The sequence below is a fragment of the Gopherus flavomarginatus genome, chromosome 3 (genome assembly GCF_025201925.1).
Source record: "Gopherus flavomarginatus isolate rGopFla2 chromosome 3, rGopFla2.mat.asm, whole genome shotgun sequence".
NCBI classification, from domain to species: Eukaryota; Metazoa; Chordata; order Testudines; family Testudinidae; genus Gopherus; species Gopherus flavomarginatus.
This window is the reverse complement of record NC_066619.1, coordinates 216,131,855-216,203,943: the sequence shown is the minus strand read 5'-3', so window position 1 is coordinate 216,203,943 and position 72,089 is coordinate 216,131,855. Positions and strand designations below refer to the sequence as shown.

The 72,089-nt window shown below is 39.9% G+C and overlaps 1 protein-coding gene across 1 annotated transcript; it reads left to right on the top strand.

The window, feature by feature from the left end:
* Positions 1-31,356: 31,356 nt before the first annotated feature.
* On the top strand, positions 31,357-66,423 carry HPGD (15-hydroxyprostaglandin dehydrogenase). The gene is made up of 7 exons (XM_050945406.1): positions 31,357-31,844; positions 32,180-32,303; positions 36,498-36,604; positions 53,027-53,114; positions 60,664-60,740; positions 62,782-62,945; positions 64,274-66,423. The coding sequence occupies exons 1-7, from the start codon at positions 31,752-31,754 to the stop codon at positions 64,410-64,412; spliced, it is 792 nt and encodes a 263-aa protein (XP_050801363.1). The 5' UTR covers positions 31,357-31,751; the 3' UTR covers positions 64,413-66,423.
* The last annotated feature ends 5,666 nt before the right edge of the window (positions 66,424-72,089 follow it).

Genomic DNA, 72,089 nt, shown 5'->3' with positions numbered 1-72,089 from the left:
TTTTTTGGATTGGCTCCCAGCAAGCAGGGGTAAGTGGGGGAGAGAGTCAAGGATGCACAGCAGGCCCACCACAGTCCCAGACTGCATGCCGGGGGGATCCAGTCACATAGAGTGTTGGGGGTCTTAGGGATTGACTTGTTTTGAAATGAGATTAGCTTGATTTTGGCTTATTGTGAAAGTTTATTTACTGTTGAAAGTTGGCAACTGTGATATAAATAGTGGTGTAGATGGCGAGACACTGCTTAGGCAAGTAGAGTAGAGCTAGAGTACCCTACATAGCTGAACCCTAGGGTATGCACGCTGTAGGGGCTCCCTACACACCCAAGCAGTGCATCCCACACCTACACTGTTATTTTTAACCGCAAAGTGTCCCAATGCCATTCCACTGCTGGAGCCTTTCCCCACTGCATCCCTCCTGCCAGAACCTTTCACTGTCTCAGGTAGCTACCCACTCTCAGCTGATTGTGGATGCAGTCTGACTTTCACTGTAGCGTGTAGCTACATGTTCCCTGTGCACCACCACAAATGTAGACCATTCTTAACCTCTCCCAGTTGGTCTGCATGAAATTCCCAAACAAGTGTAATTACAAATAATAGACTAGCTTCTCTGTTGCTTTATGTCATTTACACCAGTGCAAAGTGAATACAATGTGGGTATAAAATTTAACTAATCAGAATGACAACATTCAACAGTTTAAACCAGCTGACGATCTGCCTCATGGTTTGCCTAACAGCTCTAATCTTCTGCTCAGCAAAAGCTATACTAGATAGGCACAACTCATGTCATTACACTTTCAAAACGAAATGTTCTGACTTTCCATTTTGAAACTATATTTTGTTTTGAAATTTATTAACCAAAAATAAAATAAAGGATAAAAAAAAATTTCTTTTATTTTGGGTTGAATGAAACATTTTGTTTTCAGCCAAACACAACATTTCATTCAACCCAAAACATTTTTTTTTTTTGGTTCAGCCACCAAATCGAAAAAACAGTTATTCACCCAGCTCCAATTTATATGTATAAAGAACGCATCCTCTGTGCTGCACGTGTCTCTTTCTCCCTGACTTTTTTGGCAAGCAGCTTGTCAGTCACTGTCTTTGCTTTATTGGGTAGATAGTGTAGCCCCCTTTTTCCCATATCCACCAGTTATAATCTGTGCTTCGTTTGGTTTTAAAAGTGTGACCCTGGATATTCTAACATTAGGCATCCTACAGATAACTCCCTCAGAGCTGACATGGCCATCTTATGAGGTGTCCCTTGCGTGAGTCTTCAACCAATTCAGAACTATGTTCCTCATTTTCGATGGCTTTGTTCCTGTTTTTTCTCAACAGCTTTACAAATTCAAAAGGTCATCTGCTCTTTGTGCTATCTTAATGAATGTGCTTTTGCAAGCTCATGGTCTTGACTGGAGCTGTCAGCCTGAAGTCAGTTCCATATGTTTTTTAAGGATACAGAGTGTATATAATTTTTTTTCATTCTCAGCATTAAATCTACTCTATATGAAGCATGAATTCTGGACAGATTAATGCTGACCAGTAACAGTCTTGATTGACTGTGCTTTACAGGCAAGTTTGAATAATCAAATCTAATTTGTTCCACATGATTGACCTTTTCCAACCGCAATCCTTTTTGTATCTGTTTTGTGTGATGGGTTAGTGCAGAGCTATTTTAATCATAGCTGTCATTTTTAGTTGTTTTTGAAGGACATTTTGGTTTACTGGGATTTTTTTCTTTTAAAATAGATTTTTTTTAACCGTTTCTTCTTCTTCTTGCTCTCCCAAGTTGAGGTGGTGTGAGGATGTGAGTTCTGACTTGGCAGGACGGAATTTTATGTGATGCCAAGGAGCTAATACAAATATGTCAGTACTAAAATAAGAAGCACATGATATATATAAACCAAGAGGTCTTTGCTAATTATTCTCCCAATTCCTACCCTCATTAGTCTAGAAAAAGAACAGATTTATTATAGTATTGTTTTCCTTACATCCAACATCTATCCTTTTGCAGCCTGGGGCCACTAGCAGAAATAACGACTAGTTCTGAGAATAACTGACCATTTCTTTCAAGGTGCTGAATGTATTTAATGTACATGGAAACTCAACAACTTGCTGGACCTTTAGAATATTCTATGCAGAACTGTTTAGTTACTGAGAACACATTGATAAAAGCTGGATGTAGACTGAAAAAGTAGCTTTCTATTTGGGAATGATGCACTTCTCTCACAGGAATATAAAATTTAGGTGTCGTATTTGATAAACAAAACTGAGTGAGTAATCAGGTGATTTTAAATGTAGTGCAATAAAAGGATCTGTATAGCAACTGTTGGTATACAGAGTGAGCACAGCTAAGCAAGCTGCTAGTAATGAACCAATTCAATAAACTGAGATGAATGATAAACTAAAATATGCCAGATGCAACAAAGACATTTTTTTGGTAAACCTTCCATCTTCCAATTCCAAATGAAATATCTTGTTGTATTCATCCTGAGCTAATCATTTATCTCGGACTGTGTAGCTGTAAACAACCTGGTGTATTAGGCACATATTTAAATTATATTATTCTAGAGTAATCACCTTTGTATTACGTCAAGATGACTATTAGGTTTAATTGCAAAATATTTTGCAACAGATTCACCATGACTAACATGATTTCATGCATTTTATATCATCATGCCCTAAATGATTCCCAACTATCAACCTATGTTAGGTAGAATTTATGTATGTATGTTATTTATATATATAAAGTTGGTTTGCTCAGTTGTCCTAATCCAAATGATGTGCCTGATTATCAAGGGTGCCTGAAGGAGGGGAGAATAAGTGGTTTTCCTCCCACCCTTGGTGTTAGAGAGCAAATTAGAATAGCCTCAAGGCTGCTACAACTTGCATCAGCTGAACCATCACCTTAGGCATGTTCAATTAATCCCGAATAGCCACAGTATTATACAATCTGATCCATGCCCCACTCAACATGGCATGCTCATAATGCCCAGAAACCAGACACAGATGGAGTAGATACAACCATCTGTCACAGGGTGGCTGGGCCCTGTAAATCAAGTAGATCCAATGCCCCTGTGCCAGGACAGGTGGGCTCATTTGGCAAATTAAGAGAGCAGAGCAGCTGCTGGGGGCTATAAAAGGTTGGAGAGTGAGCTAATTGAATGATGGTGAATCAGTCAGAAAGAGCTGTCTGAGGAAAGCTGTGGAAAGTAGAAAGCTCTCTACGGGCCTTGGCTGGGAAGGGGAAGTAATGGGTTAAGAGAATGCATGTTTGGGAAGGCAGGAGATCAGCAAGAGGGGTTTGCTGGCTAGCATCCCTGTGCCCAAGAGTTAGGTCTTGAGAGGACTGAAGGGCCAGGGCAGCAACAGAGTGAGGTATCTGGTGGCTACAAGCAAAGAGTTGGAACCAAGGACCGGAGAGGGCTGAAGACAAGGGAGCAGTAAAGGAGCTTTGCCACTGACATCTCAGGGGAAAACCAGGGAAACTGTGAGAGGGCCAAAGGGAGCGAGAGATTTTCCCCTTGTGAGTTTAGTCTCTAGCAGAGGCTGTGGAAGGTCCCTCAAGGAAGAGGTGGGGTTATACGTAGATGAAAGGGCTGGAGTGACTGTCCTGGCAGAGGGACAAAGGAGGACTGACAGAGTGTCTGGGACTCTGGAATGCAGTAGGCGTTGCATAGGATAACCAGATCGCAAGAGTGAAATATCAGGACACATTGGGTGAGCGGAAGAGACAGACACAGGTGCACAGCCCTGATCGGAGCCAAAGGTACACTGGTCTGCCTGGCCCTGTGCTACCAGTGCACCCCTTCCTGTTGGGGGTGGGTCCATCCTGCACCACACAGCTCCCCTGCCCAGCGCCCCCTGGATCCACTATGCTCAGAGCCCCCCTACAACCTTTCCACCACAAATGCACAGTGCTGTGCACACACACACCACCCAGCACCCCGCTCCCCACAGCTCCACCACAGCTGCCCAGCATCCACACAGAACCCCTCACTTGCTAGTTTCCCAGTACACACAGATTTCCCCTCCCTCCCTTCCTTCCCCCCAGTGCCCTCCCCCACAGCCCCACCATCACAACTACACAATGCCCCACACAGACCCACACTGCCCATTGCCCTGAAACACACAGATCTCCCCCCACTGCCCAGCACCCACCAACAGGCCCCCAATGTCTAGCACCCTGAAACACACAAACCTCTCCCACTGCCCAGCGCCCTCCACACCCTCACAGCCCAGCACCCCACACATACCTCACAGACACTCACTCCATCACACCCGGCCCTCTTCCCTGGCCATATTCACTTGCTGGGATGTCTCTGGCTCCTAAGATGAGAGTGGTGAGGGGAGTCTCCAGACTCTCCATGTGCTGCTCCTTCCAGAAGCGCGAGATCAGTGGCTCCCATTGGCCGGGAAAAGCGCCAATGGGACCTGCCAGAGCCATGAAGTGGGGCTTGCAGGCGCTGGCAGCATGCAGAGCTCCCCCCACCCACCCTAAGAGCCAGAGAGACCTGCCAGGGGGTGAGGTGGAGAGTCCCAGAGGTGCTTACCTGGGGCGACTCCCATCCCAGGAAGCATCTGGGCTGACCAGATAGCAAGTGTCAAAAATCGGGGTAGGAGGTGGGGTACAATAGGTGTCTATGTGAGAAAACGACCCCAAAATTGTGCTGTCCCTATAAAATCAGGACATCTGGTCACCCTAGAAGTATCTGGCAGGCTGGTCCCTCTGGCTCCTAGGGTGGTGGGTTGGGTTGGGTTGGATCGGGTCGGGGAGTGCCTGCTCCTGGCGCCTACAAGCCCCGCCACTGAAGGACGAGGCCCTCCTGCTAGCGGGCGGGTGCAGGGAGCAGCCCCAGGAAGCAGTGAGCAGTGGCGCTGTGGTGCTGCGGCTGCAGTCTGGACGGTCCCCGACATTGGGACAAAGGGCATCCCGACCGATGTAAGGTCGGGACATGGGACAAGTCCCCTAAAATCAGAACTGTCCCGATAATATCAGGATGTCTGGTCACTCTAGTGTTGCATCAATGGCTGAGAGAATATGTAACATTTTTAAGGATATTTGCAGCAATGTAATAAATGGACTGTTTTGAGATTGTTTGAGGGGACTATCTATGCTATGGTTTTGATAATAAACTGGCCCAAGGAAGGGTATTATTTCATCAAGAGAACCTGAAGTGGAATCCTTGTGTTACCTGAGAGGGGAAACTGAGGCACAATGCCTGTCATGTTGCATCTTGCTGCAAGAGAGCCAGTCAAGATGGCTTTATGGACACCATCTTTATGGCATGCAGGTATTCACTTGCTCATGGGGAATTCCCAGTTGCTCCACTAGAGCACCTGTCTGTCCCATTTTCTCATTGGACTGGAATGCAAAGGGGATGGAGTGAGGGCTAACGATTGATCCAGTAGCTTGTACTCTGAACAGTGATTGTTTTAGAGAGGAATTTTCAAGGCATACAGCTTCCCTAGAAACTTTTCCCCATTTTAAAACAAAATCAGTGTTCAGAATTCAAAGTATTCAGCCATTCTAGTGGATCAGTAGACACAGGTGACATTAACAAAATGACAGTGTCATATTTTCTATTGTCTGAAAACTAAAGAAAAAACAAAACAGAACTTGGAGTGAATGCTTTTATTGACTAGTGCTCATTGGCTGGTGATGACATACAGGATGCTACATGAATAAAGACAAATTAACTCATCCTGTGAGGTTGTTTCCTTTTCTGAGTTAACTTGGATAGCCCCGTTTTCAGCTATATTGTTTCCCAAACACCTGGGAATGGGATGCCAGATGTTCTATTTTCCTTTGGAAATGTGGGGAAAAAAACAATGAGCCAGCTGTACCTTTCTGATCATAAAGTGGTCCTTCTGGATTTTGCCTTTATAACTTTCTAGACTATAGTTATCACATACTATGTGTTTCCTCTGCCCATTTTGACCTTTACTGAATGGGGGAGACAATATAGTGACAGATGATGTGGAAAAAGCTGAAGTACTCAAAATTTTTTTTGCCTCGGACGTCACAGACAAGGTGAGCTCCCAAACTGTTGCACTGGGCAACACAGTATTTGGTGGAGGTGAGCAGCCCTCAGTGGTAAAAGAACAGGTTAAGAACTATTTAGAAAATCTGGACATGCAGAAGTCCATGGATCCAGATCTAACGCATCCAAGGGTGCTGAGGAAGTTGGCTGATGCGATTGCAGAGCCATTGGTCATTATCTTTGAAAATTTGTGGCGATCGGGGGAGGTCCAGAACGATTTGAAAAAGGCAAATATAGGGCCCATATTTTTAAAAGGGAAGAAAGAGAACCCAGGGAACTATAGACCAGTCAGCTTCACTTCAGTCTCCAGCATAATCATGGAGCAGGTCCTCAAGGAATCCAGTTGGAAGCACCTGGAAGAGAGGAAGGTGATCAGGCACAGTCAATATGGATTCACCAAGGGCAAGTCATGCCTGACCAACCTGATTGCCTTCTATGATGAGATAACTGGCTCTGTGGATTTGAGGAAAGTGGTGGACATGATATATCTTGACTTTAGCAAAGCTTTTGATACGGTCTCCCACAGTATTCCTGCCAGAAAGTTAAAAAATTATGGATTGGATGAATGGACTATAAAGTGGATAGAAAGCTGGCTAGCTTGTCGGGCTCAATGGGTAGTGATCAATGGCTTGATGTCTAGTTAGCAGCCAGTATCAAGCAGAGTGCCCCAGGGGTTGGTAATCGGACCAGTTCTGTTCAACGTCTGGACGATGGGATTAATTGCACCCTTAGCAAGTTCGCGGATGACACTAAGCTGGCGGGGAGAGGTAGATATGCTGGAGGGTAAGGTTAGGTTCCAGAGTGACCTAGACAAATTTGAGGATTGGGCCAAAAGAAATCTGATGAGGTTCAGCAAGGACAAGGGCAGACCCCTGCACTTAGGAAGAAAGAATCCCATGCACTGCTTCAGGCTGGGAACCAATTGTCTAAGCAGCAGTTCTGCAGAAAAGAACCTGGGGATCACAGTGGACAAGAAAATGGATATGAGTCAGCAGTGTGCTCTCATTGCCAAGGCCAATGGCATATTTGGGCTGCATTAGTAGTAGTATTGCCAGCAGATTGAGGGAAGTGATTATTCCCCTCTATTTGGCGCTGGTGAGGCCACACCTGGAGCATTGCATCCAGTTTTGGTCCCCCCACTTCAGAAGGGATATGGAAAAATTGGAGAGAGTCCAGCGAATGGCAACGAAAATGATTAGGAGGCTGGGGCACATTAATTACAAAGAGAGGCTGAGAGAACTGAGGTTATTTAGTCTAGAGAAGAGAAGAGTGAGGGGGGGATTTGATAGCAGCCTTCAACTACCTGAAGGGTGCTTCCAAAGAGGATGGAGCTAGGCTGTTCTCAGTGATGGCAGATGACAGAACAAGGAGCAATGGTCTCAAGTTGCAGTGGGGAAGGTCTAGGTTGCATATTAGGAAACCCTATTTCACTAGGAGGATGGTGAAGCACTGGAATGGGTTACCTAGGGAGGCAGTGGAATCTCCATCCTTAGAGGTTTTTAAGGTCCGGCTTGACAAAGCCTTGGCTGGGATGATTTAGTTGGTGTTGGTCCTGCTTTGAGCAGGGGATTGGACTAGATGACCACCTGAGTCTCTTCCAACCCTAATAGTCTATGATTTTATGATTTTTAATGCCTATCTCTTTGTAACTCTAGAACATGCATTGGCTCTTTTATTCTATGTTGTTCCTGGCTGTCCATTTTTTGTAATTATAGAATTGAAAGTTAGCCCATGCTAGATAAATGGAATACAGACAGAAGTTGTCTCAAAGTAGGCTGCTGGTAAGCTTGATTTATTTAATTCAAGATTTTTAAAGGAGGGTTCATAAACAAGTCATGACCATATAGTACCTTCCCTGTCTTGTTGTCGAAATTCCTAGGTGAAGTGAACAACAAGCCAAAACAGTTTTCTGCTATTTTCACAGTCACAGAGCTTTTTTGTCTACCCACTATCTACTTCAAAAGACAACTTCTGCACTTTTTCCCATTACTTCTTTTTATGTGGTTTAGAATGTATGATTACTATCCTCTTCCTGAAAATACTTAACCCTCAGTTATCACTAATTGTGTTTCCTAGCTAGTCCCATTTGAAAATTCCAGGAATTTCTATGCTGATCACTTAATGTGCCATACAGTGGGGAAGCAACACCTAAACTAGGATTTAAAGGTGTATTGTTAGCCTGTTAGCTAACGTGCTACCTGGCATGTTTGAAAAAAGTAGTGTAGACTTGAAATCAGTGGACTTTGCATCAATCCTCTAATCCTGTTTCCACTGAAGTCAATGGTGAAAGAGAAGAAAGATGGCTGCTGATGCTTACTCCACCAAATTGCTTAGATCTGCTCTGAGACACAGTGGTTAAAATGCCAGCTGTTGATCTACATGAATGCTCTTCTTGTGTGTACTACTAGGCAAAATATAGGCAGAAAAGGCTAGATAGAGATCTGATTATCAGGTTTGTTACATAACTGTAAATAAGAACAATGTAACAAAAACATATATATTAAGAGATTAAATTACTAATTATTTCCCAGTCATTACTTTCCTCCCATTTTGCTGATTTGTTCACCTAACTGCTTCTCTATAATTTGTTAAAGCTTTAGTTTTGCTTCATTAGACATATGCTCAACTAACTGAATCAGCATAAATTAATTCATATCCACCTGAATTTCATGTAACTATGTTTCACCATGAAATAAATAGTTGACTTGTCTTAATTCCTAGGATATTATTTTGAATTTGTACATTGTGTGTTTTTCTCTCTGAAGTTTTGGAAATCTTAGTTGGCTGTTGAGAGATTCTTCCTTGAACTTTCTGTTCTCCAGATATTCTTAGTATTACTGAGTCAGACCCCAAGAGACGTAAGACAGCCAGAAGAGATGTAGAAAAAGAACTCTCAGTGTTTTAGAATGGGGACAGAACTCAAAATGTATAATGGGGATCCTGAAAATAACAAGCACTTTATCTGTGGGACAAAAGCTCCAAAGAAAACGACCCTAGAATAACTGTCAAAAAGGAAACTGGAAGCTCCATCTTAGCTGCACCTTTTATACTCTTTAGCTGTCTTTGCTAAAGGCTGTGATTCAACTGAAATGAATTTGGTCCCAATCATTAGCCCTTGGAAAACCCCACAATTTGCTTAATGAGAATGGACTTCTGCTATGTAGAAACTGGATTTAAATTTCATTTAATCTGAAACACAGAGAAGTAACTGATGTCCACATGGCTAGACCAGAACTCCAGTACAGTATGGAATGAATAAACGTGATCAGGACTGGATTATTCCATTTGAACAAGCAGAATAATGCAGTGTTCTTCTCCCTATTTTCAAATAATTCACTTGAGGTGGGGTGTTTGTTTTTGTTTTTGGGTTTTTGGACTGATGCAACTAGACCAGGCAAGAATATTGAGCAGTCTAATATATATTGATTATTATTATATTTTAAATGACTTATAACCAGTTAATTGTATATGTAGTTAGTGTATAAAACCATGTGTTCGTGTCACCGATACAATTGGAAGTGAAGATAAAAGTATATTGCATCATTACTTAAACTAGACTGTAACCTAGACCCCTTCAGGTCAGGGACTGTCTCTTTCTGTGTGGTTGTACTGTCACCTAATCCTTATTGAAGTTTCTGGGTTCTACTGTAATACAAATGATGATAATAATCATTAGCTGCATTGAGTACCTGCAGCTGCTATTAAAATAATTGAAATTTGCAGTTATTCAGCCCTAATTGACCTGATCCTGCCCTCACTGATTTAAATAAGTGTGGGACTGGGTTCTTTGTCAGCAAACACTCACTGCCTGTTGACAGTCACAGAGATGAATGTTGTCCTTGTTTAAATGGATCTGAGTGATTTTTCAGTTATATAATCAGATCAAATAACTAAAAACACAAGTGAGATATGCATATTGTTCTCTGGCACTAAACTGTGTCCACTCCACCCACAAAAAGAACAGGATTACTTGTGGCACCTTAGAGACTAACAAATTTATTTGAGCATAAGCTTCCGTGGGCTACAGCCCAATTCATCAGATGCATGCAGTGGAAAGCACAGTAGGAAGATAGATAGATATATACACAGAGAACATGAAACAATGTGTGTTACCATACACACTATAAGGAGAGTGATCAGTTAAGGTGAGTTATTACCAGCAGGAGAGAAAAAGAACTGTTTATAGTGGTAATGAAAATGGCCCATTTCCAGCAATTGACAAGGAGATGTGAGGAACTGTGTGTGCAGGGAGGAAATAAGCCAGGGGAAATGGTTTTACTTTGTGTAATGGCCCATCCATTCCCAGTCTTTATTCAAGCCTAATTTGATGGTGTCCAATATGCAAATTAATTCCAATTCAGCAGCCTTTCCTTGGAGTCTGTTTTTGAAGTTTTTTTTGTTGTAATATTGCGACTTGTAGGTCTGTAACCGAGTGGCCAGGGAGATTGAAGTGTTCTCCAACTCTTTTTTGAATGTCATAATTCTTGACATCTGATTTGTGTCCATTTATTCTTTTACGTAGAGACTGTTCGGTTTAGCCAATGTACATGGTAGAGGGGCATCGCTGGCACTGATGGCATATATCACATTGGTATATCACCCCACCCACAGTTACTTAAGTTAAAAAAATACATAATCTCATTCATCCGTAGGTATAAATTTTTATCCACACATGGCTCTACTATTCATTCTTGAAAATGTGTCTTTCTGTTACGGCATACTGGCAAAAAATGTCTTAATGGTATGGCGTACCTGACCCTACCAGCTCATTTGCACCACTGCATCTAGTCAAGCCCAGGCCCCAGGCAGGATTCACAAACTACATATACTCCCACCTATCTCCCCAATGGGACTCAGTCCTGTAGGCATATTTACAACATGCCTAGCCCACACAAAAGACAGCAAATTAGTGATGGTTCATGGCTCTGAATTCTGACTGGAAGAAGATCCATCTCTCCAAACTAGAATTAGGCACAAACTCCCTAAGAGACATCGCAGAGACTCAGGATATTTCCTCATTTTATTTGTTTTCCTTTCTATACACACATACTAAAAGGGGAAAAAATATGAACTAATAATTTAGTTGCTGAAAAATGCACTTTTGGTTGATCGAAATTGATTTATAAATTTGTGTCAAGTTCAGAGAGTAGTTTTTATTTAACTGAAAAATCAAAATGTTTCAGTAATGTCATACCAATTTACAGTCATTCACATGGATGAGGAATGCCAAGGTGCTGATGTGCAATCCACCGTTAGCATATACACGCTGCTACCCAGGGCTTGTAATAACTTTTGCATTGGTTCGTAAAACTGAAATCCCTCCATAGCTATATTAATAAACATAAAAATGGGTCTGGAAATTTACCCAACTCCAAGGTGACTTCTGCTTCTTCAGTTTCTGCTGCTGATTCTGCAGAAGGCCACTCTTCCATGGGTTGGAGAGGGCAACCATAAAACTCCTCTAAGTATGACCCCAGGATGTGCTACAACTGCTTCTGAAGCAAAACCTTCTCGGGGACTGGTTTCATCACCAGAATCACTGGTTCCCATCTATTTCCAGGATAGATTCTGGGGTCACCATCCTTGCTGACCAGATCATTATGCACAACTGTTGGCTCCATGCTCGTTGCAGTACCCAGCACCAGTCAAACTCCTCATAAAATAGGCGTGTTGATGGCAATTTCCCAGAGATGAAGTTCTAGTTCCTGTCTTTGCCACTTAATCCACTCACTGCACTGGTAACCAGCCCAATACATTTCCAGTGCTACCAGCTTCTTTGCTATTTGCTGTCAGGTGTAGTCATTCCCAGTACTCTTACTAAAATCCAATGTTTTATTTGCCTCTCACCAAAGAGTCACCAAAAATTGGCTGTGTTCCTGCAACCAGAAAGCAGCGCACTTAGGAAAGGACTTCTTCAGGTGAGTGGCCATTGCAAACAAGTATCTGGGCTGAGTCCAGCATGACTGCGTCCACACTGCAAAATGCTAGGGCTTGAACACTGGGTCCCAGCTAGACTTAGACCCTCAATCTCCAAGGGGTCTTAGGACACTGAGTCTGAGTTTGAGAAATAAGTGTACAGACAGAAGAAGGGAAGTTAGGATTTGAACCTGAGGCCGGGCTTATACTGCAGTGTAGAGAAACTCAGAGATCAAGTGATTTGCCTAAGGTCACACAGGAAGTCTGTGGTTGAGCTAGGAATAGCATAGAGAATAAGGAATAGATGATTTTTAAAAATCCATAGAATAAGTTTATAATAAAAGTAATAATTTTAAAAATTACCTTTATCTAGAGAAATACTTGAAAAACCTAAAACATCAAAGAAATTGTCTTAATTTACCAGAGCTGGCTCCCAGAACAAGGATAACTTTAACACACATAACTGTGCATAGCAATGTGTGTGCCTGTTTGAGTGTGTTTATCTTCCTCTGTGCAACCACTGCCTCAGTCAGGATGTTGACTGATTCCTTACTCCAACTCACCAGTGAGCCAGATGCTGCTGAGCCGTACATTGAGTCTCACTATCTTAAACGGTACTTCTACAATTCTTTCCACCTCACTGAGTTTATGAAAACCTAGTTTCCTCATCTCCCTGTCTATGAGTTAATCTTTGGTATTTATATATTTTCTTGACCAATATATACAAGCTACATCCGTATTTTTCTAAATGTAATTGCTCAACACACTAATTTGATGTAATGAAACACAAAACATCACTTTTTAAATTCTGCTTACATCACATCATTTTGTTCCAAAAGCAGTGTTTGCTGATGGAGGTGGTATTTTTAAATGAGAAAGCCAGTTTGCAAAATGCAAGTTGAAATTATGAATTTAGCAATGTTGGTGAAATAAAATGGAAACATTCGTACAGGTTCTTATTGGTCCTGGGAACTGAATCCAGATTTCAGAGTTCTGATTAAAGTAGAATCGGTTATAACCTATTCGGATTTCTCCATGTTATAATGAAATAAAAATAAAAATAAAAAGTAAAAAATAAAAATGGAAAGACAATATACAATACCCCACACTAGAGAATAAAATGCTTTTATGATAAGACTAAATAGAAATTGCAAACTTTTAGGATTAACTGTCATGAAGAGTACCATGGTATTATAAAAAAATAGTCTGAGGCATTATAAAATGTTGCCTTAGGGCTCTTTTTGCATCTTACTTGGGTAAGCAGAATTGTAAGCGAAGCTTTTGAGACAGGCAGCTATTTCAAGGCCCTCCCTCCCAGAATATTATTTATCTATTGGCTTTTATCCTATTATATACACAAACCTAAATTAAAATAATGTTAAGTTTGCAAAGTAAGCCCATGCAATTTTAATTTAGTCCTCTTGTGCATATGATGATAGTCTTTAATTATGTGGTCACATGCTACTTTTTCCAACAAACCCTGCAGTGACTATAGAATGTATTATATTTTCTTGATGGATAGTGTATGGCATTCATTACTGCAGCAGTTGAATGCTTCAAAAACATGATCAATATAACTTCGCAACACCCTGTGAGGTAAAGTGGTATTACTAGCCTCATTTTACACATGGGAAATGGAAACCAGTTCTTCGGGTTGGCACTGAACTGCAATAACCAAAATGCCTCTGTTTCCCTAATCTCATTCCTTGTCCTCGTTAAACCATTACCTGCAACTTTAAAAATACAATTCAGCCTCACACTCACCCATTGTGGAAAACTATACCCCAAAGGGATAAAGCTTGTTAAAGTTATAAGAAATTGAAAACAGGGTAACTTATAATGGGAAGTGTCAAGCAACCTTAATCCTAGGCATCACTACCAGCTCCACATAAACACTTCTAAACATACATGCTTTGTGTCTGCTTTAATAAGCATTTATACTTGTAATACAAAAACCATTCTAAACATAAAGAAAACAGTTTGTATACATGAAATTCAAGCTATTCAAGCCAATCCATTCATTGGTATTACTTCCTAGCAGTGGTTTTCTACAACCTTAACCTACTTCTACCTCCTTTTTCTCTGTATGTACATTACACTCTCTATGTAAGATTTAACACTTTGACTGCATCAGCTGCTCCTTGACTTGCCTCAGAATGGACTCATACAATAATAAACCTGTGTTCATAATTTTTTCTTTGAATTCAAAACAATGCTATTGATGAGAAAATGTATAAATATTTAAAAAATTATAGGTTAGGTTCTTAGGGTACAAATTGGCAAAGCTCCGTTGACTTCCATGGAGTTATACTGACAAACAAATGAATATCTGATCTAATATCTTTATAGTGAGACAAGGCAACATTTTAATGGTTACATGGAAAACTCATATAATCCAGCACACCTTGCTGGTTTTCTTACTAATACATTTTTTTCCAATAGAAGTTTTATTACATTTCTAGTTTTTATATAGGTTGCCTCTCTGGACATTTTATAACTCTGAATTGCCCGGATACAAAATTCCAAATTTTCATTGCTAACCTGTACTTACATCGATAAAAATAATTTCTCAAAAGAACTGGAAAACTGCTCTGCCTTTTTTGTTTGTTTCCGCAATGTGGTCTAAGGATGCCCTGCAAAGATAAGTAACATTATAACATGATATCTCAGTCAATCAGTTTTCTCTAGATGGAAGTTATTCCTTTCATGTATGAACATATTCATTACTTCGGCTTCTGTTCCTTATAGAAGCATTTGCAGCCAAAGCCCGTATTTAACTGTAAACTAACAATGAAAAGTTAAAATATCACTATAGCAAAAGCCATTGATATAAAATTTACCTGTAAGCCATTTATGAATAAAACACCACTCGGTCCAATCAGCCTACAAAACAGAGTAGTAATCACTACATCTTTTAAATCAATTTTTATATCTGTTGCATAACTACAATAACAGTGCCTCAACCACCTCCCCTGGTAATTAATTACAAAATGCTGCAGAGGGAATGAACAGAATAGGCAGGGCAATCTATCAAGTGATCCATGCTGTTCCCCAGGCCAAATTTCTGGCAGTCAGAGGTTTAGGGACATCCAAAGCGTGGGTAATACCCATCAATAGATCTATCCTCCATTATCTTATCTAATTTTTTTTAGCCCAGTTATACTTTTAACAGTCACAACATCTTCTGGCAACAAGTTCCACAAGTTGACAGTGCATTGTATGAAGTACTTCCTTTTGTTTGTTTTAAACCTGCTGCATATTAATTTCATCCTCTACTTCTCTGTTGTTCTGGGCTTTAAACTCAAATTATGCAGATCTATGGCTTCTAGCTCTAGTATTTCTCTTGGCTAGAGGAGCCTCTCGTAGACTTTGTGGGTCATTTTCTTACTAATTTTACAGAGTTTATTGTGGCCCTAGATCCACATTTTTTTGTGGGGTGGGGAGTTCCGAAGGACCTTGGGAAGCTAGTTTTAATGGAATTGTATAGACGTTTTTTGTACTGCATTACAAAGTCACTATGCCAACATAGCTATGTCAGTGAGATTTTAATTTTTATAATTTAGGGATCAAAGACATCACTTCTCCACCAGAGAAAGACCCTTTCAGAAGTCTTTAATTCTATGAAGAAGTGACACCACTTGGTATGTTTTAGAATAATAGAAGTTTGGGTTGGAAAAGATCTATTAAGTCATAGTCTGTTGTCCAGAGAAGAATGTTGCTAGTCTTATAATTCATTGGTATCTTATAGTTCAGTTCAGTACAACTAATTAAATCAGCTAGAAATCTCACTCCATTCCTAATGTTCACATCATAAATGTCTCCACTGCCACATCTGGCAATTAATTATTACCTTTTTCATAGTCACAAGAGCTTACCATTTGTAAGTAAGGCCTGATCTGTACAGATTTTTGTTCCATTGTAATTATTTGAATTAGGAATATAATTGTATTGAAATAGTTGTACCAGTACAATCCATAATGTGGATACAGTTATACCATTATAAAGGTATTTATACCTGTATAATCTATTCCTCTTCCCATAAGAGAGTTACCTTAATTAAACTGTACAACTTGTGCACGTAAATAAGGTCTATAGAGTGAAACCTGAAGTATTTCTTCATGGAGCTTAAAGTCTGGGACAACCAGTGAGTAGAGGATGGAAGTTTATATTGTGTTTTAACAAAAAAAAAAAAGTTGATTTGAGAACTTATACTAGAAGTTCGTAATTCAGTAATAATGATTTGCTATTAGTCATTCTTTATTCTCTAGTTTTAAAAGATCCAATCAACCAATCAGAGACCAGAAACAATACCACAAGTGACCCAGTACAAATTGTTAATTGTTGATGTAACGAATTCACAAGCAATTTTTCTAAAAATTGTTTATAAATATTTGGCAATCAATTATTTTTGGCTTCTGAATTCACAGCATTCTATAATAATCCTTTTTGTAACAACTTTTCTCTTGAATCTCAGATATTTTTGGCTACATTTTATTGGGGCATTTCTAACAGAGATGCCAGAGAGTCTTCATTTTATCCTTTGGTAATACAAGGAGTTATACTTCTTTAAGGTATGTAGAACTTAATTGATTTACACTGTTACATAAATCTGTGTTTACTTACTTACTAAAATGTACCTATTTCATAATTCCATACAAATAACTAAGGAATTAACTGATTAAAAAATAGAACTTGAATCAGAAAGGTGCAGCCTATGAGTTGTTATGATGACACTTCAGGTTTCCAAGTTATTTATCAATTTCCTCTTAATCTTTAGAGTCTGCATTGATAGCAATACATTAAGTAAAATTCACTTTAGGTCTTTAATCTTTAAACTGGTATTAGATATCTTTTGTTTTTAGCTTATTTATGTAGACACTAATTTTTTGGAAGTTTTCTGCATAATGAACACCTAGTGAACATTCTAGTTCCCAGTACCATTCTATGTTTTCTTTACCAAGCTTATATATTATAATTATACAACTAACCTATATTAAAGTACATAAATAACTGTAGGAAAGAAATTTCTGGCCAGCCACAAACTTTTTGGTTTGACCAGGCTTACAGTCAATATGTTAATGTAATTTGCTTCATCCCCCATGTTTCTAAACATCCCTTGGAAGAGGTATACAGAATAAAATAAAGATATAGCCATATACATAAATTCCATTCTAGCCAAATTATCTCAAAGATTGGATAGCCACATTTAGCCAAATCCCTCCTGGTTATTACAGGAGTCATATATAGTCACCATTTCATATACATAGAACTTATAAAGTTCAACAGCAGGTCCACAGCCAACTACACAAAGGGAACATCTCTGCATGCATGTGCTCCATACAGTTTACTTCCTTGCCCTTGTATTGTATCCAGACACCAGGTGGCAGGACCTGCTGCCTCCATCTGAGGGTAAAGATCCTGATGGGAAAGCCTGGATTCAGCCTCCATTCTATGGCCTTCCAGGATACCGTTAGTAGCTACTCAGTGGAGCCATAATCATGGGCACATTGTTGTTATGTCTCACAACTTTCTCTAACACTTGCCCTCCATGTGATGAAAGGAAGACTCTGGCCTGGTCTACACTATGCATTTAAACAGAATTTAGCAGCGTTAAACCGATTTAACCCTGCACCTGTCCACACAACAAGGCCCTTTATATCGATATAAAGGGCTCTTTAAACCGATTTCTGTACTCCTCCCTGACGAGAGGAGTAGTGCTGAAATGGTATTGCCATGTTGGATTAGGGTTAGTGTGGCCACAAATCGACGGTATTGGCTTCCGGGCAGTATCCCACAGTGCACCATTGTGACCGCTCTGGAAAGCAATCTGAACTCAGATGCACTGGCCTGGTAGACAGGAAAAGCCCCACGAACTTTTGAATTTCATTTCCTGTTTGCCCAGCGTGGAGCACTGATCAGCACGGGTGGCCATGCAGTCCCAAATCCAAAAAGAGCTCCAGCATGGACTATATGGGAGATGTTGGATCTGATCACTGTGTAGGGAGACAAATCTGTTCTATCAGAGCTCCGTTACAGAAGATGAAATGACAAAGTATTTGAAAAAATCTCCAGGCTATGATAGACGGAGGCCACAGCACAGTGCTTTGTGACAAGCGTAACGGAAAGCCAAAGAATCAAATGGACACTCATGGAGGGAGGGAGGGTGTACTGAGGACTCCAGCTATCCCACAGTCCCCGCAGTCTCCGAAAAGTATTTGCATTCTTGGCTGAGCTCCCAATGCCTAAATGCCCAAAAACATTTTCCCGGATGATCCAGGGTATATGTCGTCAATTTACACCCTTCCGCCCCCCCGAAAGAAAAGGGAAAAAAAAGTTTCTTGCCTTTTTTCAATGTCACCCTATGTCTACTGCATGCTGCTGGTAGATGGGGTGCTGCAGCGCTGAACACCAGCATCCCCTTCCCAGTGGATAGCAGTCATATTTTACCTTCTGCCATCGTCATCATCAGCCATGAGTGCTCCTAGCTGGCCTCAGTGTGGTCGGCTGGGGGCGCCTGGGTAAAAATGGGAATGACTCCCTGTCATTCCCGGCAGATGGTACAGAACGGCTGGTGACTGTCCTCACCATAGCAACTGGAGGCTGAGCTCTATCAGCCCCCCACATTTTTCATGTCTAAAGAAAAGATTCTCTACTGCCTGGACTATCATAGCAGCTGGACGCTGCCTTCCCCCTCATTTTTTCTCACTAAACAGTCAGTGTTTCTTATTCCTGCATTCTTTATTACTTTATCACACAAATTGGGGGACACTGCCACGGTAGCCCAGAAGGGTTAAGGGAGGAGGGAAACAACGGGTGGGGTTGTTGCAGAGGTACCCCCTAGAATGGCATGCAACTCATCATTTCTTTGGGATCTCTGGGGCTCTGACATGGAGCAGCTGTGCTCACTGGTTCTCTAGTACACTTGCCCCATATTCTACGCAGGACTGACTCTATTTTTGACAAAACATAAAGAAGGGAATGACCCGGAGAGTCATTCCCATTTTTGTCCATGCGCCCGGCCGACCTCAGCGAGGCCAGCCAGGAGCACCCATGACAGCAGCAGATGGTGCAGAATGACTGATAACCATCATCTCATCGCCAATTTACAATGGCATGGCAGACAGTGCAATAGGGATGGTAACCGTCTCTGCTACCTTGCAAAGGCAAATGAATGCTGCTGTGTAGCACTGCAGTACCGCGTCTGTCAGCAGCATCCAGTACACATACGGTGACAGTGATAAAAGGCAAAATGGGCTCCACGGTTGCCATGCTATGGCGTCTGCTAGGGCAATCCAGGGAAAAAGGGCGCAAAATGATTGTCTGCCGTTGTTTTCACGGAGAAAAGATTGAGTGATGACATTTACCCAGAATCACCCACAACACTGTTTTTGTATTGGGATCTCAACCCAGAATTCCAATGGGCGGGGGAGACTGCGGGAACTATGGGATAGCTAAGGGATAGTTACCCACAGTACAACGCTCCGGAAATTGACTCTAGCCTCGATACATGGACGCACACTGCCGAATTAATGTGCTTAGTGTGGTCGTGTGCACTCAACTTTATACAATTTGTTTTACAAAACTGGTTTATGTAAAATTGGAATAATCCCATAGTGTAGACATACCCTCTGATACATACCTACCTCCAGTGTACCAATCTGCAGCCCCTTTTCTGCATCTTCCAGAACCTGCTCCTCTATTTTGGATTCATTTTTCCCTTCATCTTTTTCTTTTTGGACATGGCTCCACTAAGTCATCTCTAAGTCTAGGAAGCGGAAGCCTGACTATTGATGGGCTCTCTCTGACTTTGGGGTCACTTTCCTCAGAATCAAATTTGCTCACATTTTGTGTGGAGAGCCATTGTATGGCATCCACTGACTCTCTTGATATCTTCTCAGAGCAGAGAGCACTGTCCAGAGTTCTCTACTTGCTGGCCCCATTTGAACCCTTTTGCCGCCCCTTTGACTCCCTTCCCATTCCTGCACTTCTTGAATTGTTCCAAGTTATTAGTTAACTCCCATTCTTCTGAATGGCAAAACAGGAATTGTAAGAGTCATTAGCATGCAAATAGCCTTTGGCATTTCGAGTTGTGTATAGGCCAGGATTTTTAAGCACGAGAAGTGTCAGTTCTCTGTTTTACCCAAGACATATTTATAATGATAATATTATAAAAGACATGTTTACATCTCATAGACACTATGCCACAAAGATTAGGTTGACAACCACAACTAAATTAATTTTTCAATTTCAATGGAAAAAACAGGATAGATACAGATTCTTAGACATAAATTTGTAAGTTAAAATCATGGTCTATAGCGAAATCCTAACATTACCGTGAACAATGGAATGCATATATATTTCAGAATATTTTTGTTTGGCATGGATGCTGTTTAATTTGTAAATTTGTTAAATCAGTAAAACATGCAACTACGATGAAAACTATCTGATCTTGGAAATCATATTTCTATCATTTGTAATATTTAATTATTCTGAGTGAATGTTCTGAATCATGAATAACCATGTAACATTCTTCTGCACCTTTAGCTCATAAATATTGTAATTATCAAACATTGTAAAACTCTGCTTATGTTGGGGCTTTTAATTATATGCCCATAGAGGATTACTTTCTTTCATGACTTAATCCTTCCTCTGCTGCATATGTAAGGAACCTCAATTCTGATCTTCCAGCTCCCATACAGCTATCTACTATTTTGTAAGACCTCTATTAACTAGTTATTCTGAGCGCCCAAACTGAGAGAGATACCTGCCTTTTGGGCATCAATGATGGGGTCAAAAAAAATCTCTACCAGACATAAAGGCAGAAGTGGAGTCTTCCCTATTTACAAGAAAGCAGCTTGATCATAACCCCACACAGCTGCCAGAACTGCCAGTCCTGGAGGTAGGCACCCACTGCTACAACCAACAGAGGAAACAAGACCTGCTAGAAAGAGGAGAGCACAGAGAAGGAAAGGGAGGCAAAAAGGCCTGAGATAGCAAAGGGGTGACAGCTCTGCATCAGGCTCCTTCCAAGAAAATAACCAAGAGACTGCAAGGCTTAAAACTGCAGTGCAGATAGACTTAATTGGAGGCGAGAGTCCAGAAACTGACCTTCTCAAACAAGGAGGGCTAGTCAGGAGAAGCTGAAATTCCTAGAAAGGCTGCACCAAGAGGAGGTGACAGCATCTTTCTAGTGTTATATACCATCTTTTCTTACAGCCCACATTGTGGTGGCTGTTGACATGCACCATATACTGCAGTGATTTAAGTGCCATGCAACCCTGCTGATTTTACTAAGGTTGCTTATGGTGAAAAAGAGTTTGGAATTTGGCCTAGTCTCCATTGCCAAGCACATGCTGCAGCAACTGTGTTGCAGCCTTTCCTTAGACATTTCTGGACCATCAATCCACTTATATGTTGATTAAACAGACGTGTCATATTCTGAAGAGGTGACAGCAGAAAGGTGACTTGGGCTGTTTTATTGAGAATGCACTCACCACAACCTGAATGCAGGGTGGAGGGCTTTGTCTGGAAGAAAAGAGATTTTGGCGCTTTTGAGATTCCTCACTGCTTTTGGATTATGAGGAGTGGGGAAAGGGGGTATTTACCTAAGCCAAGGGTAGACTGGAAGAGGCTGGTTCAGGTGAGAGAGTGACCCACCACACTCAGAGGAAGGGAAGTTATTTATACCTTGTTCCCTAAGACAGAATCCTCTTTCATCACAGACCAACAGCAGGCACTCATTCCAGGGTGGGTCCAGGTCCCTGATAAACTGTAGTTAGAAGTGAATTTAGGGGAAAGCATCCTGAAAGGAAGCTAGGGAAAGAGGACTGAGGTTCCTAAAGTCTGGTACAGAGGGGAATTAACCCCCCTTTTCCTACTCTCCTTAGCCCTCATACAAGGAGAGAGCAGTGGGGTGCTAGCAATGGGCAGGGATCAGGCTGAGAAGTGGGAGGGCTGATAGCAGCCATCCCAAATACACGGGAATGACTAAGGAAAGGATGGTGATCTGTATGACTTATTGCTGGGTATTTCCCAGGTGAGTTAATAAAGTCACAGCTTGATTATAGCACTTCCCTTGTATCTTGTCTTTCTTTTTGCATGTTCAGGACAATGTACCATTGAGTGGGGAGAGACGAATATTTCAGAGAGTGATTATAAAATAAACTTTCTCCTCTTTCTCACGCCACTTCTCTCCACACTTTGGACAAGAATTAAAATGTGACAATCTGATGTCTGTTTCCTTGCATCCTACTAAAGCTGCAGTGTGGAATTCAAAGCCACAGGAAAATGAAGAGGGGAAAAGATTGGAAGGAGTGGAAAAGGAGGTATTGGGGCGAAGAAAAGCAGGAAGGAAAGGAGATGTATAGTGATAATGAAAATTTACAATGGGGATCGTGTGAAGGCAATAAAGAAAAATTATGTTCCTCATTGTGGATGGTTTCTATGTCCTGCTTTACAGAAGGAGGCTAAAAGGCTTAATCTGATAACAAGAATATCTAAAAACATTCTTTGAGTATTGCTAATTATAAATATGTTTGAATGAAAGGTGTAGATTTTCTATAAAGAAGTACATGCCTCTCAAAACATCCTGTCAAAATGTTTAATTATCAAAACAGTATAGGAATATCTTAATATCTTCCCATACTTGTGATTTTTGATAATAGTTCTTTGTGGTAGTTGCATGTTTAACTGACACATAATATGTCATGAATTTGCAAATGATGGTGTACATTTCAACAGAGATGAAGGTATGTGTGTGTGTCTGTATACATGCTTTGTTCATGCCAATGTTACCATTAAACTATGGAATGTGACTAACTTACACTAACTCATTCCTTTTTGAAAATTAAATGTTTGAGCTCCTTTCTCACAACAAATAAATAAAAATAGGAATATAAACCCTCATGCTTTAGGGCATAACTGGTGGGGTTTAGGAAAAAATATCCCCAATGGAGTTTTTTCCACCTTTACGGTCTATTGTCAGAATACAGATGGACCACTACCTGATTAGATATGATAACTCCTATTATTAAAACTGAATGCTAAATTCATAAACGTTGCCATTAAGAGTCCTGGGGGAAAAGGAAGTTTTGTGTTTATCTGCTAGAGCTCCAGTAAAAACATTAATTGCTGCAAAAAACCAAGCAGCTGTTAGCCTGAGTAACCTTTAATGATAAATTGTTTATAAATAGTGTTTCCAAAGTAAAATGCAACTTTAGGGCAATATTTTGTCTTTTGTACCGCTGGTCATATTGTGGTGAAGGAAGACCAAACTGTAACAAGGGCCCCAGGAATAATTCTAGCTAGCGAGTGCTGCAGCAGCAATTCCATCATCTTTTGCATGAGTGCAGCAAGTACATTTCTTGGTACTCAGTCAGCTCTGCCAGCCTTGCAGTGAGTCACAATTTTACCACTACATGCACCTTTTGGAGTCTAACACCTCCTGTTGTTCTCACCAGAAACAGTCTCTCCAGATTCAAATGTATTGTGCCCATACCCTGTGCAAGAGTGTGGAGGGGGGTGGGGGGGAACTTCCTTACCTCATCTCTTCCCTCCCTACGCACCCACACAGTTGGGAAAGTATAGCTCACTGGACTCAGCATCATCATCCATACCCCAGTTTAGCATCTTTGGTTTAGTTTACTAAATTACTTTTCAACAACCTCCAAGCACCATGTCCACAGCCTTGTGCAGTCAGATGATTCTTTGGGACACTGTTATGTAAGAAGTGTGGAATCTTAAACCACTTCAACTGTCCCAGAAATGGTGGGACTTCAGCCAGAGTGCTTACAGAACCCAAAGGCCAGCTTTGGCTGGTTTCATGGGGTACTGTGAATCATGACCTTTGGAAAAATTAATGAAAATACTTTCCAACCTAAAAGTTTAATTATTACTGTTCAAATTTTCAAGAACAAGGATTACAATAACATGACCATTTGGCTATTGAAGCGATGTAGCTGCCTGGATTTTCTTTCAGGGTTTTTTGTGGGGGGTTTTCTATGGTAATCAAAAACTTTTTTTTCCCTCAGGTAACATGAAAGAATTAGGTTTAAAGAGGGCACTACATGCACAGCAGAAGGGACATAGCTGTGAAGACAAGGAGGAAACCGAGAAGGCATGGAGGCTGGTGTCACTGGAGCAGTAGAGGACCAAAGAAAAACATGACAAGAGTTGTTAGAGATGGAAACTGGGCTACTGCCTTGAAAGCAAGAGCAAAAAGTTTAAACTTAATACACAGGGCAATAGGGAGCCCAAGGAGGGATTCAAAAAGGGGGAGATGGTGGTTATGGCCCCAGATGACTGACAAGGAAGATTATTTTAGTAACAGCATATTGGACTGGGTTTGACACACGCCTCTTATGTCCTGCTTCAGAGTGGTGGACCACCTGGTTCTCGATGTGATATTGGATTGTAGTAAGTGTGTAATGACCAGCACAAATTAATTCTTTTTGGTCACAGAGACTGATTTTATTTACATTATGGAGATCCAGAACATATTTGTTGTTCTATCAGGTGTATGCAGTGGCATGCAACAGCAATGTTGAAGTGTTCCTTTGTTCAATTCTGTGTGCACTTTTCTTTGTTTTATCTTTGTTATTGAGCTTGCATGTTACCGGAAAACTCCAAAATCAAGTAAAAGAAAACAGAATGTGTACCTCTAGGCAGCAAAGTCCAAAGTTCAAGCAGTATGTTTCAGATCATGTGCCAGTTATAGTATTACTGTACCTTCTTTAACAGGGGTGTTTATTGATTTAAAAATGCAATAAAGAATGGGCTGAGTCTTGATATTCCAAAGTTCAGTGATAATATGGACTCTGAATGGTATCTCTATTACACAGTGACTTAGAAAGTCAACAATTATCACACCACAGTATTTAAATATTTCAGCTCAGTTTTATTTCAGATATTATAATTAACTGATGTTTGCAACCTGAGCAATAATCTCAGAAAGAATCTTATTTGTTGTGGGGCTGTCAGAGAAGTCAGAACCACTAAAGACTAATTCATTAGACCAGCAACTGAAATTAAAGTCAGGACAGGGATCTGCCAAAAGGCATGTTACCACATACCCATTGCCTCAGCCATGAGAATCAGAGGTAAACAAGTATCAGAGGGTAGCCGTGTTAGTCTGGATCTGTAAAAGCAGCAAAGAATCCTGTGGCACCTTATAGACTAACAGACGTTTTGGAGCATGAGCTTTCGTGGGTGAATACCCACTTGCATGCATCTGAGGAAGTGGGTATTCACCCACGAAAGCTCATGCTCCAAAACGTCTGTTAGTCTATAAGGTGCCACAGGATTCTTTGCTGCTTTTAGAGGTAAACAATTCTACCGTGATTTGAACAATGTCACTGGGAACAGAGAACTGAGAACTCAAGGGGATGCCAGGAATATTAGAGTCATTTAGTTATGACTAGCAGTGTGGCCACATGGTCTAACGTGCTAGACTCAGTTTAAAGAGGCGAGATGGTCCAGTGCTTACAGCCTTAGTCTAGACTTTGGACAGACCTGAGTTCTATTCCTTGCTCTGCCAGACTTCCTGTGTGATGTTGGTCAAGTCACTTAGTCTCTGTGCCTCAGTTCCCTAGCAATAAAATTGAAATAATTGTACTTTCCTACCACACAGGGTTGTTGAGGAGATAAATACATTAAAATTGTAAGGAACTTAGATATTACAGTGATGGGGGTCATTTAAGTACAGTACCTAAAATAGATACAAATCCAAATTCTTATTAAGAAACCATCAGACTATCTTGGTATTTGTGGTACTGCACAGAAGCTGCATTTGCTTCCTTCAGGCATATAATTTTAGAATCAGAGGGTAGCCGTGTTAGTCTGGATCTGTAAAAGCAGCAAAGAATCCTGTGGCACCTCTCCAATACCAAATTCTACAGGCCACTTCCCTCAGATCCCACTGAGGAATACACTAAGAAACTACAGCATCTACTCAGGACACTCCCTACACTAACACCAGAAGAAATCAACATACCCCTAGAGCCCCGACTAGGGTTATTCTATCTACTACCCAAGATCCACAAACCCGGAAATCCTGGACGCCCCATCATCTCGGGCATTGGCACTCTCACTGAAGGACTGTCTGGATATATGGACTCTCTACTCAGACCCTATGCCACCAGCACTCCCAGCTATCTCCGCGACACCACTGATTTCCTGAGGAAACTACAATGCATTGGTGACCTCCCAGAAAACACCATCCTAGCCACCATGGATGTAGAGGCTCTCTACACAAACATCCCACACACAGATGGAATACAAGCTGTCAGGAACACTATCCCTGATGATGCCACAGCACAACTGGCTGCTGAGCTCTGTGCCTTTATACTTACACACAACTATTTCAAATTTGATGACAATATATATCTCCAGATCAGTGGCACTGCTATGGGCACCCGCATGGCCCCACAATATGCCAATATCTTCATGGCCGACCTGGAACAACGCTTCCTCAGCTCTCGTCCACTCACACCCCGTCTCTATCTACGCTACATTGATGACATCTTCATCATCTGGACCCATGGGAAGGAGACTCTGGAAAAATTCCACCATGATTTCAACAGCTTCCACCCCACCATCAACCTCAGCCTGGACCAATCTACACGGGAGGTCCACTTTCTTGACACCACGGTGCAAATAAGTGATGGTCACATTAACACCACCCTATATCGAAAACCTACCGACCACTATGCCTACCTTCATGCCTCCAGCTTTCATCCCGGGCACATCACACGATCCATTGTCTACAGCCAAGCACTGAGGTACAACCGCATCTGCTCTAACCCCTCAGACAGAGACCAACACCTACAAAATCTCCACCAAGCATTCTCAAAACTACAATACCCGCACGAGGAAATAAGGAAACAGATCAACAGAGCCAGACGTGTACCCAGAAGCCTCCTACTGCAAAACAAACCCAAGAGAGAAACCAACAGGACTCCACTGGCCATCACATACAGCCCCCAGCTAAAACCCCTCCAACGCATCATCAAGGATCTACAACCCATCCTGGACAATGATCCCACACTTTCACAGGCCTTGGGTGGCAGGCCAATCCTTGCCCACAGACAACCTGCCAACCTGAAACATATTCTCACCAGTAACTGCACACCACACCATAATAACTCTAGCTCAGGAACCAATCCATGCAACAAACCTCGATGCCAACTCTGCCCACATATCTACACCAGCGACACCATCACAGGACCTAACCAGATCAGCCACACCATCACTGGTTCATTCACCTGCACATCCACCAATGTAATATACGCCATCATATGCCAGCAATGCCCCTCTGCTATGTACATCGGCCAAACTGGACAGTCTCTACGGAAAAGGATAAATGGACACAAATCAGACATTAGGAATGGCAATATACAAAAACCTGTAGGAGAGCACTTCAACCTCCCTGGCCACACTATAGCAGACCTTAAGGTGGCCATCCTGCAGCAAAAAAACTTCAGGACCAGACTTCAAAGAGAAACTGCTGAGCTTCAGTTCATCTGCAAATTTGACACCATCAGCTCAGGATTGAACAAAGACTGTGAATGGCTTGCCAATTACAGAACCAGTTTCTCCTCTCTTGGATTTCACACCTCAACTGCTAGAACAGGGCCTCATCCTCCCTGATTGAACTGACCTCGTTATCTCTAGCTTGCTTGCTAGCACACATATATATACCTGCCCCTGGATATTTCCATTACATGCATCTGAGGAAGTGGGTATTCACCCACGAAAGCTCATGCTCCAAAACGTCTGTTAGTCTATAAGGTGCCACAGGATTCTTTGATAATTTTAGAAGTACCTCTCCAAACTGCTCCTTAGTAAGTAAACATTTGACTATGTGTGACTGTGTGTAATATGGTCCATTCTTCAGAGTTTCCAATCTAAGTATAAAATGAGAGACAAGAAGTGGTTACAACACTGAGACAGGGGAGCACAAGGTAACAATGTAAAAGTTCTGAATGATTAGAAATCATCACAGCACATCAGATTCCTTTTGTTGTCAAGATTTTTGTAGGCATCATGGCAGGGGGGAGTTTAAGGAGAGATATGAAGGAACATAGACTCATACTCATAGACTTTAAGGTCAGAAGGGACCATTATGATCATCTAGTCTGACCTCCTGCACAACGCAGGCCACAGAATCTCACTTACCCACTCCTGTAACATAATGAAGTGGTGCTGAGGCTGTTTACAATAAGCTCCTTCCATGCATAACAGGCAGCATGGAAGAACGTGCACAGGCTCTTGAAAAATTTGATAAATGAGCAATCAAAATTATTGGCAGAGCAGAGATGGAAATCAACATGTTGATAGTGTATAACAGATGAAAGGCTGAGGATAAACAATGCCTTAAAATAAAGAGTCATTTCTGTTCTACATGATGGAAAAAGCAGAGCCAGTGGAAGGATGCAAAGAGAGAGATGACATGGTCAGAATGATGAGCCAGGAAAATGATCTTTTCAGCCGCGTTCTGAATGCAAAGTGGGACAATATGGCATTTGTCAAGGTCAGAGAGGAGGAACAGCAGGAACTGAGACATAAGATGAAGATCTGGATAAGTTTTAGCTATGTTTTTGAAGAAGAAAGGCTGGTTCTTGAAGCACAGCAAGAAATGACAAGCTATAACCTGGAACTGTTGGGATAAAGAGAGATGCCTACATTATATGCCTGAGGCAAGGGGAAGATAGTGGTAATGTCCACCATAACTGAGAAAGGAGGTCTTGGAAGCAGGAAGGGAAATTAGGGGGAAGTTAAGAACTCTGTTTTGGCATGTCGAGGTTAAGCTGACAGCTCGACATCTACAAGTCACAAAGAAAGGCAAAGATTTTAGCTTGACAGGAGAGACATATAGTAGAGAGTTAGATCTGTGAGCAGTCATCTTAAAGAAGATATTTCAACTCATGTTTGTGAATAAGGTCAACTATAAAGACAGAGCATAGAGGGAGAAGAGGAGGGGGCCAAGTATGTAGCCTTGTAACCTTCTTGATCATTATTTTTGAAAGTTCCTCCTCTTCAGAGCCAAACAATAAATGAAACATCATTTAAAACACAGAAATTGCCCCAACCTTCCCTTTCAATGGATCACAGGACTTTAATAAGAGGCTTCTGAGAGCCCCCTCTATCATACCAGTGGTATGTAACAAATACAGATAACCCAGATCTGGCATTCATATAAATACCAAAAAGTGTGGGCCTGAACTATTTGTGAGTTTCCCTTTAATGAGACTGACAGAATATTATGAGTTACAATTACACTAAAATCCTTATAACCCTAGCAGAAATTAATTATTCTGGTAGGCTGATCTCCTAATTTTAATCAAACATCCTAGCTTGTTAAATAGCTTTCTCCCAGTCCTGATATACTCTGTGCGTTAGAACACAACATACATACATTAAAAACACAGTCTAAATTCATTGCTGTAGAATCTGATAGTCAAGTCAATAGAACAGAGAGCTCCTTATAGTGTGTGTTGCCAAAATTGGAAGAGGTGAGGCATGGGAGGGGTTCACATATTTTTGTTTTGCTTTTATTCCCAGCTGCCATACTACTGTACTGTTTAAAGATTGTGCCAACTATTGGGGGTTTAAAGGTTCTCCTGTAATTACATCAGGCAAAGAGAGGGCAGGGATGATTCAACACCAATACTCAACTGTTATCCAAAATCTTTCTTTACTCATTCAGGGCCTGACCCCAAGATTGAGGGCATTCAGCACCTTGCGAGATTAGCCCTTGTCAGAACCAATGTGCAGTAGTGCTCACATACAATAATTTTTTTTAAATATGCAATGCAGTTTTTAAATATACTGTTGGTTATACGACATAGAACCGAAATAGTGACTTTAAACAATTAATTTAGGTAAAGACACCCATCACTCTCATTTACAGTACTAGTACTAAGATAATTTAATAGTTTGGCTTTAAAAAAAATTACAATTATAATTTAATAGAATATAACTCCTCAAATATTTGGCCAACCAAAAGGAGGCCCTACCTTCAACTCAACGGCATTTCCCCATCTGTAGTGCTATAACTTTTGTTTATCACCAAAATCACCACTTGGTCACTCTGGATATGTTGGTGAGACAGAGACCTCAGAGTTGGGTTTAGTGTCAGGCTTATACTAGAGGGTAAGGCACCAGAGATCTTCCTCTGCCTGCGGCACCAAATGGGCACTCTGTGGGCTAGATTTTAATGGAAATCTGCTACTCATCTGGGCCCTCCCTTTACCACTCTAACTACTACCATGCAGACCCCTCACTCCCACACTAACAGCATGCTCCCCCATCTGGGTCCCTTGTCCCCAATCCAGCTGACCCCCTAACTAGAATCCTTATTCCACCCCACATCCAGATTGATGTTGGTGAAAATAGGAAAACTGGAGCCTGCTTTTTTGACTTTCACAAAAATCATAGAGTTCTGGCCATGGGCAGGAGTTGGGGATGGGGCCAAGGGGCTCAGCTAGGTGTACAGCTCAGCCTATATAAACGAAGTACTAGACCCTCTATATACATAAGAAATGTATGTGCCATCTACAAAATTACTCTGATTTTGTATCCATCTATCCATATATTAGAAAAGCATAAAATATATTGGATTTAATCCTTAATGCCTGTACACCCAAACCTCCCATTGGAGTCAATGGGACTACAGGAATGCAAGAAATTCACTCCTGGTGTAAATACTTTGATTTACATGGAGTTACACCAAGCATGGATTTGCCTCAATGTTTCCCTCTTCTTACTGAAACTACTTTGGTTGGCTTTGTAGCACTTTATTTATTTAGAATATGTTATTTCAGGTTTGCTTGTTATTAATTTTACATTTTTAACTCTTCAGACTGTGTTTTCTGTGGAGAAGCAGAAAGTACTTTATAAATAAAGTCCCTTTAATAAAACCTGGCTTATATTTTGTGATGAATCGATTATGGCAGATTTAATTACACGTTTAAAAAGTATCTTATTTACCTTAGTAACCTGATAGTTCGAACATTTCTAGAAAGCAGTGGCGGAGACATGATAACCAGGGGGGAGGTATGAACACACAGGAGATTCCCCCAGCTGTTGGGGTGGGGGGGAAAGAGACTGTGGCATGGGACCCAGCAATGCACTTTGGAGTCTGAGGAGAGACTCCACGCTTGTTATTGTTTCGGGATCTGAAACTTGTTCCAATTCTTTAGCCTGCTGCTGATACGAAATGGGCCAAGCAAAACGCATAAAACCTGAGCAGTTGCCAAGAGACCTTATCAAAAGTCCCCTAACTTGTTCTCACGCCATTTGTCCAGACGCAAAGGGGAAGAAAAGAGGCAGGACCTGTCCCCAGAGTCTGCAGCTCGCGCTTTGTTTGTTTAGGAAAAACACAGCGAGAGGGGGAAGCTGAGCGTGCAAAGCGCCCCTGCTGGCCCCTGTCAACCTGGGGTTCATGAAGACGCTCTTCCCAGGAGTGACCTGCGCCACCCCACAGACGCGTCCTGGGCGGGTGTCAGCGCTGTCCCAGGACAAGGGAAAGGGGAGAAGGAACCGCAGCAGCGGCGGCAGGAGGAGGAAGAGGGGGAGGGAGGAAGTGAACTACAGGGCAGGTGACACCGAGTTAGGTTCCCCATCCCCACTGTGCTTGGCAGCTTCCTTCTCGCCTGCTGCCCACGGAGGCACTGAAGATAAAGGAGACAGGGGCTCTATAAATACCCAGCACGAGAGCGCGCGCCCCAGAGCCCTGCGAGCCCCGGCCAGGGACTGACAGACACTGGCGCAGCGCTCAGCCTTTAGCAAGCAGCGACCATGCACGTGAATGGCAAGGTGGCTCTGGTGACTGGCGCGGCGCAGGGCATAGGCAGAGCCTTTGTCCAGGCGCTGCTGGAGGAGGGCGCGAAGGTGAGCGCGTGTGTCCCGGGGGCTGCATGCGGGGTGCCAGGGGACACCCTCTATCCCTGAGCCACTCTCACCTTCTTAGGGGGTCGCTTCCACAGAGGCTGCTGCTGCTGCCTTCTAGGAAGCCAAGAGCCCCTCCCTCAGTTTCCTTGCACGCTGTAGTTACCTGCTGCTTTCAGGCAAATTTTCCTTCCCGCGGAGCGTGCAGCTGGGGGGTGCGGGTTGGAGCAAGAGGGGCCTTAGACACGTCCTCTCCCTGCTGTGTAGTATGTCCCGCTGAATTTTCCTTGCCTTACAAATGCGGTGTTCATTCCTCTCACGTGCATCACCTGGCACAGGTGGCTCTCGTGGATCGGAACCTCGAAGCCGGTGAGGAGAGCAAAGCTGCCCTGGATGAGCAGTTTGAAGCTCAGAGGACTCTGTTCATTCAGTGCGATGTTACAGATCAGGAGCAACTGCAAGGTAAGGAGGGGAATCTGTCAGCATTCTGCACTATCATAACATGCAGCAACCTGAACAAATCTGGGCTACTGAACCTATAACTGTGCAATTAAGGTTTTTGGAGGGCAGCCTATTTCTGATCCCTTACTAGCGTGACTCAAGTAGGATCTGTTTCTCACTCTGCAAATGTGAAATACTACTACCAGTGTGTGCCTTTGGCTTTAGGACTTGGCACATAGTAAAAACAGGATAAAGAAGTCACTGTTTTTGTGATACTTTTGTATGAAACCCTCTGCATAAGATATGGGTTATTTAATGAGTAATGTATTAAACTTTAAAGTACAGTGTTTAATAAAGTAGAGTATTTACTTAGTAAAATATTTAAAGTGTTTAATAAAGCTTCATGGTAGACTCAAAAATGCATCTTTCTTCTCAACATGAAGGTGATAAGTTTCTGCTCTGAGTGATCTGCAATGGATACTTTGAAGTACAATGGAACTAGTCTGAATTTAGGTTGCCATTGTTCAGATCAGAATCTAGCCTTAAATGCTGAGGATGAAATGTTGCTCTTTAAGATAAGAAATAACTTATAATATAGCTTTTTAAATTTTAACTTAAACCATTATAGATAAAAAGGCATCAGCTCCTGTGATTTGTGAATTTGTGCATGTCCGTATTCAAGAATAAACCTCTCTGCTGAGCTCTGGATAATATTTACTTTTTATGCAGCATTTCACAACAGACATCTCACAAACGTTTTATAACAACATCCCATGACTGTTTGCACAGATTCATTCAGAGGTAGAGAGGTTTAAAAAAAAAAAACTTGGGTCACTTATGTGAATGTTCTTTCCATGGAAAAAGATGTCAGACAATGTAAACACATAGTTTCTGTCTTTTGCCTCATAAATTCTACTGACTGCACCTTTATCACATGATAGTCTTCACAGAAGCAATGTGTGATTATTTTACTTCTTTCTTCATAAAACTTCAGCCATTTGCAGCTTGTCCGGAATGCAGCAATGTGATTGTTCACTTGTGTAAGTGAGCATAACTACACTGTGCCTATCCCCAACTTTTTAATACGGGTTGTCTATAAAGTAGATCAATTAATTTAAATTGACTCTATTAGTTTTAAATTCCTTAGTGACTACCTACTCTGTAAGCTTTTTTACTGACAGTGGTCCTCATACTACAATTTGTTCAATGTGGGCAAATCCCTATGTCGCTTCACTGGAGAGCTGTATGGACATGCGACCTGAAATAGGTTGCAGGATGAGGAACACAGTCTGCAGCCACATTGTGCACACTGTTCAGGGTCCCGCTATCACATCTGCAGTCACGTCATGGGCCATGCACAGCAAAAAGCATGACCAACAGTGTGGAGCACTCTCTGCAGAGAGATCTGTTTTATTTTGTCTCAACCTACTTCTGAAAGAAAAAATCACCTTAAAACCGTTTTTCTCCACAAAGCAGTTTTGGAAAGATCAGCCTTGATCCATATCTATACCCACCTTCCACACCTTTTCATATCCCCTTTTTTAAGTTGGATCTTCTCATTTATTTTAATGTGCTTATGTTTTCCGAGGGTGGTATTTTATATTCAGTACAGTGCCAAGAACACAGGCCAGATGGATGTATATGCAAAATAAATACAATAATTAAATTACTAATTATCATAATGCTAACAAAATTCTTTTGTTTCATATGGTCATGTAACAAGGCAGGCCTTCTCCCCATCTCTCAAAGACATAGTCTCTCTTCTGCAGTTTTATTGTCCAAAGAAACAAAAACAGTTCTTCAGCTCACCCAGGCTTTTAGTCACAGGATACTTTTCCTCTTTACCTCTCAGGCTCTCACTGCCTCCTCTCCTAGGTGTGTCTGTCAGTTTTGCTGTTCCTGCTCATGTGTCCTATTCCCTGAGCACAGCCACCCAGGGCTTTTCTCCCTGGAGGCCTTTTTTCTAAACAGTTCCTTTCAGGTTCTCCCTGGCTCCTGTTAGAGGACTCTACCAGCCCTAATTCACCAGGTCTCTTCCTTTCCCAAGTGCAGGTACAGTCTTTTAAAGCCTAATCTGGATCATCTGACCAGGCACAAGGTGCACTGACCCTGCTCCTTCTTAAAGGGCTAGTGTAACCCTGCAACTGGAGCCTAAACAGATGTGATCACTGTGGCCTGACAAACCTGTTGCCAGCAATAGACTACATAAACTAATCAGCATTTTTTTCAACACATCAATATGAACAGTTGAAAAGTATTTGGTTCTTTTCCTAGTGTGGTCAAGATGATTTGTATAGTTATAGGTATGATACACAAATCATTAAGAATAAACAAAAATTTTTGTTTTTGTTATTTTAAGACAGAAGACTTCCAATGCTATGTGTCAAGGACAGTGTTATTGAACAGCTTCTGTAGAGAGCAGGATGAAAAACAAGTGAAGCATAAAGCCAAATTCTGAAATTGAGATCAAATTAAGGGTCTGATCCAAAATTGCATCGATTCCCTGAGTGACTAGTTCTGCTCCCACTGAAGTCAAAGAATTTCAATTAATTTTGATAGTGCAGGACTGGGCCCCAAAGGAAATAAGGGAAACATGGTTAGAGACTGTTAGGTTCAGAGACTGAAGAACAAAGTAGGCAACAATCTTAACACAAAACAGAAAAGACAGGAAACTAAAAATAGAGCCCTTAAAATATCAAAGCATTTTAGTGGAGGATAATGTCGTCACTAACTCTGAAAGGTAAGGGAGGTTAGATGAATGCAATCTTTGCTTTCAGCTGTTTTTAACATGATACAATGCTCTTGTGTTTAAAAAACAACTATTGTACCATATTCTGACCCCTTCTAAAATTGCTGGGCAGTGCTCTGGCAGCCTTAGCTGAATACCTGGTGATTCCCCTAACTAGGGAAATCCTGAGTGACGCAAACCTGATGCTGTTGGCGCTATACCCATTCTAGAGTAAGGGTGTGGCCAGAGAAAAGGAGGTATGGCAAAAGTTCTGTTGTAATTTTGAGTATTTCTGTCAGCCACAATGGCCTGGTGTCTCAGGAATATCTTTCAGGGAATCTGATGTGGCCTGGGTTTTCATTTGATCAAATTATTTTTATTACAACAATATTTTCATTCAATATATTTTTGCTATGTAGTATTTGTTTCATGTTTGCCACCGACAAACAATTCAATGGAACAAGTGTTCAGTGTGATGAACAATGCTTGGAGGAAAGAAAAAGTAAAATGCACAGAGACACTACTCAAAACTGTTCTTTTGTTCAAAGAAAATGTTAATGACGCTTATTCAGTGTTTTATGGTAAAGCCCTTAAGAATACTGGGAAATATGCACACATTGCTGTTTAGTCAGAGTCTGACAGTACAAACATCTGTGCACTTTCTTGTTTAAATGTATTTTTGTCTTTGAGTATTTTGCAACCCTGAAAAAAAACAGGCACCACAAAAGTGTTATAAGTTTTTTATTCTTAAATAATTGCCCCCTTTAGGGACCCACAAAAGGTGTCTAAAAGTCACTTTTGGAATTCCCTACCTACATAGGTTGTGCTGTCCTGAGGATCTGGCCCAATAATTTTAATTCTGACTGATGTAGAGAAACTCTGTGGAGGCAATTTGCCAACAACAGAAGGAATGAGATTGAATCTGAGAGGCTATGAGTCAGTAACTTTATAAATAAGGTGCACATCAATTACTCCTAAATAGGTACAATTCATCAAGGAATATGGTAAATTATTGATCATTTAAAGATTTACAATATTTATTAATTACATTGAGTAAGGATATACTCATTCTTAAAATAATTTGAATTCAAACTCAATCATGAGTTTTTCAGACTGTAAAGTTTTTCTTTAAAATAAAAGATACACAGAGGGAATCAGATCCTGAATTCCTTGAATACCCAAACTAATTCAAGATCGAGCAATAAAGACTTGATTTCAGAAGGTACTGAGTGAAAAGGTTGTACTATTCTAGTTCCATTAACAATCTTAAACAGAGTAACTGTTAATACTTGTTGAATAGTTAGACAAATGTTGTATTTGTTAAACATTAACAAAGTATGTGTTTAACATTAACTGTTTAAAAAAAATGATGAATTAACATACTTTGGTAGGGTAACAAATATTGTGCCTTGCGTTCCATTTGTAACATTTAAAATATATGGAAAACAAGACAGCTAAAGAATTTTCTCCCTTGGATTTTACTGTAGGTGCTTTTAAAAAAACAATTGAACATTTTGGAAGGCTGGATGTTGTGGTTAATAATGCTGGAGTGAATAATGAAAAGGACTGGGAAAGCACTATACAAATTAATTTGGTAAGCATTATCTGTTTTAAAATGTTCATACTGTATTACCCAAAGCTGAAATTTTCAAAGAGGCCTAAGGGAGTTAGGCACTCAACTCTAATTTAATTTTCCTCTTTGAAAATCCCAGCCTATAGTGCTTGATTACACCTAAGGTGAAGCTTAGGAAGAAATTATGTGCTGTGGATTTATGAGATACTGTTTTTGATTCATTGAAAAGTCCAAGTAAACAAAATACTTGTTTGTTAATACATGACTACCATTCCAATGCCATCCCAACTTCCCATTGCCAAATAATGTTGTAAGTGGGGGCTCACTTCTTGGAGGCTCACTTCCCAATCACCATTTCTGGGTGGTTCCATTTTCAAGCCACATAGCTTGGAGATCTGAATGCCAAAAGAGCTGTCAGTCAGGAAGGACTTACTTTATGGCCTGACCTTTCAAATTCTGACAATCATTCCATTATTTAGGAAAGACCTGCTTCCATGTTAGGATTCAGTGTGCCTCTGTACATCAGTCCCATGAATCCTAATGCCAAATGTAGTGATTTTCACCTGCAAACAGAGCAGCAACAGGAAGCTTGGAAGAGGGGTTAATATAGAGTTTGCATGGGATTACAGCCATGAAAGATATTTTTATGTCAGGAGTACTCATGGCACGTTAGAGACTAACAAATTTATCTGAGCATAAGCTTTTGTGGGCTACAGCCCACTTCATCAGATGCATGCAGTGGAAAATACAGTAGGAAGATACAGTCAAACCTCACAATAACGCACCCCACCATAACGTGAAATCGCATATAACACGATCACAGGTTGGCTCCCCTTTAAGGCATAATACAGTATGGTACTGTACCAATGGTCCCCAACACCATGGCAGGGGAGAGAAGTGGCAGCCCCACGGCTGCTGGGGATAGAACTCTGAGGGTGCGGGCGCTGGTGCTCTCTGTCTCCAGCAGGCGTGGGGCCGCAGCTTGTCTCCGGCTTCTCTGGGGCTGCGGGCACCATTGCTCTCTGTCCCCAGCAGGTGGGGAGCTGCAGCTTCTCTTGAAGCGGGAGAGAAGCCGTGGCCCTGCGCCTGCCAGGGACAAGAGCACCGGCGCCCACAGTCCCGGAGTTCTCTGTCCCCGGCAGGCGGGGAGCCGCAGCTCCTCTCCCTTGCTGGGCACTAGGTGGTGCACATCAATGCACCACGTTGGGGACCACCGACAAACCCCGCTATACCGTGACCCTGCATTTAGCGTGATCAAAGTTTTTGGACCCCAAACATCGCGTTATTGTAGGGTTTCACTGTATATATATACACAGAGAACATGAAGCAATGGGTGTTACCATACACACACTGATGAGAGTGATCAGTTAAGGTGAGCTATTACCAGCAGGAGAGAAGAAAACTTTTCATAGCGGTAATCAAAATGGTCCATCTGCAGCAGTTGACAAGAAGTTGTGAGGAACAGTGTGAGGGGGAAATAAACATGGGGAAATCATTTTACTTTGCGTAATGACCCATCCACTCCCAGTCTTTATTTAAACCTAATGGACCACTTTGATTACCACTACAAAAAGTTTTTTCTCTCTCCTTCTGGTAATAGCTCACCTTAACTGATCACTGCCATTAGAGTGTGCATGGTAACACCCATTGTTTCATGTTCTCTGTGTGTATATACATCTTCCTACTGTATTTTCCACGGCATGCATCTGATGAAGTGGGCTGTAGCCCACAAAAGCTTATGCTCAAATAAATTTGTTAGTCTCTAAGGTGCCACAAGTACTCCTGTTCTTTTTGCGGATACAGACTAACAGGCTGCTACTCTGAAACCTGTCATTTTTAAGTCAGTCTTCCAATGAAGGATACATATGCAAAAAATAATTTCAAACATCATTTCCTAGGATAATGACTTTTTATACGAGGATGTTTTAAATTAGATCAAAACACATACAGCACAAAACAAGATCACATGGACACTCTGTTAGAATTTGGCAACTCGCTAATAGAGCAAGATCCATGATCTAAAAGTACAGGGCTAGGTTATGGATTTTACAGGCAGAGGTGCACTGGAAAGGGTGAAGAGTGGCCATGCTAAAGCAGAAATCTCAGAAAGATTGCTAGCTGGAAATATCTTCTGGGAGCCTGAGGGAGTGCATGCTGCTGGCAGCTCTAATGGCTAGTACAGGTGGAGAGCAAGGTCATTGCCCAACCTGACCACATCCTTTCTTGTCTCATTTCATATGGTTGGTGCTGGCATTGGGACTCTTCAATGGATAGTATCTAACTCCTATATAGGGGAAATAGATGTTGATGAGGAGACTCCTTGAGCCCTCTTTACTGATATGTTAACATCAAAAATGGATTCATCCACAGACATTTTGGTAGAAGTGGCAGCAGAAGTTATTTTGCATAATTTGCTGAAGCTACCTTTTAAATCAAAGTGTCCTAAATGAAGTATTTCTACAGTTAGTCTTCTAGGCCCAGATTCACAAAGGGACTTAGATGTTACAACACCTGCCTTTTTGGGCACCTACCCCACCCTACCCCATCCACAGTGGAATCTACAAAGCCTGGGTTAAGCTCCTAGGCTCCCTATACAATACATGAGGAGAGAAAAATGCCTAAGAATGGGATCCACAAAAGCTAGCATGCTAAATGAGGTGCTGTTTAAGCTAGCCAATGGCAGATGCCAATGAGAGGGATGTGTCCTAAACCCTGCCCCGCTCAGGGATTGAGGTGCACATGCCCGGGCTGGAGAAAGGAATCTATTCTACAGTGGGGAACCCTCTGCTGGAGTCAGGCATCAAAGACATTTTTTGCAAAAGTAGCAATGATATAGACTGAACTCCACAGAAAGCAGTTGTGCTGGGAGGGAGGAAATGCCTGTTCCTTATAACCTTTCATCCAGGATGCTGGAGACCCTGGTTCAATTCCCTCTTTGACAGAGGAGAAGGGATTTGAACAGGTGAGTGCCCTATCAGACTAAAGAGTCACTCACGCTCGCTAGCTCAATGTATAAATAATTAAATATGCAAAGTGGAACAGCTTAAACAGGAGAGATAGGGAGACTCACATCACATAGGGAGATTCACATCAGTATATCCCATAGCCCAGTGGCACTCACCTGTGCCATCTTCTAATCTGGCAAGGAGGAGAATTGAACCTGTGAATGCCCTAATCCATGCAAGTTCCCTAATTTCAGGTCTAAAGGAGGCTGCCTCCTTTCCCCACTCCCTCCCATTTTCTGTGGAGTTAGGCATGTTCTAAGCCTAACTACTGGATCAGGCCCCACACACAATATAGGTTAGGCAACACCTCTCTTCACCTGGTTTAAAGATCACATTGGGTCTTAAGCATAAAATAAGTGTCTGGCCACCTAGCTGAGTCAGCAGCGCACATGCCCAGAGGCACTTCTATGGTGGAAATTAGGTGCCTACCAAAAAGGAGTTTTATGGATTTCAGTGGTACCTAAATCTGAGGGCCTTAATAACCTTTTTACTTTATATAGTAGAGTATAATCAGTACCAATTAAGTCTGTGCCCTGCAGAAGCTTTCAAGCCCTTCGGGATGGATGCCACTGAATTCCAATGTGTTCCTGACAAAAACATCAGGGAAAGTAGACTTTTAAATGACATGGACTATACTATAGCGAGTTATAGAATGCTCATACTATAGATGCAAAATCAATTATGATTTTAAAAAAAGACAGGAAAAAAACAGATCAGCATGAAAAACAGACTGACATCATATCTACAGTTTAAATTACATTCTTGTTTTCCTTGATTCCTACATGTCTATCCACACTAGTCTTTGCACCAGACTGGTCTGTCTCAGTACAGGCTCAGCTGAGATCCCAGGATAGGGTTCCCAGCTTAAATCTTATTTAATAAACTTACTTTCTTTTCAATCGCACTGTAATCAAATACCATTTTTAACATACTGAACTATATGTATTACTCCATCCACTCCTGTTTCAAGCTCTTATGGATCATGCTAGAAGATTAACATCCACAGTATTTTGCATTGTGAACTGATGACAGTACCTCACAGGAAGAAATGATGACACCAACAGATTTGTGCAGAGTCAGTATAGACATACACAAATGGTCTGAGTTTAAAAAACAGCCTGTAATTATGCCATGACACAATTGTGCCTTTATTTTTATGCTAGCAGTTAACTCAGAGTATAAATGATTGTAGTTGGCCATCTAACTACCTAATTTGGAGACACAAAATCAGGTAGTCAAGACAGTTAACTGTCATTTGTGTCCACAATTAATTGTGCACATAAAAATAAGGATGCGTTTAATCATGGGCATAACAATTTGGCAGTAAGTTTAGAGGTTTGATTGGGGTCCATTTAGAAATTTTGCTCAATAAATTCAGACATTGATTATCTATCAGCCATAAGTCTTCAAGATATTTAATTTTGCTTTATGATAGAGGAAGAGGCAACGGGTGTTGGTGTGGCAAACCTGCTTATGTAAAGACATTTGGTGTTCTAATTGATCAAATTATATCTTTGTTATCGCTGTACACTAAAACAGATATCTTTTATACGTGTTTTACCAAGAGGAATCTATCAAGATATGCAATAGGCAGATGCATCAGAACCACACAACTAATTGATATGTCATAGAAGGAGGGACAGCATGTACCCTAATTCCAAAACTGGTTAAACTTCTTAGGATAACTCAATATTAAAGTAGACTGAGACCTTGCCATGATATCAACTGAAGAGATACTTACCATACTTAATAAGGAAGCTATATTTGTAATGATTTTTTTTCTGATGAACAAGAAAAGTCATCACAAAGTTCTATCACCTCTCAGTACAATGAATAAAGACAAAACATTAGCACTTCCAGGTCAGTTGTTTCTTCAAGACACGCTAATTAAAGCCTTCTTCCAGAAACTTCCACGCGGATCTGAGACATCACTTCCATGCCCTAACAAGTTACATTACTGGGCACAATATGCCAGAACATAACGTGATCTCCATGGAAGGCTCTTTACTGTTAAATCACAAAATTCACTAGTTTATCCGTAGGCATAGTCCCTGTGGAGACAAAAAAGCAAAGAGGATTAAGTGCAAAACGTATGTGATATGTCATGTGCAGAGTATGAGTATGATGTTTCAAATCTAGTTTTTAAAACATAGATAACCAGATACTTTGCCATACACTTTCACATAAGACAGATTTGCTACCAGATATAAGTTCTTTTCTCTCTGCCAGATTTCTAGCATCAATTATAATATGCTGAAAGTGAAATAAATAGTTTACAGTTTGATTGCTCATAGATTATGCCTAGATCTAACCAATGTATCATTTTCAAAAGCATTAAACTCATCCACAAAACCATATTTTAAAATGGAAAAGAACTATTTAAAATTATAAACAGGATACATTAACTATGATTATTTGTTAAAACTGGAATCATGTACTTTATTTTCTTTCTTTGACGTCATTAACAATTTAAGCAGCCAACATTTTATTTAACAAAAATCATATTTTTAATAAAAGCACAAAACAATACTGAACAAATAGAAACACTGGAACTGCCACACTCGATCAAACCATTGGCTGTCATATCAAGTACTCAATTGGTAGCCAGCTTAACAGGAAGTGGAATAAAACTCTATAATACACTCAGGCAATTGTGGAATGTTGTATATAAGATGAACAGGGATGAGTAAGAGTGTTTACTAATGGTTTGATCAAGAATCTGGAGCTGGGAATCCTGGCTTATCTTTTCAATTTTGATATTCATTTGCTGTGTGACTTTGGGCATGTCACTTATCTAAGTTCTTTGTGTAAGGTGTTTCTAGAGCACCCATTACCATAGTTTCTGAGCACCAGGATGTACTCCCTTTGCCTCAGTTTATCTTCATCTTTGAGAGTAAAGGCAAGAAGCTTGATCTAGATGTAGAAAGAGTGGCAGCCAATGAAAAGATTCCCATGGCAGTGAATTCCATAGATTAACTCTATTCAATGCAACTGTTTCCCTTTTAATAGTGCTACAAAGACTTTTTTACTTTAACTGGAAAAAAACTGCCAACACTAAGGGTTAAATCATTTTCTTCTGAAGTCAACAAAAATAGCTACATTGATTTCAATTACAGTTGTATTGAGCTTGAGTCATCTTGACAGAAAAAATGCTTTGTTTTGGAGTACTGAGTTAGAGAGTCTAATAATGATTCAACTCTCTCAACACACGATATGTGAGTAGGGAATGCCAAATTAAGCTTGCCCCTGTACAATTTTTCGATCTTTATTCAACCTCTAGACACAATGTCAGCTTCCCTTTGAAGACATTCAGTCATAGCCACAAGTACATTATGCATGTAAAGCTGTACATTGTCTTGGGCTAGAAAAGACCCATAAAATATCATAAAAAGTGATTCCATGTGTTGAAATTTATGAATCATTCTGGTAGGAAAATGTTTGTTCACTACTGTAAATTGTGGATAGTAGACTCTTAATATTTTCAGTTACCATGCATATTAAACATTAATTTGCTTTTCTGACTTGTGAGAACAAGAATTATGAGCAGTTTTATATAATGCTACTTTATAATAATTAGACAAGACCATAAACAAATAAGATAAAGAGGCCAGGGCTGTAATAAAATGATCAGCTGAAACGTTTGCCATTAAAAAGAAAAATTTAATTTATCACCACTTTTAATTTTTAATGTTTTTGAATATATGGTTATCCTTTTCTGAACATTTCTAAACTTGATTAACTAAGAAAAAGTGTGTGTATATTTGTGAGGAGAAGGGAGTCTAAGATGGGAAGGAAGAAACCCGATGCCTTACTCCACTAAAGATTTGAAAACTAATTTAGTTGGATTTGTTGAATAAAATATATTTAGGAATTCTTGTTCCCATATTTCACTGCATGTTTTACATATATTTCACTGGCAGCATTAGAAAGCTCAGATATTGCAGTTGCCTAACAACAGTTATTAGAAAGAGGCAAAATTCAAATACAAACATAGAATTTGTTCAGGCATGCAAGAATCTCATTATTACTGGGCAGAACTTGCGATAGGCTAGCAGACATCATTAGATCTGTCATTTTAAATTTTTTTCCATCTCATTTATATAAACTATTTATACAAAGGTAAAAATTGTCTGAGAACTGAGATTGGTGAAGTTTTCTCCATTTCTAAATTGAAGCCTGGTTAGTGTCACAGTCACTCAGGGCTTGATCCTACAAAGAACTTAAATAGCTAGGTCCTGCAGATAGAAGAATGGAATAGTGCTTATCTAACTCCTGATCATATGAGCTATAAATAAAATAAGCCACTGTGCTCAATAACTTTGTGGATCTGCAGTTTAAAGAGGTATAACTGATAGCATTAACAGAACATTTGATTCAGTCTCTAGTTCTGGGGTTTCCCTTAACCTGTTTACACCCTGGTGCAGAATGTATTTAATAATAAACACAGTCCCGTGAAGGCAACTGGGTTATTATTTTCAAGGAAAATGAAAATTTACGGGTCATTGAAATGCCTTTAAATCCTTAAGTTACAGACTCCACTTCATCAAATGACATTTATGGGGGCAGCAGAGGGAACTCCCCACATTTTGACATTCATATGCTTACTGTCTTATGGGTCAGTAAGCATACTGTCTTATGCTGTGTGTATTTCAATGAAGCACGTCACAGCTTTGCCCATTCATCAGTCCTGTCAGATTCTATCTACTTAAGATACTTATATGGCCCCCATTAGTGTAATAGCTAAACACCTCACACTCTTTAACATATTTATCCTTACAACACCCTCGTGAGCTAGGAAAGTGCTATTATTCCCCAGATAGAGAACTGAGGCACAGAGAGACTAAGTGACTTGCCCAATGCCACACATTCAGGGTGGAGCAGGGAATTTAATTCCTGTTTCCCAAGACCCAGGCTACCACCCCACTGGCTCTCTCTTTGGGGGACTATTTTACACCCACTGCCTAGCTCTGTGAGAGCTGGAATTATGGAGACCATCTCCAGACTCAGCTCTGCCATTGTTGCTGGCCCTGTTGTTGCTTCTCTTCCCAAAGCCTCAGCTCTACTAAAAAATCCCAACTTCACACATATAGCATGAGGTACTCTACCACCTCCCCAGCCACTCACACATTCACCCTATAAACTCTATGTTCTGAGGTCTTCTGACTGGAAACAAGGATGAGATGTTCTACTAGAATACATCCCTAGCTGCTATGATCTCTCCCACTTCCTGTTAAGTCTTCCAGTTCCCCAGAAGATTCAAGCATGCAGGAAAAACAGGGGACTTGACAGGTCAGCCATTTCCCAGTTACTGCTAAAGATTCTGAGTTTAGAATGCCACCCATGGCCCAGCATTCATAGAGTCATAGACTTCAAGATCAGAAGGGACCATTATGATTGTCTAGTCTGACCTCCTGCACAACGCAGGCCCAGAATCTCACCCACCCACTCCTGCAACAAACCCCTAATCTATGTCTGAGCCACTGAAGTCCTCAAATCAAGGTTTAAAGACTTCAAGGTGCAGAAATCATCCAGCAAATGACCCCTGCCCCACACTGCAGAGGAAGGCAAAAAAACCCCAGTGCCTCTGCTAATCTGCCCTAGAGGAAAATTCCTTCCTGACTCCAAATATGGCAATCAGCTAAACCCTGAGCATGTTGGCAAGACTCACCAGCCAGACACCCAGGAAAGAAATCTCTTAGAAACTCAGATCCCACTCCATCTAACATTTCCTCACAGGCCATTCAGCATAATTACCACTAGTCAAAGATCAATTAATTGCCAAAATTAGGCTATCCCATCATACCATCCCCTCCATAAACCTATCAAGCTTAGTCTTGAAGCCAGATATGTCTTTTGCCCCCACTGCTTCCCTTGGAAGGCTGTTCCAGAACTTCACTCCTCTGATGGTTAGAAACCTTCATCTAACCAATTCATAAATTCAAACCAATGCATAAATAAAATCTCCTGACTTCAGCTGCAATCTCTCTCCCCTCTTCTGAAAGCTAGAACAGTGTCAAGTGTTTGGAACCCTTATCAATAAAAAATACTTTTAAGAACTACACATCACACTGGGGATTGTGGAAGGAATCTTGAATTAATACTCTCATCCATTCAAATATCCTAGCCAAATGCAAGACAAAGATTATCTTACAGACTTGGTTGAGCTTCTTAGTGTACGGTCACCAGTCTGTTGTCATGGGACCCAACCACACTTTCAGGTGCTGACCTCCTTTCTAGCACCTCTCCTTGTGATGTGGGACTCCACAGCCCAACTGCCTTAGGCCCTGAAACCAGTGCTGAACCCTCTTGAGCTTCCCCAGTCACTTATGTATATTCCCCCAGATTCTACTCCCATGTATAGTTTAACAGTCTTCAGAATGGTGACTATGTCAAAGGAAAATCACAATTTCATAGCCTTGTGCTTGACTGATTAAATGAACCCTTTTTCTTTTCTTTTTTTTAAGTGATGCGTTCTGAAAAAAATTAAATGACATAGGCAAAGATTTAGATCCTTTCTGGAATCAAGCCAACAGCCTACTAGTTAATAAAAGAGAAATCACCTTTGCAATTCAGTAGCTCACTAGTACTCTCCCATACTAAGTCAATGCTCCAGATAGGCTCAGGCCCATGAAGAGAAAACTATTTCTATTAAAGTGATTGTGATTGCCCCATTGAAAACAATTGCAGCAGGATCAGACCATATGCATAAAAAGAAATCCGCAAGCTCTGAAAATAATCATATCTGTGACTCACATGCCATTGTGGATCATGGAAGAACACATAAGAAAAAGGCATGCAGATTTACCTCAATAATTGTACTTTAAGCATCATCTTACTGGTTTATGGACTCTCAGTTTATGCTAACAATGACTAATGTTGAAGCAAATGCTACACTGAGAGGCAAATTGTTTATAGTGTAATGAGAAATTGTTTAAACCCTGCTTCCTAGAATGTAGTATTGAAGCCCAAACCCTGACAGGATCAACCCTCCCCCCGCACACATCCCACCCTGGAGAACAGCAACATGTTGTTTCCCCCCCTCAGCTGACTTGGGCAGTGCAGATCTTACCAGCAGCATTTAGTTTCAAGCCTCACAGGTACCTCATGCATTATTCGTTTACTTTATATATAGCTCATGAAGTATGATGGCAATCAAGCAACAAAGAAAATATAAAAGTCAAACAACCAAGGTTCAAATTCTAGTTCTCTAGTAACTTGCTTTATGAACTTGCCCACATCAATTGTTTTCTCTTAACATAGGGTAGATTGTTTTTGACACATATATAAAAAGTGTTTGAAGAGGTAAGGAGATAAAGGGGTCTATACATTTTCCCAAACACATCAGTTGCTTTTTCCTCTTTGTAACAACATAATAGTCATCTCCAGTGTTACAGGAATGCAGGAAATCATTTCTCAACATGAAATACTAGCTTTTCGAGGTAAGAAGGTGTGGTGTTTTACTGTTACAAGAAGCTAGAGCAATAAGATTGAATCCCTGTATCATTAGAAATGCCTCATATATTGAGTTAAGAACAAACATTTGTCAAATGTAATAGCTGATAATGAGGTTTGAAGTAGTCAGTGAAAATGGACACATTTTTGCACTGGTGCTTATAGATCATGCTAGGAAGTTCATAATGATATAGAAATAGCATGTGAATTTGAATTAAAGGTGATACATATGTCAACGTTATCGAAGTATTACACAACGTTGAATACACATTTTGCTAGAGCCAGGAGAAATGTGTCAGGCTTTGCTTAGATACAGCATGTCAGAATATTTTCTGTTTAGTCATATAGCTAAAACTATAAAGCCACTGGAGGGGAAGAAGATTACAAGAGGAGGCTAAGAGTTTGTAACTTTTGTTTTTGAACTTGTCATTTACACATAAATGACCAGTCAGCACGTTAACTAGGGTCATTAGTCATAATATATGGTAGGGATTGAGTCCTCCAACAGCTGGGTTGAGGTGTTTTGCCTCATGGTGCAATTATTTACTTTGCAAAACAATGGCATGCCATCAGGGATTTACTTTTGTCTTTATTAGTGTTTGGTGCTTTGGCATGCATGAAGTACACTCATCCAATTCTGTCTTTGGGATTGCAGAAGTAAACTAATATTACATTAAGACAAGTTTCTACCCTCATGATTATAACTTTGCTGAACAGTAGCATGGTAAATATGCTTTCTGTTGGCAGCTGGTGTAGTGCAATTGCTTTTATTGGCAGAATACTCAGACCTGTAATAGTGTAATGAGGAGTGTCCTTATTAGTCATTATAAATCAATGTGTATATTTAAGTAAGAAAACTATCATCACCACTATGGAGATGGTGGTTTTATCTGGCAAGCAGTGAGATTACTTTCAGAACTGATACTGATAGTGGGTTTTGGTAGCTAGGGGACAAGTGCTGATGTTTCAGCTTTGTTAATTTTCACTTTACCTGCATTTAATAACTGTTTGGTTTCTAATTTGAACAGTTTGCTGATCTTTGTTGTTGAAATTTTTATGCATAATATCCAAGATGCTGAATACAATTGTAAATGGATTATTTTCACAAGTCACTTTTTCAAGGGCAACATATTTTATCTTTTGACATGATTTCTGCTGCATGTAGTGGATTAACAGATATACATTAAAGCAGTTAGAACAAAAACAAGTTTTTAGTGACTTTTTATTTTCAAATACAAAAAAAAACTACAGATGAATGCATTAATTTAAGAATTATCAATGTTTAAGAGTAAGGGTCAACATTTCTTTCTCAAAGTATGTAATAAGAATGACCAAACCAGAAGGCACTTCTCTCCTCACATGCTCCCATTAGTCCTACGTCAGTGCACTGAAGATCATATTACAGAAAAATATTTATACTTGTCTGGCTTGTAGGCAATTTCAGAAATATCCTTTTGCCTTCTTATCCAAAACTGGAAGCTATGTTGTACAGAAATGTGAAGGTTGTTCTTTGGCTGTTTGGTTTTCCATCAACCATATTTTATAGTATCATGAAGCAATATCTGGGAGACTTTCCTCCAAAATGCAGCCAGAGTGTTTCCGGTTGATACCAAAAGTGGGAGTTCAAAGTTGCATTTCTTAAGGGATAAAGTATGCGGGGAGCATTAGGCTATAGAGTGACATACCAGCAATAGTGGAGAGTACAACACAAAGGCAAAACAAATACTATCTCTATTTAAAGCACATGCTTTTCTGCAAGGAGTTTCTTTTTCTGGCTTACTTACAGGGTATGTCTTCATTGCAGCATTAACTTGAGTAATCAGCACCTGAGTGTGAACATCTGAGTTGGCTTATCCCAGGTGTGAGCAGTCACAATGCAAAGCCATGCTCCAGTGTTTTCACTCAGCTGCATCCACTCTGGTGCTGCACCCACTTGTGTGCATCACTAGGACTTGTGGAGGAAGTATACCATGGTTATTTGTATTAGTCAGCTGAGACACTCTATGATTCTTTCCCAGTGAACTGTGGGACAATTTCTCTGTCATTCTGATCACATGCAGGGAATTGTGGGAAGGCATTGGAAGACCATCAGCACTCGAGTGGCTTAGCCTTTGTCCACATTTCAAAATGAGTGGGCTACCAATCCAAGTGTGAGCAGCATTCTGACTTTAGCTTCTACCCCCCAATGGGGCATCAAGCTCAGGTGTAAAGCCCCATTACACATAGGGGAGGGGTTGTTATCTGTGGATGTGAGCCAGGTTAGTGACAACAGTCAAGTCAGAGCGCAAGTTAACTCTGCAGTGAAGACAAACCATCATATTTAGGATCAAGATTTTCCTCAGCTTGGCCTAAAGGCAAGAGTCACTTCCAAACACTTGCTGGCTTGCTTCAGCCAAGAGAAATATTAATAGTATTAATTTAGTCTAGGAAGGTTTGCAATCTGGTGATGTTAATAAAGCAGTCATCTGCTTAGGGTCTCTCTGTTGTATGGTTGGGACTTGGTCTGGGAGTCATCTGCTCTATTGCTTCCCTGTAGTAGGAAGGGAAGAGATGGGGAGGAGGAAGAGCATTTCCTTAAAAAGTCTTGAGCTATTTCCCTTTCCTATTTGTTTATTTCATTTAATTATCCCATGTGAGATTCTCCCTTTCCACTCTGCAGGCTGAATAGCTTCTCTAGGACAGGATAGGTCCTCTATTTGATTCTCTATGGGTAGGGCCCTACCAAATTATGGCCGTGAAAAAAGCATCACGGACCATGAAATCTGCATAGTATAGGGCAAAAGTACACAAAACACCAGATTTCGCAGGGGAGTGAAAGAACTCCCAGTTTGAGAAACGCTGGACTCCTCCATGAAATCTGGTCTTGTATACTTTTTATCCTATACTATACAGATTTCCTGGGGGAGACTTCTGCAGTGCAGAAGTATGGGTGGCAATACTATCCTATGATATCCTTCCTTCTGTGCTACTGCTGGTGGCGGCGCTGCCTTCAGAGTTAGGCTCCCAGCCAGCAGCCACCGCTCTCCAGCCACCCAGCTCTGAAGGCAACACCGCCAGCAGCAGCAGTGGAGAAGTAAGGGTGGCAATACCGCAACCCTCCTACAATAACCTTGTGACCCCCACAGGCCCATTTTGGGTCAGGACCTCTACAGAACTCCTAAACTGGATGCATTTCATCACAAATGCATGAGAAGAATACTGAAAATAACATACAGAGATAGGAAGACGAATGAAGAAGTCAGAAAAGTTACTGGACAAGGCACCCTCTTACAAATAATCTACAAAAGAAGACATCAGTAGCCGGGATATGAACTGAGAATGGAAAAAAAAATGCTTACCAAATACTGCCTTTGAATGGGAGCCAGAAAACACAAGACGAAAAAGAGGAAGACTGCGAATAACATAGAAACAAACAGTTCTGAACAACATGAAGCACCTCAACATGAAATGGGAACATTTGGAGAGAAGGGCAGTTGACAGGCAAGGATGGCAAATGTGGGAAAGCCCAATGTGCAGCAAAGCATGGGACCAACTAAGGTTTAAAGTCTAAAAACGTTTACAGTTACACCACCATGAAATTTCAGATTTAAATAACTGAAATCTCGAAATTTATGAATTTCAAAATCCTATGACCATGAAATTGACCAAAATGGACAATGAATTTGGTAGAGACCTACCTATGGGGCTTAGTGTGGGCTCTGTGCAACCTATCACATGTATAGAACATTATTCATCTAAAGTCTCAACTAACAGATCTATTAACAGTTTAGCTGCTTTCACCTTATATATTGTGGCTACTGTTTATCACCAGAATAATTATACCTTAGGGCAGCACCATCAGGCGTAAATGCACACAGTTTTAATAATTCCTTTGATGGTTATATAGTACAATTAACATTAAACAGCCCTACTGTTCCTTTTAGGAGTATAAGAGAGTACATAAGCCTTGCTCCTATAAGGCACCCTCAATTCCCATTGACAGCAGTAGGTGTTGAAGTTGCTAAACACATCATAAGATTGGGCCCAAACAGAAAAGTGTGTGAGCATAATGATCCTATGAACAGAAGGCAGAATGAGTAAGTCAGCAATTTTCACAAATATTAGGGAAGATATTTATAAATGTATTAGCAGTTGCAAACCTAAAGCTGTTTTTTAGCTTTTTGATAAGTGTCCAGTTTACAGCTCACCTAGGGTCAAAATCAAAAGCTACTGACATCAATGGGTAGTGTGTGCTGTGGGCTGAACAGACTTTCAATTTACTTCCAACATCTCAGCTGACACTTTCACGATGCCCAGTCTCTTACATATTGGGCAGGGAAATTAGTTTCTCCTATTTCTATCTGCTGTTACAGGTTTTGACTGACTGTGTAACAGGATATTGTATATTGTCTTTAGGACACACTGATGATAGTAGGGGCTGGTCTCCACTACAGGGAGATTGGTGCTGCTGCAATCGATGCAGTAGGAATCAATTTAGCAGGTCTAGTGAAGACCCACTAAATCTAGTGAAGACCCAACTATAGCTCTCTCCAGTAAACCCCAGTATTCCAGCTCTCTAAGAGTAGCAAGGGAAGTTGATTGGAGAGCGTCTCCCGTTAACTCAGCGCCATGAAGACACCAGGGTAAGTCAACCTAAGCTACAGTCGACTGCAGCTACGTTATTCACATAGCTGGAGTAGTGTAACTTAGGTCGACTTACCCCCGTATGGAAGACAAGCCCTAGATCTGTTAGTTTCCACATACATATTCATTTAAAATAGAAATAAGCTCAAAGCAAAACCTTGGATCAGAACTTTGATGTTGAAAATCCAAACCCAAACTTTCCCTACATTTGGGAGCATTTACATTTGGTGTCTATATTCAGTCCATTTTTAAGATATAAATGAGCTATGGAACTCTCATCTAAACCTGATTTGGATAATTTTTAAGTACACTGTAACACTAGGTGTGGTGGCGTATGCCTGTAGTCCCAGCTACTTGGGACACTGTTTGACTGACTAAATGGAATTGGGAATATGAAAAATCACCTAAGTTAGGATTCAATTTTAGGAAAAACTGGAGGTCAAAGGGAGATCTAGACAAAAGTCTATAATTTTATTATATTTAATTAAAAGGAAATAGTTTTAAAAACTTATCACTAAAGCAGTAATGGTGAAGTTCTGCACTGGCATGGGACCTTATCCTGGAACTCTTCTATAAGTTTAAGTGAGTTCTGACTGCAAGAGGAGTGCAGTAATGGATCTCAGTGAGACAGAATTAGGCAAGGCCTGAGTGTATCAGTTTTCCTTCCCTCCAATCCCTCTGGAAAAAGCAAACACTCTCCCATGTAGCCTGTAACTAGCTTATATAAAACATTATACCATCACCATCCTTTTGTTTATATATTTTTATGTTTTACCTTATAGATCTTCTTTGGGTCTCCCACTTTGTTCTTTGATCCTTGAATGTATAGTCTTTTGAGACTGATCTTGTCCTATAGAAGCCAATAGTAAAACTTTCATTAACTTTAATGGAAGAGAATGAGGACATTACATTCTAAATTCTTTGGGACAGGGACTATGTCACTAAGCCAAATCCTGGAATGTGCTAAACATATGAAACTCTAATTGGAACCCTGAGAGTTACAGGGCTCAGGGCCTCTTGAGGATTCAGTCAGTCAGTTACTTGTATATTCTTCAATGCAAAACACACCATCTGTGCATAATAAATAATACTAATGAATCCCAAGTCCAAAGAAAAGTTTAATTTATTGATCACTTTCATTCGCAAGCAAAAGACTTGTATAGCATATCAATAATTAATCATACAATATTTGTTTCAGTGCTGTTATTGTTACGTCAACTGCAGGAGTTCTTCTTTAATGCTACCTACTATGGGTTATCTAGGTTATAACTTAAAATTATAAATAAAAGCCTCACTGCTCAAGAAGAAGAAAGAAAAAAGGACAAAGTTAGAATATATTTCCCCTTTATATTTCATATATCAGACTTCTGTGATCAGAGGAACATACATTGGTCTGGAATACATGAGAAAAGGAAATGGAGGGGTAATTATTAATATATCATCTCTGGCAGGTAAGAAAATCTTCTATATAAATCCTTGCTGGTACTTTTTAAAATAAATTAATCCATATTTATTCCTTATTCTTTTCTTTCTTTTTTCATGATCTTTTTGTTGTTTCTTCATACTTGTACAACATCTGCTTATCTTGCAGTGACCTCCAAAATGAATAGAGAAGGGCTACTGTTTTTCCCAGCCCAGCTGGGCTATGTAATTGTACACTCAGTAATTTCTTGCACGATTAGTCTCAGATCCCACAATGATGAGTATGGTATAAATATCCAATTTTTTAATCTTCCCTTCAAGGTTACCAAATAATTGTAGATTAAATGAACATCAGCTAGCTTAATTCATTATACTTCACTAATATTTTATCTTGCAAAGCCAAAAACTGTATTTGAAGTATATTATGTGTTTGAAAGGATAGTCTTCAATATTTATAGACCCAAAGAGGAAACATTTACATTCTGAGTTTATTTTGCAAACTATTTAATTTTTGTAGTATATATAGATCAATGGGAATTAAATTTAGAGGGCAGGGAAATACCAGAAAATCCTCTATAATGGGCCAAAAATCCGTGAGAGAGAGGGAAGCTGAGCAAAATAAGCTGTCTCTCTCCTTCCTCTACCCCTTTGGAAGCCCCATTAGGTTGTACTAGCTCTGTTGATACTAAAAAGAGTGGCTGGATGAGAATACTTGCAGGAATTAATAGCGACCCTGTCAGCATTGATTCCAGCCTGGTCCCACTTCATACTTTCAAACCATGTGGTGAGAATTTGAGGGTACGAAAATAATCTTGTCTTTTATATATAGATTGTAAACTATTTTGGAAAGGGACTGTCTTTTTGTTGCGATTGTACAGCATCTAGTACAATGGGATCCTGGTCCATAACTAGGGGTCCTAGGAGCTACTGCAACACAAATAATTAAATGAGGAGGCACTGAGTATAGAGTAGAGTAGGAGGAGGCACTGAGTGAGTATAGGGAGTAGTGTGATTGGATACCCTGAGTTCCCCTGCATATCAGGACACCTGCCAGCTGAGAAAACCAAGTCACTCGAATTATATTATGCATTGGAGCTATGTGAGTTTAAACTAATAGTTTTACATACATACACACACCACAGCCTCACATGAGTTTTTCCATTACATGTCTTCATGTAGCCCTAACTCAGTATTGATAATACAGCTGATCCAATGCCTATTGAAGTCAATGAGATTTTTTCCATCAACTGCAACAAATGTTGGATCAGGCCCAAAATATCAGCTGCTTATGTAACACAAGGAACCATCAGCCCTAGTGAAAGATTAAACAGTTTCACACAGTATATAAACATATAAAAAGAGGGCAAAGGTAGAGTACTGCACTGTGAGGCCTGAGTCTGCCATACTGATATGAGTCTTGCCTCCAGGCTTGCAGGATCTGAACTTTTCCTAGTGCATAACAACATGATTTGATTTTTAAGATCTAGTAACCCAGCCCTCTCAGATTTTAATAAGCTTTTACAAATGTCTTTTTAATTAATCAATTAAAGTTTTATTTACTTTTACATTTTTTAAAATGTGATCATTGTTCTCTAATGGTTATGACTATCTCTTTAAAAAACAAAGTGTACTTTGCTTTCTTTACTTTTACATAGCATGAGTTTAGCAATTGTTTCCAAAGTCATCAGAAAAAGCAGATTATAAAAGTTGACACAGGCTTTTTTTTATTCCTATTTGCATATTGTGATTATACTTTCTTTTTTAAGACTCTAATCCTGCAGTGACTGCACACATAAAACTCCCGATTGAGTAGTTAACACTCACTAGAGTGAGTTTCTTTTTTTTCCCCAGTTTTTTCAGCAGACTTAGCTTCTGTTGACCATTAACAAACCCATTTCTCTATTACTTTTGTTTTTCTTTTCAATTCTCTGTAAGTATGTGTTCATCCGACAGGCTCCACACCTAGCAAACATCTTTGTCTCGCGTTGTGTGCAGTAAGAATAGTCATTTAATGCTTATTTAACACTGCATGTTCAAAATCCTGTACACACACTAATTAGGCTTCAGTTCTGTTGGAGTTTTGTCACTGATTTTAATTAGAGAAGGTTCAAATCCTAGAGCTCAGTCCTGCAAGGTGAAGTCAATGGTACTACTCACATTCTTTACAGTAAGTGCTTTGCTGGATTGGGGCCAGATCTTTACAGGATCAAGGCCTTGTTCCTTACTACTCCTCTGTGAGGTGGGTTGAGTTAGGAAATAGAGGCAGCAAAAGACTCATTTGTCTAAGACCACACAGCAAGTTTTTGGCACAAGAGGGATTAGAACTGAAAAGTACCTGACTACTAACCCTCTGCTTATCCCTGAGCATGCTGCCTCTCAAGGCTATAAAGCTTCTGATAACTTTCAAAGGAGTTAAGCAGTCATATAAAAAGAGGAAGTTATACCACTAAGCCTCTGAGACAATGGGAGTTTTGTGTGTGTAGTTGCGGAACTGGCCCCATAGAAGAGATCTTGCCACAGGTTTCTAAATGAATTCATTATCATAAATATCACTTGACATTTAAGGAGAGTAAAACAGGTTAACTCATCTTGTAGGATACTGTTAGAGTATAGTTTTGAGAGTTGTGATTTCTGTATAAATTGGTTTTATACCTACCTAGAGAAAATTGATACAATGTTATGTGTAACTACTAAGGTTGACAACAAAAACTGAAAAGGATGGTTGGGCTGGGTGGGTTTCTGTTGTTGGCTGGGGTTTTGTTGTTTGGTAATGTTGGCAGATTTTATGCTGTCATGAAGCTATGGTATGCACTAGGCCCTTTGAGCCATCTGGATTCTGAAAGGAAAAAGCAAAATATATTTATAGAGGACTTAAAAGTAGGTACAATAGTTAGTGTAAGAACATACTGACTTGTTAGAGTCCTAGAATCTTACATTAGAAGGGACCACCAGATCATCCAGTCTGACTTCCTGTATATCACAAGCCACCAACAGCACCCACACACTAAACCCAACAACTAAAATGAGACCAATGTACAACAACATACAGGAGACTAGACTATTATGTGCCACAGGCAATGAATAAGAGAGATCAAGGTGCACCTCTGCCCGAGGCTCTTGCAACAGCAGGGAAATGATTTAGTGAGGTATATACAGATGATCCCTGCAAGTGACCTACACTCCAGAGTGCAGGATCCACAAGTTGCCAGTGTGGTGCTTTTTCCATAGGATGTTTCTCCAGAAGACAATGCATTGGGTATTTCAGAAAGCACACCAATTTAGGCCCCGATCCTGCAAACATTTACACATGCTGAACTTTGCTATCATAAAGTGATTTCAATGGAAGACTCATGGAAGTAAAGTTAAACATGTATGTGTGTGGTTACAGGATTGGGATTTTAGGGTCTATACCTTAAAAAGAACTGTGATGCTCTCAGACAAGAAAGGAAAACAAAAGATTGTGCTGACTAGAAGTCAGGGTAGGAGCTCTGGGAAACACAAGCTAACATGAATGGGTTAGGGACTTTGATTTTGCTGCGTGTAAAATGTCCTGAAAGGAATGCAGCAAGGGACTTCTGCAAAGCTGGTGTCTATTTGGGGTAAACAGGAACCCCTACAATAAAGTCTACACAGGGAGAGTGAACTGTGTTCAAACCAGAGCCTCTGGTGAACCCCCTCTCTGTCTCATATCATTCAGCCCACAGCACAGCTACAAATCCATCAACTCTTTAATTTGTTTCCTTTGTTGGACCTTTGTTGGTCCAAAAGAGATTTTGACCTTCAGATCATACTGCAAGTTCATTCTGTTTTTCAGCTTTTTGTCTGAGAAGAAGAAGGGCCATTGAGTTTTGTCTTGAGGCTTGGAAATTCTACTTTTTAAGTTGGCATTACAACAATCATTCACTTTTTAAAAATAATTGTTATACATGTTCCTATAGGCTTTGATAAGCATCTTTTATAAAATACACACAAACAAACATGGCAAAAAGTCTGTTATAATGGAAAAATTGGTCAACATGTTACAATAATACTTAACAGTTTGCTTCTAAATAAATTTCATCATTTTCTCAAAACCTGTCCTTGATCATTTTCACAAAAACTATTTTATAATCAGTGCAAATTTAGCAAGACAGAAGTAAGTGGACGACATACAAGGACCCATTCAAACTTAATATATAACACATTGAATATATATACTTATTGTGGTATTGTGATGATCTCTAACACAGTATATTCTTGGCACCAACCACTATCTTCTGATGAGCTCTCAGCTTCCACTGAAATCAGGAGTAGCCGTGTGAGACTGCATAATTTGGCTCTTACTCTTTGCAACATTCTAAGCCATAACAACTTTAAGATTATGAATAAAGAGAATAACATTTTATCTCAGGATGGCTAACAATGCAGCCATGGGGAAAGGGGTGATGAAAGGCCAACTACATGCTAATAAATCGTATTTAAAAAGGGATGCTTGTTCAAATCCCAGTGGGAAATCCCTGTCCATGGGAGAAATATACCTAGGAGGAAATGCTTACTTAATAAATATTGTGTATTCACCAAACCTGTTACATAAACTGAAAGAAAGTGGTAATACGAACAAATGAACTCTAACATACAGCCTTCATCTTCAATGCTAATTTCCTAATTTGTGGATCATGAAATTTAATTAAAACTATTGACCATCACAAATGAACAAACAGATTTAGTTAGAAGTCTCACTTCTCATCTAAAATGGTAACGAGTGATCTGGACACCCTGAAAACAAAGGGACTACCAAGGAGAGGAGCTGCTTCTTTGTCAGCTTGCCAAGAAATCAGGAAAAGAGTAAATGAAAGGAAAATTTGCTCTGACTTGTAGGGTTAGTGAAACCGTCTTTTGACATCTAAGTGAGGTGTTGTGCCATCTTCCACTTCATTCTCAGCTAGGTATGCTTTATAAATTTAATTTTCTGATTTTTATCTGTTCTCTCTCTCTCTCAAACAGTAGCTTGCTTAAATAACCTGTAAGTCCTTCTTCTGGATTCCTAATGCATTCTGTCTTGTATCTGCCTTTTCAACTGTAAATTCATAAGATTGTCTTTGTTATTTACAGTACGTTGTGGTATTAAACAAATAAGTTAGGTGTGATGGATAATACTGATGACTGGTGCTAACTTTATGTCACAGAAAGTAAGAAATGCTCTACTCTTGGAGGACAAATCCAAATGGGAGTAAACTCATTGACAGCACTCCAGAGTCATAAAAAAGCATGGTTTAGAAAGGCCTATGGTTCCTGCCTAAAGGGATGTCATAGGTGGAGGTTCAGAAACAGAGCAAGCACTCTTTCTTTAGAGGTGCTGGTGTACAGTGATCCATTGTAACAGCTTTCAAAAGCATCCAAAGGCTGGATCTTTCAATATGAGTTGGGGAGTTGCACAACTTAAAAGGCACCACCATTCATTGTAATACATTATTCATCCCGCCAAGGTGAACAGTGCTAATAAAAGTGCTGTTTTCACTGGATCAATGTAGCATTTAAATAAAGAAGAAATAAAGATGTTTTAAACGCTGAAATATTGTTTTTCATGTCAGTGTTGTAATTTTAATGCTGTGCCTTATCAGAAAATTATCTCCTTTGGGTGAAATTGACTCCAGAGCAGATAGCCCACACCACACCCTATGCACGACTTAATCTCTACTGAAATCCCACATTAAGGACTTGAGTAGTACATAGATCCTTGCATGAGTCCGCTTCACTGTGATGAATCACACCCTTTTTGCTGATATTACTTACCAAAAGCAAAAGGGAAAAAACAGATTTTTTTAAATTGGGGTGATTTCCATTACTCAGAGCTAAACAACAAACATTAGTGCAGTAACTTTAGCATCCAAGTTTTATGACATCTTCTTTCAGGAATGTATTTGAGTTTTATCTTCCTAATTTAGGACAGGCTGTGCTTTTGTGCTTACGGTTATATAACTTCCAGCTGTAGTTCACAGTCCCTTTGTATTATAATTTAGTCAGTATGCCTGCTAGCCCCCTTGTGACTGAAGTCCCTGTAATATAGTGGGATTTCTATAAAATTGCTAGTGTAAATAGATTCATGGTCTCTCTGTCATCTCTTGATTATCCTACTGCTAATGTCAACTCAATTGGGCAAAAACTGAACTCCGAATCTTTCCTCTCAAAGCCTCTTCCACTTCCTTCCTTCTCTATTGCAACTGATAATACCACACCCAGCCCATTCCCACTGTCATCACACAGAGACACAACCTAGGCATCATTTTCATATTGCTTCTTTTCTTTTCCAAGTATAGCCAAATCATGTTGGTTCTTTTCCCCACAATCTCTGAAAAATCCAACTCTTCCTCCCCTTACAACTAAAACATTTGTCCATGCTTTGGCTATTACATCCCATCTCTCTTTGGCTTCCCTAAAACATCACTTGCTCCATTCCGATATACATGTCATGATGAAAATCATCTATCTAGTCTGCTGCCCAGAACGTCATTCCCTTTCTGAATCTGTCCACTAATGTATTATTTTACCAGAGGCCAACTGATAATGGGGCCCATTTGTACTAAGCATAATAAAAAGAGATGCCTTCTACATGTTATTTAATCTTGTCTTCTTTCTAAGATGCTTCAGAACTCTGCCCAGCCTGTTTTTCTGCTCTCATTTCTTCCTGCTTCCCATCTTAAGCCCTTTACTCCACTGTTCCCTGTCTTTTCTCATTCTCATCTTCATACCTTCTTCACTTAGATATCTTGTGTTTCCCAGTGCCATTCATTCTATCATTAACTCAGAGGTGTGGTGCCTAGAATAGGACTCAATACTCCAGTTAAGCCTTTTCAGTGTTGAATAGAATGGAAGAATTACTTCTCATGTCTTGCTTGAAATACTGCTGCTAATACATCCCAACATGTATTACATCACTTTTTTTGCAACAGTACTACATTGTTGACTCATATTTAGTTTGTGATCCGCTATAACCCCCATATCCTGTGCTGCAGTACTCCTTCCTAGGCAGTGATTTCCAATTTTGTATTTGTGCAAGTGATCAGTCCTGCTTAAGTGTAGTACTTTGCATTTGTTCTCATTGAATTTCATCCTATTTATTTCAGACCATTTTTCCAGTTTGTCAAGATCATTTTAAATTCTAATCCTGTCCTCTAAAGCATTTGCAACCCATCCAAGTCTGATATCATCCACAAACTTTATAACACTTTTATGCCCTCTCTACACCATTATTCAAATAATTTATGAAACTATTGAATAGAACCAGCCCCAGCCCCAATCCCTGCAGTACCTCACTTGACATGTCCTTCCAGCTAGACTGTGAACAATACTGTTCTCTTCTTATGTGTCTCTTCGAGTTTCCTTACTGTCTCTTGCCTTTTTGTTCTTTTCTGGAGTTTTTGTTTGTTTGGTTTTTGGATAGTATTTTATCCTTTCCTTTTCCCCAGTTTGACCTCAAAATTACAGCTAGAATTAAGAAATTTTAACTAGTAATGACTGCTACTTTTGATTGTGCATGTTATCATCTCAACAGGTATTGATTATTAATGTATATATTCAACTTTCTTTTCATTTTTCAAGGACTCATGCCTGCTGCGCATCAACCAGTGTACTGTGCTACAAAGCATGGCATAATTGGATTCACTCGGTCTATAGCTGTGAGTATATGTAGCCAAAAACACTATCAGTAGTTCCTTGAGAACAAGCTTACTTTCTCAGGTTCCCTCTCTATAGCAATGCAAGTGAAAACAGTGCCTATAGAAGTGCTGTGTGGGGTTTGGTTTTGTTTTAATAAAAGCTTTTAAGGTGGTAGCTGGAGACTCCTTCATTTCATGGGGGTAACCCCAAGGAGGTAATAATGGAGGTGTGGGTGATATAGAGAAAGGATAAAGCCAATCAATCAAATAGACAACCTTAGACAAATCATTTTAGTTTCTCCTTCTGTAAATTGGCAAATGTGGGGAAAATGATTTGAATATAAAAAGTGCTCCCCATTATTAAGGCTGACTCAGGTGTTCTGATTACTTAACATTGGTGTGGTAATAACAATGAAAGGCTCCAATTCAGGATGGAGCCTATGCTGCCTGTTGTACAAAGAACTTTCTCTGAATACCCCAAATACTGGCACAAGAAACTTCTGTCTAATTTATGGCAAGATACTAGCAGAGGGAAAGGGCTTGAAGGAAGTATGAGGATAACAAGATCATGTATTTTCATAGAGCAGTTATGTGCACACTTTGAGAATAGCCCCTTCACATGAGATTTCTAGTCAAATTTCCAGCCCAAAGAAGCTGAGATATATTTAGATAAGCATGCAGACTTTTAAAACATTTTCCCAAACCTCTGAATCTTCTAGGGTTAACTAATGCAGATTAGTTTAGGAATAGGAGTCATATATCACACCTTGGCCACAGTCTGCACATGACAGTATATAATTTAATTTTTGCATGATTTAAAAAATATAATATTCAAACAACAAAAACTGTGGTAAAATGAGAGCATATGCTACTTCTTAATGAATGCAAGAAAATAAAACACTGGAGAAACACAATAGTACTTAAAATACTTACCAGCTAACAGAGAAGAAGGTGCAGCCTGACACAGGCAGGTGAAATTTAGAACTTTTAGGACTCTAGTTGATTGTGCCAGACTTAGGAGGCCAGCTCCTAAAGATGATTCTGGATAAGGCTCCAATAAAAATGGTAAACCTCAGATCAAACAATTTAGTGGTGAACAGGCAGTCAAAAAGAAAGTCATTCCAGGATAAGGGACGGAATCCCAATTTTCTGTGGTGAGGGAGGTGAGTGGAAAATATTCAAAAGTTTAGGGCTGGAATGTGGTGTGGTTTGAGATAGTCATGTTATTGTGTTTTCTTATGAAAAAGTTTTTTATCTATTAGGAAATAAACAAGGTTTGCTGGGGTTACTTTTAGGATGTCAATTGCTTCTTCTGTATAAAGTTATATCATTATACCAGCCATAACGCTGATAGTTGTAGCTGACATTGCTGATGAGAAAAGATCCAAAAAAAAATCTGTTTTAAGGAAATAAAATGTTCAGATTTCTGTCAGAATAATCCTCAGCAAAATATGGGGTGTATGCAAGGTCTTGACTTGCTAAAGAATATATTGTTCAAACTTTTCCTGAAACATTCAGGCATCATACCACCACCATTTCTTTAGCTGGTAATGATGCCAAGAAATCTTGGGGTACACAAGCTGAATTTTTGCTAGTAACCTGAGGTAGTATTGTCCAGGAGCTATTAGTATAATTGTTCACCTGACTTTATAGGTTAAGGAATACAATCTAGAACGTAATCAAGACTCATATGCATTGATGCGAGTGACACTTCTTTTTATGGCCTTCATCTTCTTCATGTCGACCTCGCTCAACCATGAACCAAATTAGTTTCTGCTTTGAGCACCAATTTTATGTAAAACAATTTTTTTATATATATAAAATAATCAGAAAGACACACACACGCACCTATCATAAAAGGCCATAAGTAAGACCAGGATCAATAGCCAGTTTGCCACCCTCACAGCCCTCTTATGCTTTTTGCCAACATCAACCATTGATAAATAAAGGGCTAATGTGCTGCTATTAGTTTTGCTGATTGTATCAAGCAACATGTTTACTAGCCTTTGTAAAGATTCACAAAATATTGAAAATGAGCACAATGTGTCTGACACTTTTGTAGATGGCGGCTCAAATGGGAAATTATGGCGTGCGACTAAATACAATTTGTCCAGGGTTCGTTAACACACCAATTCTTCAGTCTATTGATAAAGAAGAGAATATGGGACAATATTATGAATACAAGGATGAGATCAAAGACATGATGAAGTTCTATGGTGTTATGGAGTAAGTGAAGCTACACATAATATTCTTTTGTCTTCTATAGTTGAAGGGAAAGTAAGTAGTAGTGCCACAGGCAGCTGATCCACAGCAGGCAGCATAACCAATGTCTGTACTGTATTTCTGCACAAACCACATGTGAGACAAAAGAGAAGACAACTGAAAGAAAGGGACTCAACCATCTTATTATTGTTGTCCCTTTTCAACCCAAGCAGCTAATCAAATTTCAGGGCCCTGGGGTTGTTCCAGCTGGAAGTAGAAACTGATTGAGTCTGATATTTTCTTTGATTAAATCTTATTTATTTACAAAGAATGTACAAAGTTCTGTGTCTCTGAACACAAACGGAATCAAATAGCAGGAAACAGCTTCTTTTCCTCACAGCAGCAAGAGCACTCTTCTCAGCCTGCACTGCTAACTCAAATCTTTCCCCAGGTCTCTTCCACTGTCAAACACCATGCTTTCAGCTGCTCCTTCAGGCTGTCTGTCACTCTGAGTCTGCCAGTTTTCTGCCTTCTCAATTGCTATATGTTCTTCCTTCCCACCTAATCACAGCCAAACCCCTCCAGCCCACTCAGTCCAAACTCCTGGGAGGATTCACTATCTTCTTTTACCTCAGGTGGAGCAAAGGTTATGGTTAACTCATCCTGACAGTTTGTTAACAGAATGGTATGTTCACACCCAGTCTCAAAGATGATAGTGATTCATGCAGTCACCAGTACCTCAAAGCATAACACCATAGTGGTTTGCCCATGCTTTTTCAGATGTCACTTGCTTTCACTGAGTAGCATTGAACTTTTACATTCACTATTGCAAATTGCAGAGGGTAAAATTCTCCTCTCTAATTTGCATTGCTCTCCAGTTAATGTCAATGGAAGCATTTTGGGGAAACAAATACAGAATACATAACACAGGAGATCTACAGTGCAGTAGAGTGAAGCATTTTCCTATAGCATTTGTCACACTCAGGGAACTTTGATAGTAATCTAAGTGGCAACTAAACATCTGAAGTATTTACCAATGACTAGACCTATAAGAGCTCATTTGCACAGTTGCAGTTGTATATTTTTTGCATATCCAAATTATGATGACCCCATATCCTTCCAGAAATGCTCTTGCTACTTCTGCTATAGTTCCAAAAGACTTGGAAGTAGATCTATACAAATTGTAGATGGTTCATTTTGCAAGCGTTTATGCAAACCTTTATTTATACTTGGTTTAGTACATACTTTTTCCACAAACTCCAGTGCATTATGCTGTCAAACTAAGATAACCCAGAAGGTATTCTGTGCCAGGTCTGATTTTCAAAATGGAAAAAATGTTTATTTTTCTGTAGCCCATCGCTAATTGCGAAAGGACTGTTAATGATTATTGAAGATGATGCTTTAAACGGAGAGGTTATGAAGATTACAGCATCCAAAGGGATTCATTTTCAAGAATATAGTCCACTTCCTTTTCAATCAGGAAGGCTATAAATATAATTCTGTTATCTTGGCTCTAAATTAATATAAAAATGTGTTTTAAACAATTTTTTTAAGACAAATGTTTGTGTCCAAAGAATGACATGATTTGAACTCTTTAATGCAATAATGTACAGTTGTGTAATAATGTGATTTCTTACTTCGATTTTAAGAGCTATTGTTGATATTCTTTATTTGGTAGAATAAGCATGTTGCTCAAAAGATATTCAATGATGCAGTAATAAGAGTCATATTCTGCCCAATGGTAATTATATGCTTGTGGCAGGCTGTTGCCCTCCTGACCTAGTGTGGCACTGCAGGCACCCCTTGTTTCAGTTACCCTTCTGTCAGGATTCTTGGGAATGTCACACAGCTCAAAAGGGGACAAGACAAAATTCCCCTACTGGGATTCTACTTTATTAAATACAAATAAACTTGAAATAGAAAATCTCCCCTGGGCTTCAGAAGTCACACAGCCCTCCTCCTTGGGGTTTGTTCCCTCTCAGTCCTGGCCTCTCTGGCCTGTAGTCTCTCCCACTGGATTCAGAGTTGCACAGCCCTCCTCGTTGGGGCCTATGTTTCTCTGGGAGCTTACACACACACACACCCCTTCTCTTTGTGAGAACCATTGTGCAATTGAGCCCTGATTACCTTTATACGGTCCAGGTGCTGGTTATTCAATTAACTGCCTAGACAGTCCATTACATATTGATGTAAAAACGTTTACCAAACGTTTACCAAAATATATATATTCTCACTTTGACTTTCAATTCTTTTAAAACTTAAAAGAATTGATGAATGAACAGTAAATGGCTAAATATTTAGCAGCAAAGGGTAACTACAAGACATCTGATGAGAATAAGGGTGCACTGCTGGCTCACATGGTTACTCCAACATGCCAGAAGAACAGTACTTGCACATCTTCCAGACTTTTTGCACCTTCACAGCTTTTGATATTGCACCTTTACTTGGGCAAAATGGCCATTAACTTCACTGCAAGGTTGGACCAACTGAGAGCATGATCAGACTTTTCTTATATATTTATCTGATTTGTGTAATAAATTGTGGATGAAAATAGTACCATTAACTATGATAGGAGCAATTCACTAAGATACTGTCTGACTATAGAACAGATGTTTTTAGGCATACTGGGAAAATTTACTAATAGCGTAAACTAGCACCACTCGATTCTCTTTAATGAGTTGTGCCTGTTTACAAGTTGGGCTCACAGTCCTCAAATTGATTGTACTTTGCTATTAGTTGGTAGCCAGAGATGTCTTGTAGGTCTATTTACAATAGTTTTAGGTTCTTTTATATGACCAGTAGACAGAATAGCCTATGTCTATTTTCCATGTGTAAAATGTGTTGCATCTTTTTTCTGTGCTGCCTGTAGAAATACCACCATCTTTTCATGTTCTCTGTATGTATAAATATCTCCTGTCTGTGTGTTCCATTCTGTGCATCTGAAGAAGCAAGCTGTAGCTCACGAAAGCTCATGCTGAAATAGATTTGTTAGTCTCTAAGGTGCCACAAGTACTCTTGTCCTTTTTACCATAGTACTAGCAACTTCCCGTCTTCTTTTGATTATACAGTAACACAAGCCATGCCAGACATAAAATCCATCGTTATAGGATAGTGCAAAGTTACTATCCTATAACTATTTTAAACTATTTTAAAATGAAAAATGACCTGTTGCAAATAATCACCAAAGTCTGTAGTATTGTACTTTCTATGGATAATTGGGGGTGAGGAGGAGGAAGTCACTCCATAATTAGGGAGGAAACCATCTTTGTTTTTGGAAGGTTTTCTGAGCACATCTGCTTCTTAATTGCACTCAAAGACTAAAAACGAAGTTTGAGCATACAAATTCCAATTACTTTTATTTACAAATTAGAAAAATTGATTTTAAAGACTAGGAGCAACTACAGGGATCTGTTAACTGAACTTGTCTTTTTGATATAGTATTGTCCTGTACTTGTTTTGCCTGTAATTATATTTTGTGTGTTTGAACTTTTTAAAAAACATGTACTTCTCAATTAAATACATAAAGTTCTATTGGAGTATTTCTTCTTTATAAATGGAATTTTGAAAGAAGAGCTAAGAATGAAGAAATGAAGAGCTGAGAAAAGGGGGGAGGAAAAGATCAATCATGTATCCCCACTTCCTCTCTTCTCTTTTCTTCCTTTTCCCTTCTGACTATGTCAAAACTGGCAGTTCAGCTTTTTTGAAGCCTATTTCAAATCCTTGGACCCCCACAGTAACATTAGCATCTTCCAGACACCTTTACAAGAGCCCTAAAATAGCCTCTCACCTCTATATATGTAGCATAAAAATCCAAGAACTAATATCCCAATGCAGTGATTTAAATTCCTGGATAAATTTCACTTGTACCACAGAGTATTTTAAACCTTGCCTACAAGATATTAGGAGACTTGGTTTTTACTAGCACTTGCCTGTGTAAGGCAAAAGCTGATGTAAAACTTAAAATAATCAACATGTTTCATTAGGTAGCTAGGCAACCCTAATATCCTTTGCTCCTTTCCTTGTCTAGAAATATTTCACTTAAGTAGTTTATAAACAAAGCAAGTTATATTAATAACCATAATATGTTCAAACTATGTAACTAGTAGCAACCACCAGAATTTAGACAAGTGGCCAGATCTTCAAAAGAATGCAGCTATTAGCAGCTACCACTGAGAACATATTTAGTTCAGAAAATACTCAGAACACTACATAGTTTCATTATATACATTGCTCATGATCACCTCAGTTACTATGCTCACCTTTGGTAACTACATCTCAAAAAAGAAATATTAAAAAAGATTGGGATGGTTTAGTCTGGAGACTGGACCAATGAAGGGGGATATGATTGAGGACTGTACATAATGAATGAGGTCAGTCAGGCACTCCTATTTACCTTTCCTATAAAACAAGACAAAGGTGAAACTGAAAGGCAACAAATTTAAAGCTAATTAAAACTGATGTTTTACACAGTGCATAAGCCTGTGGAACTCACTGCCACAAGATAGCACTGAGGCCATGAGCTTAATAAGATTGAACAAAATATTAAACATTTATATGGATAATAGCCTCAATTACATGAGACAGAGTTAAAATGTATAGCTCCTCATGTTTCAGGATTTAAGACAACCTAATCTTAATTGGCCTGTGGTAAGGAAGAAACTTTCTATAAGCAGTTTATTCTAGAATTGTTTTTAATGAGGTTTATTGCAATTTTCTCTGAAGCAGCTGGAACAGGTCACCACCAAAGACAAAATATTGAGTTAGATGACCACTAGACTAGGATGTTTCTAACATGCCTATCTTTAACTAATTAGTTTATTAAACAGTTGCTGTTTTCCAACTGGACTAACTCATTTGTTTCAGTTGACCAGTATAATACACCAAACTTTTGATATGTGTCTGTTATTAGACAATATGCATTCAACAGATGTCAAAATCCTAATTTACAACATATGATAACACTATAGAACGTGCCCCTTAAAGAAAAAAGAAGTTAGATGGGTTGTATAAATATCAGTGTTTCACTTTCTGCTAGAGATCAAGAGACCAAACCTGAAGCACACAGTGATTTAGGAGGCAAGTTTTCAGAAACGGAGAACTGAGGTCCACTATCAGGTGCATGCCTAAATGTGTGTGTGTAGCAGGATGCTGTAGACCCTGCGCAGTCAGCTCTGATCAAGGGAAGAAGATTGAGGCTGCTGGAAAAAGTCTAAGAATTGGCAACACCTGCCAGCTTGACACGCCAAAGGCTATAAAGGCTGGGAGGGAGCCAGCCAGGGAAGGAGCTAGAGGTCTCTCAACTGAAGGCTGACTCTCCCTGTAAAGGAGGTAACCGAACCTGTAAAGTTGTATATAGATGGACACTGGTGGTGCGACAACATTAAGTAAACAAAGACACAGGTGTTGCACAACCCCGAGGCCTCTCCGAGCCCTATTGGCAGGCCCCAGGAAGAGGGGCAGGTCGTGGACCCTGTTACAGTGTGCAACTATTACAATTGTGAACACATCAAATATATTTGTATATTTAAAATAGCCATTCAGATTCCTAAAAAGAGGGTATACAAATGTGTATTCACAGTTCTTTATGCAATTGGACTCAGGGCACTCTTAAAAAATCTGTCCCTAAGGTAGGGAAGGACTAAAATTGTATCTTACTTTTATGTACATGTCTTTCTAAGTGAGGAATCAGCAAAGTTCAACAAGTTTTTCCGGACTATTTTTTAACTTAAAGAGATAGCTTTTGGAATGTAAGATACATAGAGTATATTTTATATTACGCGCACACACTCACAGACACAAGGTACAACTGAGCATTCCAATAAATGGAAGTGCTATTAAGTAACATAGGGCTACATGGGGGACAAACTTTGGACTCAAATAACTAGGGTTTTCAGAATACAGGAATTAGGGTAACTGGAATTAAACTGTATATACATATACAACTGATGTCTGACAATCAGATATGAAGGTTGACAAGGCAATATCTAATCATTTGGCAAAAATCACATTTACAATAAGAAAGCTATTAAAGCATTATCACAAGTTGGATCTTATTGAAGACACTCAGAAGATAAGAATGAGGTAGCAAATTTGAGCAAACTCAAAGTAAATGTTCTTGGGGAAAATAGCTAGCTAGCCTCTATGTCATAACTAAAAAGACATGCCTAAAAACAAATATTACATCTATAGAAGTTCAGTTCCTTGTGAAAATAGTAATATGTATTTGAGGGTTTTATCTTCCATGAAGAGAAAGTCCTAAATATCTTTAGGAAAGATTTCCTGTAAAACTTCCTCATAACATTTGGAAGTCTCCCAAAGAGCAAGAAAACTACACAGGTACAGTAGGCAGAAAGATGATCTACACTACACTGATCTACACAGGTACAGTAGGCAGAAAGATGAATGGAAAAAATAGAAGAAATGGTGACCTTAGTTTCCATGCAATGACCTTAACGAATTTTAAAAGATCTTAAACATCATCTCCAATTAGAAGTCTTGACATCATTCCAAATCTTAATGTATTTTGCAAAAGAGCTCATCATTTTTAAGAAAACTGGTCCATATTAGTAGGAAAATTCAGCCAAAAAAACAAAGAAACCTTAGAAACAAAAGATACTAATCACCAAGAACCAAAAATAAAGGGTTAAGAGAGAACTTGAATCATACGTTGAATATTATTTGCAATGAATTTTCAGTGTTAGGGTCCAATAATCAGACCTAATATATATTTCTTTCTGGGTGAGTTGTCAGAGCTTTTGGATTGGAGAATTTTTAATTAATAAAACAAAGGTAACTGATACCCTCCATTCTTTCCTCATGGTGCCATTCAGTCTATCTCAGGCTTTCATATAGTGCCTATTACTATGGTATAGAAACATTAAATGTCCAAAATAAAAGGTGTTTTTCTCTTTCGGTATGAAAAAGTAATGTTACTGTATGGGCACAATTTTTCTTAGAACATTGATTCAGATTAAATATTTTTGGAAAACAGATGTTATTATTAGGGCTCTATGTTTGTTATGGAGGTCATGGAAGTCACGGACTTTCCACGACCTCTGTGACTTCTACAGGGGCCAGTGTGGCTGACCCCAGGGCAAACCAAGCAGCTGGCTCCAGGGGCAGCTGCTCAGGTGACCCCAGGACAGCCACACCAGCCACTGCTGGAGCAGCCTTCAGGACAGCCAGAGCAGCTGCTGCTCTGGCGGCCACAGGAAGCTGGTGCTTCTGGCCCCAGATGTCTCCCCTCCCCTAAGATGTAATCACAGGTGTTTTTAGCATAAGTCATGGACAGGTCATGGGCCATGAATTTTTGTTTATTGCCTATGTCCTGTTCATGACTTTTATTAAAAATACCCATGACTAAATTGTAGCCTTAGTTATTATTTATTTTTTTAATATTACCATGCCACCTAGGAGCCGCTGTCACAGATCAGAGTTCCATCATTCTAGGCACTTTACAGGCAGAACAGAAAGGCAGTCGCTCTTCCAAAGAGCTTACAATAAGTATAGTACAAAATCGATGAAGAGAGAGAGACAGACAGGGGAGTACAGGAAACAATGAGACAATGTTGGTCACCATAATATGCAGTGGTCTCAGCACACCAGCAGCCTAACTGTTGTCAACTTTTTTGTAGGCATCACAGAAAAGGAGAGTTAAGAAGGAATCTGAAGGAGATGAGGTAGCTTTGGGGATGTTTACAGGGAACTCTTCCCAGGTGTGAAAAGCAGCGTGGAAAAAAGCACAAAAAAGTGCTTGTTTATAAATGTAAAAGTAGGCAACAATGGAGGTTACATTTACAAATAAGCTTTTTTGTGCTTTCTTCCATGCTGCCTTTCACACTTGGGAAGAGTTCGATGTCCTGTTTGGAGAGGGGAGGTGACATCTTGATCGTGACTGAGAGGAGGATGGGGAAGGGCCTTAAAAGTGAAGACAAGTAGCTAAAATTTGATGCAGCAGAAAAGGGGGAACCAGTGGAAGAAGTCAGACAGGTGACATGGTTAAAGCAACAGGTTACGAAAATGATTTTTGCAGCAGCATTCTGAATTCATGTGAGTGGGGAAGTCTGTATCTGTCAAGGCTAGAGAAACAGATATTTCAGTAATCAGAACACATAATGATGAAAGCCTGTTCTGTATCTTGATCAGAATATAGTCAACATGAGGGCTCAGCCTAATCTCTTGCAGTGAGTCCCACGCCCTGTGTCCTGCTCCCAATAATGCAATCTTCCAAGTGCTGCTTAGAACCTGGGTCTATCCATCTGCATCTTCCCCATGGAGCATATTGGCCTTTAGGAATCATGAAGGCTAAGATTGTTTTGCGGTTGCAAGCAAGCACTCCATAGCAAAGTACTGTCAGCCAGCTCCAGATCATATAGAAAAAGGAAATAAAGCCACTGCCTCATAAGAAGTCATCATTCAGAAAAGAAGAGTGAATTTGTCACTTGGGAAATACACACATGCTGTTGGCAAGCGTGGGGATTAGATTGTTGACAGTCATCAAGGCTTGTGCCAGGTAAGAGTTCTTTGATTGTATTTTCTGATATTTTTATCAAAAGTTACTTTATCATATATAATAAATGGGCTGGGCAAAGCCTTGAACTCAAATTCCAGGGGAGGGAAGGTTAGGTAGATGCATATGGCCAAAAAACAACTTCATATGGACCTATTTTGGAAGTAATCAACCCCTTGGCACATGGAGCAATGTAACCTGCATAGCAAATCATGGAAGCAGTCTTAGCTTGGATACAGCCAATAAGGGGAGAGCAACAACCATGGTCTGGTGTACTCCATGGACCTCAAATTCTGGAGCAAATTTCCTACATTCAATTGAGGTAAACTGTAATAAAAAGAGGTTTAGATTAATATATTAAATATTAAAATGAACACCACAATCAGTATAGCAGTCCCTATGTTATTTATTTTTATATTAAATATATTTTATGCTGTTCCACATTTTCAATATGCCACAGAATGTCATCTTGAGGTTTCAGATTCAACAATGCAGTTGACACTTCTAAGTAGTATTGGCTTAGATACCTTTTTACATCACCTACACTCAGATCACATTTTCAAGTTTTTCTTAGCAAACATGTCATCTAGAAACAAATCTGTTTCAAAATAAAAGCTGAAGGAGCACAATTCTGTGGCAAGAAGTGAAATCTGTTGCCA

Bases quoted from the DNA above. Each gene is read 5' to 3' on its own strand.
- HPGD (XM_050945406.1), top strand. From the start codon at position 31,752: ATGCACGTGAATGGCAAGGTGGCTCTGGTGACTGGCGCGGCGCAGGGC. The intron at 32,304-36,497 runs GTAAGGAGGGGA...ATTTTACTGTAG, and splicing joins AGATCAGGAGCAACTGCAAG to GTGCTTTTAAAAAAACAATT. The intron at 62,946-64,273 runs GTAAGTGAAGCT...ATTTTTCTGTAG, and splicing joins AAGTTCTATGGTGTTATGGA to CCCATCGCTAATTGCGAAAG.